This window comes from Pristiophorus japonicus, chromosome 2 (assembly GCF_044704955.1).
Source record: "Pristiophorus japonicus isolate sPriJap1 chromosome 2, sPriJap1.hap1, whole genome shotgun sequence".
In the NCBI taxonomy this organism is placed as follows: Eukaryota; Metazoa; Chordata; class Chondrichthyes; family Pristiophoridae; genus Pristiophorus; species Pristiophorus japonicus.
This window is the reverse complement of record NC_091978.1, coordinates 205,326,279-205,398,367: the sequence shown is the minus strand read 5'-3', so window position 1 is coordinate 205,398,367 and position 72,089 is coordinate 205,326,279.

Here is a 72,089-nt window from a genome sequence, read left to right as displayed (position 1 = left end):
TTTCAGACTAATAATAATTTAAAAAAATAAGTGTGCAGTTATGCTGCATAGTCAGTCATGAAATGCTTCTGACAAACCAAGCATATATGTTCACTCACATTCCATGGTGACCTGAACTGTGACTTTCTTGACAGTTTTCTTCTATTAAATATTATTTTTTCCTTGTTCACTATCACAGGAAACTAATTAACAAAGTCATTAAAGTGGTATATTAGCATAATTTCATCGAACCCTACTAATGGATGATTGAAGTTACAGCCATTAAAATGCGGAAATGTGGAATTGACACAGCCAACAAGCAGCTGTAACAGCAGAGATTTACTGCCAAAACAGTGCATAATGTCACCACCCAGGATGATTCTTCCTTAGCTTTTTTATAGATGATCTAAACATAAAGTAAAAATTACATACATTTAATAAATTCAAACCTTTCGGGTATGAGTGTTGTGTAGAATATGTGATGCATTTCAGTTTCCATCTTTTTCACACTATGTTTGCTGTCATGTTTATATGAAGGAAAATGTACTAGAAAATCATCAAAAAAAGCTAAAAAGTGCATGATATATGAGATGTAGCAATATGCATGCCCTAAAAGAAATATTGTAACCGCTTATTCCATCGAATAGTGAAACATGCAATTCATAATGCTACATTAAAAATTATGTCCAGATTGTCACTAGCTCTATATGAATGCCCACTGTGGACTGGTAACCATAAACAATCATTCCAGAGGGATTAGAAGGTTGCTGGCAATCAAAAGCAATACACGAGTTGAACAGAGGATCCTGACCTGCACCAAAGAGTGAGCACTTCAAATAAAATTTAAACAATGGACAACAAGTGTACCTAGTCCAAACAACAATTATGGAGGAATCAACTTAATATGTATGAGTCAGCAATAAGCACAGAGTTGCATTGGTCCTTAGGGGTCAGCCAGCTTTGGCTTTCAGCCAAGCCAAGAAAATATTAAAGCAAGGCCTGACACCATTCTATAAGGAAATGCTCTATTAGACCACCCCCTGAGAGAATAACTAAACCTTTGATCTGGAGTCCTTGTCCTTAACAAAAACATACTAGATCCAACTGCCCATCTCTTGCAAATGGCCAGAAGCCAAGTTAACAATTTAATCTTCTGGTGCACCAACAAGGCTGCATACAAATATAAGAAGATTTATGAATTGTGAACTGCTGAACCAGGTTTGCTGAGGCATGTCCCCTGATCACAGAAAAGTAATACATTGTGCTTTTAAGCAATCTTTCAATTTCTGTTCAGTACTTTATTGGCAATTTGAAATCAACTGCTTATGCCCACTTCTTAAACTTGTCAGTGTCTTTATTCAGGGACTGGATATGTCATGCCAAAATGTTTCCTAGTAGTACCAACAGGATGCCAGTCATCAGTAATGTCTTTATGATCAAATAAACTCCAAACATGATGATTACAAGAAAACATTGTTTTCTGCATGTTTTTTTCATTTTTGATATTTATTTATGATCTTTCAGCTTTTGCCCTACTACTCAAGTGATGATTTTTCTTTAGCAATCTACAGGTTGGTCAAACTATGCTTGTTAAAGATGAGATTAATCAGCCATTGAAATCCTTTAATTTATGGTTAAAGCTTTGCTCATTGCTTTCAGATGCACTGAACCATGGCAGGTGTGGGTCAGCACTGCATGAGATATTATTTGGCTTGGACTAAATGGTGGCTACATAAACAATCATTTTGTTATCAGAATGAATCAGTGTTTCCGCTTGATCTTATTTATCATAAGCATTGGGCTGTTTAAAAGAGAAAGACACAATGAAAATAGACATTTAGCTTTTGCTACCTGTTGCTGTTTTATCACATATACATTAACGGCTCAATTTTCCCCAGTTATCTGCGCCGTTTTTTTGGCGTGCGCCACTTTTTTTGGTGTAAATTAAAATATTCAAGTTTCCCCAAGTTTCTGCGCCAGCGTAATTCAGTCAGTTACGATTTTTTTAGGTTAGTATTTTTTGTGTCATAGGGAGTGTAACCTGATGTCTGCGCCAGTTTTTCACATTTAAGCAAGTTTGGCCAACTTACATTTTTCCTCGGACGGCGTATGTGATCACTCCAACAAACCTTCTTGGCATTTAAGGAAAACCAACGCACCTTAAAAAACCAGCGCAGAAAGATGACATTGTTTTTAGGCGAAGTTTTGGAGGGAGTGAAGAAGGCAGAGAATATGAAGCTTAATTTTTTTCAAAGTCAAAAGAGAGAAAATGGAAGTGTAATGCAATTCTTTAATTTTTGATTTTTTTCAAAGTACCACCGAAGGTCTCCTCACCGGGCTCGAGGGTCGGAGCGTCAGCTGACAGAATCGCTCCCTCGCCCAGACACAGGGGCTCGGCTTCAAAAGAACCCCGGGGGGGAGGGAGGGTGGGGTGGAAGCCGAACTGAAGGGATGAGAACCCTTAGGTTATCATCATCATCATAGGCAGTCCCTCGAGTCGAGGATGACTTGCTTCCATGCCAAAAAGTTCACAGGTGTTTCAATGAAGGATCTAATATTCCAGGTCATGAACTAAATCTTGAAGGGTGGAAGATGCCTGTACGTGGATTTTTTTTAAACGTGTGGTGGCCATTGCACACCAGCCATCACACCGGCTTGACAGAGCTAGGTCTTGGTCCAGTGGCAAGGGTTAACCAAGACGACTGGAGACCTGCTCTGCTGCACAGACTTAGTGCGCACATAGATCACAGTGTGGGCTGGTCCAGTGCTGCCCCTGGGCCCTCGCCTCTTGTAGGCCCTGAACGCACGCCTCTCCTGGGCCCCGATCACGTTGCTCTACAATCTCTTGCTGCTCCTTCGCCCCGACCTCGCTGCTCCTGCTGTAGCTGCTCATGCTCCAATCAGCGATCTGGTTATACAGCAGCTTCAAAAGAAACTCAGGGAGGGGGGTTGAGATGGATGTTGAACCGAAGGGATGATAATCCTTAGGCTATACAGCAGCTTCAAAAGAAGCCTGGGGTGGCGGGGGGAGGGGGTGGGTGGATGCCGAGCCCCTGTGTCTGGGCAAGCGAGCGATTCTGCCGGCTTACCCTCAAGCCCAGTGAGAAGACGTTCGGTGGTGGGGTGGAACTTTGAAAAAAATCAATAATTAAAGAATTGCATTAGACTTTGTTTCTTTATTGAATGCCCAGCTTCCCATTCTAAGCAAGCCTATTGCGCATGCGCAGACCGGGGCTGTGGTCCATACTAGGGCGTGCGACCTTGGGGAGAGAGAGAGGAAAAAAGGTGTGAGCGCTTTCTCCTGCTGTTTTGTGCTTCTTGCAAAGCTACAATTAAATTATGGGGACAATATTGACAATGCCATACCTCGTGCAAGGCTTGATTGTGCTGTGGAGGAGAAGATTGATTAGACATCGTCACATGAGAAACCTCAGAGCAAGTAGGATGATGGGCAGGAGGCCTTACCCATATAGGATATATTGCGACAGGCATTTGTTGTGTATTGCTCTGGTACATTAAATGTATGATAAGTACAATGGTGCACCACAGAGGGCGCTGTGGTGGGAGATCTGATAGTACCTGCACGAGGCAGTATAAAAGGGTGTCCACCACACCTGAGAGTCACTCTGGAGCTGTTCAATAAAGGACTAAGGTCACAGCAGTTAGATTTACACCAGACCGTGTGGAGTCAGTGATTTGTGTGCTACATACACCACATTGGTGACAAGGAAGTGGACGAATTCCACGCAAGCATGGCTACTCTGGGCTCGCTAAAGGATTTTACTGTAGGCAATGATTGGGAGGCCTTTACGGAAAGGCTCGAGTACTACTTCACAGCAAACGATCTGACGGAGGACACGAATGCACTGAGAGAGAAGCGTAAGGCGATATTGCTTTCCAGTTGTGGCGATGAGGTTTACTGTCGCGTTAGGGATTTGCTGGCACCCGGGAGCGCCAGGGACATGTCATACGAGGAGCTGACTGAACTCATTTGTGACCAGTTGAAACCGAAGGAGAGCATCCTCACAGCCAGATACAAATTTTACCATCACTGCAGACCCGAGGACCAGGATGTCACCAAATATGCTGCAGACCTCAGGAGACTCGCGGCGCCGTGTGATTTTGGGGCACACCTTGACGAGGCGCTGTGGGACATTTTCATCATGGGGATTGGCCATGAGGGCCTCCTTCACAAGCTGCTAGCCATGGAACCCACAGTCACCCTGACAAAGGCAATTATCATCAGCCGGGCAGATATGACCTCGATGTGAAGCACCAAGCAACTGATCCACACAGCCTCGAACCTGGCAGGCACCGTCCACAGGATAGCGCCCACCACGGACAGTACTGCAGAATGTGGCTCTACCCGGGGCAGAGAGCACGGACCTCAGGGTCCTGGAACTCAGAGTCCGCTGAGGGGGGCCAATCAAGCAGCACCATGCTGGCACTGCGGAGGAAGCCATGGGGCTCACCGGTGCAGGTTTGCGAAGTACATGTGCAATACTTGCCACATTAAAGGCCACCTTCAGCGCATGTGTAAAAGAAATCGGACTCACCATATCGCTGAGGAGATGGGGGATGATCCACTGTTCAGCGAGGAGCAGGCAGAAGAAGATGAGGTGTTGGGACTGTATACGTGCACCGACGATTCGCCCCCAGTGATAATGAAAGTAAAAATTGATGGAGTCCCAGTGAGTATAGCAGTGGATACGGGATCGGGTCCGTCGTTGATGAGTCAGAGAACTTTTGATAAACTGTGGGGTAACCTGGCTGCATGACCAAGGCTGGTCCCGGTTAAGGCAAAGCTGCATACTTACACCAAGGAACTTATACCTGTTCTCGGCAGAGCGAATGTACAGGTATCTCACGGGGGTGAGACGCACGGTTTACCTTTATGGGTCACTGCAGGCAATGGGCCAACACTCATCGGCAGAAGATGGATGGGAAAGGTCCGTGGGAGCTGGGAAGACTACTTCACTCCCCCACAGACTGCTGCTCCCCAGGTTTCCAAAGGGCAGAGGCAACCGAGCTGGAGCTGCAGCAGCAGCCCAGAACTCCTGGCCCCAAGCAATCCTGCAGCCTCAGCCTCCACTCAAGGCTACAGGTGCGGGCCCATTGCTGGGGTGCGGGCAGGCGGGGCGCTGCGGTCCATCAATGGCCGGGGGACCCATGCAGCGGAACAAGCGGGCGGCGGCAGCAGCCGCGATGGTGGCGGCCACGGAGGCAGCAGGAGAGGCGGCCACGGCGGGAGCTGTAACGAAACGCTGTGCCGAGTTTGAAAACGCCAGCATGGAGTAAGTCCAGCATCAGCACCAGAGGAAGAGGATCGTGGACAAATGCCTGAAACCTTTCTCCCAAAACACTGCAAAATTCCCTCTCCCTACCTTCTGTGTTTTCCTTTCCCTCCTTCTGTGTTTCTTCTTCTTCTTTCTAGGCCAGCTGAACACCTAAGATGACGGTGCCCAACGGAAGCCTCGTGGGAGCCACAAGATGGTGTCTTAAAAGGGAAATGCTCCCGGGCGTCTTAAAAGGGCCTCACACCACTGCAGTCCCCACATAAAGACTTTTGGACTTTCGTAAGACTAGAGCGAGCCGAAGTATGCCATGTGAATGTAGGATGATGGATTTATGACAAGAAATAATATTTTAATGCTGGGTGGTCACTGTGTTTAAAATAATGGACATTAATTGCGAATTACGACAAGAGTTAATATTTCAATGCTGAATGGTCATTGTGTGTAAATTCAGGGACGTGGATCCGCGACCAACATTACCAATGGGCTGATGTATTTTTCGATTTAGGGGATTCTAGCAATGACTTTTTGAACTGGGGGGGGGCAGTGATGTTGTGTATTGCTCTGGTACATTAAATGTATGATAAGTACAATGGTGCACCACAGAGGGCGCTGTGGTTGGAGACCTGATAGTACCTGCACGAGATATAAAATGCTGCCCACCACACCTGTGGAGCACTCTGGAGCTGTTCAATAAAGGACTACGGTCACAGCAGTTAGATTAACACCAGACCGTGTGGAGTCAGTGATTTATGTGCTACATACATCACAGCATTCATACTTGCATTTGAGTGATGCAGATTGTGTGAGAAGGCTGCATTTCCGCAAAGAAGTTGTAACCGAGATCTGTGAGTTAATAAAAGCAGACCGGCACCTTTAACGTGTCAGGAGGACTGCTTTGTCAGTTGAAGTAAAAGTTACAGCTGCACTTTAATTTTATGCATCTGGATCATTCCAGGCCAAAATTGGGGATGTGTGCGCCATTTCTCAACATGCAACAAATATCTGCATTCGGCAGGTGACTGCTGCACGATATGCCTGGAGGAATGAGCACATAAAGTTCCCCATGACCATCCAGGCAATGTGTGACAGGGCTGTGGGTTTCTCCAGGATTTCTGGCTTCCCAAAGGTACAGGGCTGCATCGATTGTACCATATCGACTTGCGAGCACGTTTGGAGGATTCTGAGGTGTACAGGAGCAGAAAACGCTCCCACTCTGTGAATGTGCACAGAGAAACATAGAAAATAGGTGCAGGAGTAGGCCATTCAGCACTTCGAGCCTGCACCGTCATTCAATGAGTTCATGGCTGAACATGCAACTTCAGTACCTCATTCCTGCTTTCTCGCCATACCCCTTGATCCCCCTAGTAGTAAGGACTACATCTAACTCCCTTTTGAATATATTTAGTGAATTGGCCTCAACAACTTTCTGTGGTAGAGAATTCCACAGGTTCACCACTCTCTGGGTGAAGAAGTTTCTCCTCATCTCGGTCCTAAATGGCTTACCCCTTATCCTTAGACTGTGATCCCTGGTTCTGGACTTCCCCAACATTGGGAACATTCTTCCTGTATCTAACCTGTCTAAACCCGTCAGAATTTTAAACGTTTCTATGAGATCCCCTCTCATTCTTCTGAACTCCAGTGAATACAAGCCCAGTTGATCCAGTCTTTCTTGATATGTCAGTCCCACCATCCCGGGAATCAGTCTGGTGAACCTTCGCTGCACTCCCTCAATAGCAAGAATGTCCTTCCTCAAGTTAGGAGAACAAAACTGTACATAATACTCCAGGTGTGGCCTCACCAAGGCCCTGTACAACTGTAGCAACACCTCCCTGCCCCTGTACTCAAATCCCCTCGCTAAGAAGGCCAACATGCCATTTGCTTTCTTAACCGCCTGCTGTACCTGCATGCCAACCTTCAATGACTGATGTACCATGACACCCAGGTCTCTTTGCACCTCCCCTTTTCCTACTCTGTCACCATTCAGATAATAATCTGTCTCTCTGTTTTTACCACCAAAGTGGATAACCTCACACTTATCCACATTATACTTCATCTGCCATGCATTTGCCCACTCACCTAACCTATCCAAGTCACTCTGCAGCCTCATAGCATCCTCCTCGCAGCTCACACTGCCACCCAACTTAGTGTCATCCGCAAATTTGGAGATACTACATTTAATCCCCTTGTCTAAATCATTAATGTACAATGTAAACAGTTGGGGCCCCAGCACTGAACCTTGCGGTACCCCACTAGTCACTGCCTGCCATTCTGAAAAGTACCCATTTACTCCTACACTTTGCTTCCTGTCTGCCAACCAGTTCTCAATCCACGTCAGCACACTACCCCCAATCCCATGTGCTTTAACTTTGCACATTAATCTCTTGTGTGGGACCTTGTCGAAAGCCTTCTGAAAGTCCAAATACACCACATCAACTGGTTCTCCCTTGTCCACTCTACTGGAAACATCCTCAAAAAATTCCAAAAGATTTGTCAAGCATGATTTCCCTTTCACAAATCCATGCTGACTTGGACCTATCATGTCACCTCTTTCCAAATGCGCTGCTATGACATCCTTAATAATTGATTCCATCATTTTACTCACTACCGATGTCAGGCTGACCGGTCTATAATTCCCTGTTTTCTCTCTCCCTCCTTTTTTAAAAAGTGGGGTTACATTGGCTACCCTCCACTCCATAGGAACTGATCCAGAGTCAGTTGATGCGAGATACCCTGGGAGCACCCATGATGCATTCATCCTATGCAAGAGCGCTATATCTGCCATGTTTCAGCAGCAGCCAGAAGGGCAGAGCACGTAACCCGGAAGAAAGCTAACCGGGAATACAACATTTCGCACATTGCGACGCTCAGCATAATATAGAGGACCATTGGCATCTTGAAACAACGTTTCCGATGCCTGGACAATCCGGAGACTACTTGCAAAACTCCCCTGAGATTGTCGGTCACTTCACCGTTGTGAGCTGCATGCTGCACAACTTAGCCATCATGAGGCAGCAACAGCTGGTAGCAGAAGACCCACCTGAGTTGAGAGTGGCTGATGATGAAGAGGAAGATGCAGATGATGAGGAGGAGGAGGACAAGGAAGCTATGCTACCTGATCCCGGAGCATGACGGCGGACGACGGCGGGCCGTTGTGCCCCTTTAACGATTGCTCAAGCCTTGCACCAGCAGCTCATCTGTGAAGGCTCAGCGGCAACTATTCCAAGTGGACCTGTTATGTTGTGTTGTGTTAATGGAACAAATAATGGAAATTATTCGTCTTTAGTTCAAAATGTTGTGTTAATAATGGAAAAAATAATGGAAATTATTCAGTTATAATTTAAAATAAATTTTATTCAAAAGTCTAGCACTTGTTTGTACTTAACTTAACGTTAATAAAACTATTCTTGTATCAAACTTTAAAGTTTTCAGTTAAGATCACTTCCAAACTTTAAGATCACTTACAAACTTTAAGATCACTTACAAACTTGTAAATTTACATCACTTACAACAACCTTTTAATTTGAGAGCAGTTACAACAGTAACAACAATATTAATAATAACAACAGCAGTAGCAGCAAAGAAAGGCTGCACCCACCTCCACCTCCACCTTATTCTATGACCGCCCGCTGTGCTTGGTCTTGGTGACTCCACCCCTGACCGCAGGCGGTGGCACAGTATTTATCGGGATGGTACCAAGCTTATTCTTTCGAGCATCTCGGGTAATGCGCACTTTTTGATGAGGAGGCGAGGGGAGGCAGGCAGTAATGTCCCAGCTTGGACCTCTTCAGAGGCTGTCCTGGGGATTGGAGTGGGAGTGGCAGTTGATTCCATCAATGGGCATGTGGTCTGGGCGTGTTCCCTTATTGCAGCAGCTAACTCCGACATTCCCTTCCTTATGTGTCCGACAGTGTCTCAACTAGCCCGACATTCCGTCCCTCATGTTCACCAACAGTGTATCAGCTACCTGCCACATTCCCTCCCTCATGTGCGCGGATAGCGTTCCCATTTCTCGTGAGAGTGTTGTTACTTTTCCCAACTATCCTAATACCCATTACCCACCCCACCGATGGTGTCCAGGAGTGATGGAAAAGTTCAATGCTCTCCACACTCAATGCCATCATCTGAAGCACATCTGTTACATCCTGCACCTCAGGAGGGCGCTGTCGAGCTCTCCTTCCCCTCCTCACCCTGGGTGTGGCTCGCTGCTTCCCACTAGGACCCGCAGCCTCGGATTGTGTGAAACCATGGAATGTCCCAACACTCGCACCCCTGTGGAAAGGGGCTGGCACCTCAATGGGCGGCACCAGCACCTCCTCCAGAGTGAGTACAACAGTGGGGGCTTTATCCTCCCACTTCCCCTGCACTTCCCCCTCCTTCTCCCCCTCACCCCATGCTCTTGGTCTGGAAGGTCGGATTTTAAGATGTTGTCCTCTTTAGGCTCGTCCGCATCTGAATCTTCTTCCTGCATCAGCTTCAGCCTTGTCTGCGTTGGCCTCAAGTTCTGCAAAATATAACAGAACAGACAAATGGTTAGCAGCAGAGGAGGGGGCAGGGTGGTGACATGAGTAGGCTCACAGCGCAGGCAGCAGGCTCATTTGAAGGACCACGATGAATGACAGCACATTGCATCAACCGAAGCGTAGCTGACAGAGGCATTCCCATGACATCTTTGCAGAAGAAGGTTGCCCTCAATAAAAGAGCATGGCTAGCCCGCACAGTACTTAACATTTAACAAAGCCAGACTGTGGAATTTGCAGGACTTACCCTCTCCCTCGAGTGTGGGCCCAGCTTGTGCAGTGGTGGTTGCTTTTCTCCAGGCAGGACCTATCAAAGCAGCGACCCTGTTTTCCAAGGCTGTCAGTGAGTGCAGATTTGTCGGGCTTCCTCCTGGTCGAATTCTCTCTCTTTTGTTATGGGCAACCTTCCTCTGCAAAGATGAAAATATAACATTTTAGAGAGGGTGTCTTTCTGCTGGGTGGGACATACAGATGGGCACATTTACAATTGCAATTCCAGTGAATAAATGAATATATTACTTACACTAACGACTTGACCAAGGTCCTGCCACTTCTTTTTGACTGGCCTCCAGACCACGGGGGGGGCCACCATTGCACAGTAATCCCATTGCAAGTTGGTTCCAGCGTTTCTTAATTTCTTTTTATGTGAAATTTTTATGTGACCTCTGCTGGTGTCCAACTCGTGCCATCTGGCCTCAATTACAGTAACTAGTGCCTCCAATTCCTTTTGTGAGAAATTCTTGGTCCTTGAGCCACATTGCATATTGCAGCTCCGATTTTTCCACTGAGAATTAAAGTTCTAACACAGTTCTCATACACAACTGGCTCTTTAAAAATGGCCGAATGCAGACCGGCACGTGTACTGGGCATGCGCGCCCACAGCAGTCACATAAAAATGTCATTTTTTTTTCTTGCACATGTGCAGAAGGGGGAGCATCCTTTTTTCGGCGCAGACATTAGGCTCCACCTCCCAAAGCTAAAGAACAGGCTGCAAGGCTCCAATTAAAAAAATTCAAACAGGGAAACTTTCAAGTTATTTTTTTGGCGTAGTTGGGCCAAAGAAAAACGTGCGTAACTCTTGAAATACGCCAAAAAACAGTATTGGGGAAAATTGAGCCCATGTCCCACATTATATTTTACTTTTGGTTGTATGACTGCTACATTTTTTGTGGAAAGTTGAATACTTTTGATCTAATTGCCATTGATCAAACATGGATCATAAAGTAAGTGACCTTGTTGTTATTTTCGATTGTTTTTCTCACTATTCCATGTTCATCCATCTTCAATTAACCAGACACTCTCATTGAGGGCTGTATTTTCCTCAGCTCTAAATCAGGAAAGGGAGCAAATCAGATGGTGAGGCCAATCACAGCCTTACCATCGATTTCCATTTCTTTGCTCGCACCCACACCACTGCCTGAACTGCCACTGGATGTCATTCCCCATCCACTGCGTGCAAATGGCAACAGAAGGGCAGAGTCCAGGTTCCCAGTGATTTTTCTAGTATCCAAGCATGGTACTGTCACTGCCAAAGACAACACTTTTACTCCCCTCAGCTCCACAGGAAGTAAGTTTAAAAGAAGAAACATTTAGTGGCAGTCTCTTTAAAGGTCACTCGTTAAGCTGCTGATGGACCCAAAAACCTGACCTGAGCATATCTGGCTCAGACCTAACGAATTTCTGGGAGAGGTTGTGAAGCAGGAATTAGGCCCCTCATTAATATGTGCACAGGGGCTAATATTTATTTTAGGCAGCTGCCAGGCTGACTGAATATTGTCCGACTCACTATGGCGTTGGACTTAAGTGCCCTTGCGATATGGGAGACAGCACTAGGAAATTGGTGCCTTTTGGCTCAACTATGCACCAAAAAACGGGTGCGGTGTGTGGGGGGTTTTTTGCTCTGCCCAATTACGGGGGTCTTTGGTGGCTGTTGGTGTATTGGGCCTCTCTGTCCCTTCTAGGGGACGGACCAGCAGCTTATGGCTCGCTGACCATTAAACTGGCGGTTTCGAAGCGCCCTAGCACCCTGATCTGGTTCTAACCTCAGAATTTTGGTGGATTATGAGCTTCCACAAGGGAAAACAAAACACTCAGAGACAAGTGGTCCTTGGAACGAAAAAAACCGGGTAAGTCCAATTTATTAACCACGGTAAGTTTCCAACAAGGTCAAACTTCATCAAAACACATATCTGACACACACTTATAAACTATGAAAATCTATGGGAAGAAACGGACACAACAAAACCTTACACAATTTTATGTTTACAAGACATTTCCAACACCACCCCCACCCCCCTTTTTACATGACTGACCGAGGCTGACAGTTGGGAAAAGAAACCCCAGGATAATGCTTACGATCCCTTTTGACAGTTATTTTTTTTTAGCCTTAGGATGGTTGGTTCACGGGGTAGCTGGAGTGAATGTTGCCTCTCCCAGTTACTTCGGTCTCCAGTTCTTCAGCTGGTTGGCCTCGGAGCGTTGTTCGGTGTACGGCTCGGCTTCTTGAGCTGTAGTTGGGTTGTATATTCTGCACACAAGTCGAGTCCAGGGCCCGTTCGATGGTAGGTTTCCCAGCCGGTAACAGTCCGTCTCCGTTCTCTCTCGGTTTTTGTCTGTCTGTGACTGCTACTGCTCCTCGACTCCTTCTCCTACTGCTCCAGCTGCTTCTCCCCCCTCGGTGGTTCTGTAGGTCCTATATTTGTATCCAATTTAGTTCTGGCCTTTTCGTGCCTAAACTCAGTTGGTGGTCCATTGTGTAAGTTTGGGCAGGGAGATAGCTTTGAATATTTAATCAGAAGATGTCACAGGTACAGGTAGGTGTGAGGACGGGGGTATTGTTTCAGTGCACATTGGTGCCTCAAAGTCTGCTGGTCCATTGTAACAGTCCTGGGAGTCAATCGCTTTGGGCCTCCCCTTTGATGGACTATCACCACAGTGATCTCAGGACGATTGTCCACTGTCCATATTAATTAGGTAGATGATGGTCCACATTCATTATTTGATTAGGGGTGAGTCATATTTTTGAACTGGGCTGGGTAGTCCCCATTGGTTGAGGATTTCCCTGCTTCAGGCCAGACTCGACCCCTGATTGGCCTGCCAGAATGCACTTTTCCCCCATTGGCCAGTGCCTCTGTCTCGCTTGTGAGCCACACTCCACAATGTCTGTATCCGCCCACACATTTCCCAGCCTGCCTTGTCTGAGGATTTTACTTGACCAAAAATGTTCATTTAAAATGTATAGGACAATACCATCTTATTTTCTTGTCCTTAGGTTGTTCCAAAAGAAAATGCGGCCGTGGATTTTCGAACCTTACACTCCCCCATCTTGACACACCCAGATATAGACGCAATGTTTCAAAAGGTTTGCAAGAAAATCCTAGAGCTCCCCAGGTGTCAGCCATCCCCATAATTATTCTAAACTATAGACCCGCATAAACCAATGTGCACAAACAATATTTCTATCCATAATTTGTGCACTACCCACGCTCCTTTACAGGTAAACTACAAACAAGGTACCATTTTTGCTTTTAGTTACGTAGAGTTAAGTACATAATTATATCACATCATGTCGCGTGTTCCTTGCGTTCCTTGAAAGATTTTTCTGCCATCGCAGCATAACGAACAGATGTATATGCACTGTGCAAATGTATATCTGTGATAAGTAAGTCCGTATTGTGTTCTGCCATGGATAGTTTTAACAGCTTACGTAGTTGACAGTGCAAGTCAGTTTACAGGTACGGGCTTTCGTGGTGCTACGGTAAACCAGAATGTTCCCTTTTGTTTAAAACCACCTGGAAACAAAATGGCATTCTTGTGTGTTATACTGGGCTGCCCTTCTGTTGTTCCTGGAATATTTTAAGATAACCCCGTGCTATTTGGGCTCTTTTGGATCTGCAGGCATTGATGATGAGATATAGGACAATGATCAGTTGTACAATCACCAGTGTGTGGGAGGCCATGCGAAGCCAAACCGGGATATCTACTCTCGTATCCCATTCCCACCACGCTGGTGACTGTATGTCTGCGATTTCGAGGGCTATGTCTTTGGTCTTTTGCTGTAGGGTGTAATAATGTTTTTGGCTGAGATCCACTGCCTTCAACAGGGCGGTGAGTTTCTCAGGTAGTAAGGGTATGGGGTACCCAAAATGGGCAACATAGTTCTGCAGATCACTCATGTTATACTGTACCGTGAGGTGGACCGTGGAGGGTTCTGGAATTGGGATGATCCCTTCCTGGGCCACTTGAACTTCTGCCCTAGGTTTAAAGCAAAAACTGCTGTCCGGAATATCACACCACTTACTCGGGCCGTGTCTATACCGGTGGGCAGTCGTGGCGACACAATACGTCCCACCACCTACATATGCTATCTGTGGAGGTACATGGCCAGGTGCCATCACCTCCATCGTGCAATTTATAGGTTCTGCCCCAGCAGTGCTAAACCCGCACTGTGGCCTCCCAAAGGCGTTCAAGTGCTGGGGACACAGGATGACCTGTGCTCCCCGGCTACGGCAGCCAGATAGGTCTGTACCCCTCATTGCACGCTCCCACACAATGACATAGGGTGGGACCATTGCGAAACGGACATGTACCCCCCCGCGAATGACTCCAATGTTCTCCACACGGTACAGAGGTGCTGGCTTGGCGGATGGCCCCATCACTGGCATTCGCACAACTTCACCCATAATAGTGTGGTTGGATTTCCCACAGTCAACAGGGACAGGATAGGCTTCCGCGCCACGCGGAGTTGGCAGGGACTGAGGGTGCTGGTGTATGGGTGTAGTGCCTCCAGGTGCTGGTTAATGATCCAGGAGTGGACCAGACCTTCCTAAGGTCTTCCAAATTGCTCCGTCCCTCTCCCAGCAACCAGGCCCCATAAGAGTACACACACCTCGTTCTGTGCAGCCTGATCCGAGGCTAGCCGGTCCTCCTTGATCAAGGTGTTTATTGTTCGGGCGTGAGCCTCTAGCTGGGCAATAATTTCTTTCAGATGCACAGTCATAGCCACCCCTTCGTGAAGCGTGGAACCCAACACATTATTCTCTTTCCCTAGGATGCTGCGCAGCTGTGACTTTACCCATTGATCTGTAGGGCCAGCTGCACATCCTCCAGGCTGTTAATGACGGATGCCCCAGTGTTAAATCCGGTGAAAATGTCATTCCTGACCCCCCTGCGTTGTCGGCCCCGCTCGGTTGTATCTTCTTGTCTATACAGGTCCACCACATTGACGTCCCCAAAGTCCAGCTCACAGGAGCTCCTGAACATTTCCTTCAGTAGAGCTTGGAACAACAACTCGGTTTATCTGGGGCAGAAAACAGGTAGGCAAACTTCTGTCAGGTTTAGAATTACTGAAGCAACAGCATAATGTACTCCCTGGTATACTAACTTATCTGTCGGTACCAGCACTAACCCATTCCCAGGTCCCCTAGTGGTGGGCGGACATCCATAACTGTCAATAGGCTTGGGCGTGGGCAGGGGTTTCTTCACCTGAGCCAGCAGCTCGGTGGCGTTGACTGGTACCCGGAAGCGAGGGAGCACACAGTCTTCCCTGCTGCGATCCCATTCCATCCCCTTCCTCGAGTCCTTCCAATATCTGGCAAAGGCAATGGACAAACCCGCTGGGCACACCTGGGCCGACCCCCATAGGCATGTATAGATCCCCTGATCATAGGCCCACCATTTCTCCCAACACACAATGATCCCCTCCGGTGACCCCGTGATCGTCCGGTAGGTATCATTGCTCAGACGTTCCCAGTCTGAGCTGCTGTCCTCGACATCCGCGCTCAGTTTCCTGAGCCACCACCAGCGTCCCAAAGGTATGTCCCCAACACACGTTAAACACACTCTCCTTCCCTCTGTCACCCTAACCCGGGACGTGGCCATCTCGATTTTGGGGCAAGGGATGGAGGCCTCCCCATAGGTAAAACTCTCGTGACTCGAACACCAGGTGGAATTCGAACCCAACCACCCAGGCCATCTCCCCTTGTGGAAGTAGGTGGCCTGGCCTTCTGCCGCCATGATCCCTTCTCCCGTGGTCACAATTGGCGCCCTGCCCCCGGAGCACCCGTATGTCAAAGACATCTCGATGTGGAGTTTCTGTCCGATGCAGGTCCCCAGGTAGGTAAATAACATCGTGACGATCCGGAGCATCTTCTGGAACACAAGATTGAACACAGTCTTGCCTGAGACTTCTTCAGGCTCGACTGAAGTAACATCACAAAATAAAAACACCATCACCTCACTTTAAAATCTCCCTAAACTATATACAGAACACCGGGCTATATACAATGCCACCCGTCTCCGGGTGGCCAGGTCAGTCTCTGATACTGACTTGGCTTTGTCGGCCATCTTGCTGACCTTGCCCCAGGAGCCGGACTGCCCCTTTTTGTAGGGCTTGCAGGAGGACTTCTTTTAAATGTCCTGCTTCCATTTCTGTGAGCCCTTCGGTGTCTGGGATCTTTCCCGGGTCTTTCGGTGGTGTCCCTTTTACCGCACAGAGTCTACCACTCTTGTGCTTCTTTTCTCGTTTGACTCTGGGACGGGCGGGAATGTATGCGGGGGACCAAGGCATCCTAGGCTGCCCCACTCTGGAACTACGCCTAACCAGGGACGTGGAGTCCCATGTTACGGGCTGCACCCCTTGGTCCTCCCATTGGTCTATCCCTTCCTCTATCTGCCCTGTCGTTATACTGCACAGGACTCCCTTCTCCTGTGCTAAGTCCCTTTCCTGCCTATCAGGCTGTGCCACTTCACTCTGCTGTATGATGGTCCTACTGTGGCAGTGGACTATTCCGAGTTGTGTGGCTTTGGGGCCGGCGTTGACCTCTGTTACAGCCTCCACATCCACCGGAATGTCCTCTGTCTCCCGTGAGGTTTCTTTACCTGTGGGAGCCTTCCTTTTTCCTGCCCTAGTAGGGTCGAACCGCTTGCATTGGTTTATCGGGTACCACTTTACCCGGCTGTGTAATTGCACTGCATAAACCATAGGGCTTGCCTTGTCCACTATACTGTAGGGCCCCATATACAGTGGCTCGAACACCCCCACCCTGGCGAAGCTGCGTACCATGACCTGGTCACCTATTTCCCAGTCATGGTGGCTACGGGGTTCCAGCAGCAGCTTGTTACTAAAGTGCTGTCTTCCCATGTTGGTGGCTGCCTGCCAGTGAATCTGCTGCAGCTGTTCCAGCAGATTCCCAGCAAAGCGGTCTGGGTTAGCTTCCTGAAGCTGTCCTTCGGTGAGACCCGGCACCAATGTGTGTACTGGGGTCCTCATGGGTCTCCCAGTCATCAGCTCGTGGGGTGAATACGCTGTGCATTTCAACTGACTGGCCCGGATCCCCATAAGGACCAGTGGCCTCTACCCATCTGTTGGGTGAATTCCCTGTTTCCTTGCAGAGACTTTCCATGATGGTGCGGTTGAGACACTCTACATGGCCTGAGGACTGGGGGGTTGTATGTCACATGCCACCATGCTTTAATCCCTAATACCTTTAAGGTGGCCTGCAACACCTGGCCGGTGAAGTGGCTTCCCTGGTCGGACTCCACAAACTGTGGCAGACCCCACCTTGAGAACACTTCCCTGACCAGGATCTTGGCCATCCCCAATGCAGTAGCTGTTCGGCAAGGGAAGGCTTCCACACATTTGGAAAATACATCCACCAGCACTAGACAGTACTTGTACCCCACCCTGGGTGGTTGGTAGGGGCCCTATGTAGTCGATTTGGATCGACTGCCATGGTCCCTCTACCCGCCTGATGTGTCCCATGGATGCCTTTCTCTTCTGGGGGTCTGGGTTGTTGGCTGCACACACCAGACAGGCTGCGCAGAAATCACGGATGTCGTTATGGAGATCTGGCCACCATGCTGCCTGTTCCAGACTCTGTCCCGGGGTGTCCCGCACCTGGACCCTCATGGGCCAGTTGTAGGAACTCCCGCTGGTGTTGTGCTGGAACCACCCACTTATCCCCTTTAAACAGCATCCCTTCCTTGACAGCTATATCTGCAGCACTGTATGGGCTCTCTGCCTTTCCTCCACTTAGGATGGTTGCTCTGGCAGCCTTGAGGACGGGGTTCTGCGCCTGAACCGTTCTCAGGTCCGGGGCCACTGCTACCCCTGCACTACCTTCTTTCCCTGGCTTGCCTCTAACTGCTATCACCCTGCCTTTCTCATACGGGTCCCAGAAGCGATCTGTCTTGGCTCCTTTTCTGGCCAGGAGGTCCACCCGCTGGTTACCCTCTGTCCTGGGCTCTGTCTTAGAATGTGCCTTAACCTTGTGGAGGTAGACGTCCCTATTGTTCCCTAGGGCTGCCACTATCCTTACTAGCAGGGGTTTGGTTACAGGGGCTTCCCATCTGCGGATGTGTACCCACTGCGTGACCAAATAGCCAGATACTCTGTACACGAGTTGCAAGTAAATATACTGTCCGAACAAATCGTGTACGGGGTGGTGACAGTTCAGTCTGCTGGGCACTCAGGGTGCTGGGGAGTTTTAGCGCCAAGGCTATGCCTGCCTCGGGGTCCCAAACTCCGCAGCCCGTGAGTCTTATACCCGCGGACACCGAACTGGATCCATCGACTTGGATCTCGCGGCCTGTGGGATGTACCCCTGCCCGAAATCCAAAGTCGGTGTCCCAAACCCCTTCTAGTGAGCATCTGTGTGGCTCCCCTGCATAAATGAGGTTAGCTGCGAGCCTGGGCTCGCAGAGGCCCCTGACCCTGATGGCCATTTGGGAGAGGAGGAGGGTCCAGCGAGTGATCCTGGCACTGCTGACTGTTCCATCCATTATTCTCCCATCGAACAACATCTGGGTCGGGGTGTGATGGGTGAGGACTGTGATAGGGGATACTCCTGTGAAAACCTGTGCTCTTTTCCCAGCCCAGTAAGTGGCTAACAGATGCCTTTCACAGTTGGAGTACCCCTTCTCCACCTCTGCAAGGACTCTAGAGGAGTACACCACCGGTCTCAGCTGTCCGTGCCTTTCCTGTAAAAGCACTGCATTCAGACTGCCCCGACTGGCTGCTACTTCTAAATAGAAATCCTTTTCTCCATCAATAGCCCCCAGTGCAGGTGCCTTCTGCAGGTTCTGTTTCAACTGAAGAAATGCAGCTTGGCAGCCTTGATCCCACTCCCACTCGACCCCTTTGTGTAGGAGCCTGAGTAGAGGGGCTGCAGTTACTGCATAATCTTCTATGAAATCTCTACAGTAGCCTGTGATCCCTAAAAAAGATCTGACTCCGGATACGGTGGTCGGTACCGGGAGTTCCTGCACGGTTTGCCTTCGGGCCTCACCTATACCTCGTTCCCCTGCTCTGAGTGTTAGACCCAGGAATTTTACTTCCTTTAACCCTATCTGGGCCTTCTTGGGGTTGACCTTAAAACCCCCCTCCTTGAGCACAGCCAACAGTTCTGCCAGCAGGGGACCATGCTCTTTACTGTTGTCAGTGAAAAGGAGCAGGTCGTCCACATACTGCACCAACTGTTGCGGCTGGCTGAAGCTCTTTAAACAGTTCGCCATGCACTGGTGGAAGATGCTGGGACTGTTGTGAAATCCCTGAGGGAGGCAGCTCCAAGTATATTGCTGTTCCTTAAAGGTGAAAGCAAACTTGTACTGGTCCTCTCTCCTCACAGGGATAGACCAGAAGCCATTTGAAATGTCTAGGACTGTGAAGGTGGTTGCAGATGCAGGGATTTCCCTGATCAGGCCTGCCACTGCTGCCACTGCAGGAGCACAAGCCGGGATGTTTCTGTTGAGCACCCGGTAGTCCACGGTGGCCCTCCACGAGTTGTCCGGTTTTCCGACCGGCCACAGGGGAGAGTTCACGTGCGTGGCTATGGGTCTCAACACACCCTGCTCCACCAGTGAGCTCAGTGCCACTTCCAAGTCGGCTTCTGCCTCTCTTGGGAAGTTATACTGCCTTTGAGGTCGGGACATGGGATCTGCATCTATCCTGACCTCTACTCCGGTGACTCTCCCACAGTCATGTTTGTGGGTGGCAAATGCTGCGAGACTGGCTCGCACATAGGCCCTATACTCTGCCGGGGTGTCCCTGACCAGAAGCTCTAAGTCATAACCCCCTTTTGGCTTCACAGTACACAGAGCCCCTTTGTCTTGTATCCTTTCTATAAGCATGACCTCGTTGTTTGTACCTGGGTCCACTGTTCCCCATAAACAGTGATTTCGCAGATCCACCAGGATCTGGTGGGCGATAATGAAGTCGGCCCCCAATATACCTTTGTTAGCCTGCTCCCACCTTATCAGGACGCACTTCCATTTGGTGGTCAGTGTTCCCAACTTAAGGGTCAGTGGGATCGAAAAATACCCTGTTCTTTCGTTCTCCGTGAAGCCGACTAGCTCGTAGGGCACACCGCTGGACAGGGGCGAGGAGGCCGGGTCCTCTGTGTGGACAAGGGTACTTGAAGCCCCCGTGTCCAACAAGTAAGTTCCCTGGTTCCCCTCCACCTCCATTTTCACCCACGGTTTTCCCCACAAGTCATAGTCCAGTGGACACAGGTCGGCAGGCTTGCTGGGTGCTAGTCATGGTTCCTGCCGTATGGGAGCTGTGGGGATCTCTCTACCCACCGCTACATTGATATAGCCGGGACCTGTCAGCAGCTGCCTGAGGGTTTCTACAGAGGTTTCAAACACTGTTGTGGCACCCGCTTTCTCATTACCCGGTTTCACCTCTGTTGGTGTTTTTACTTCTTTCACGCGGTAGGGGTTGGCCCTGCAGTTGTTGCGGTAGTGGCCAGGCTTACCGCACCCGTAACACACCCCCCTTCTATCGGGAGGATGTCCACCCTCCTGATGCCACTCTCTCCTGGGGGTTTGGTTGGGTTGCACCGCATGCACCCGGCCTTTTACTGTTTTCTATGGCTTCCCCTCTTCCTCCCCATCCCGCCACCGTGCAGCAGCCAGTCTGCCTATCACGATAACTTCGGTGAGATTGGGGTCTCCCGGGATGAACAAGAGATCTGCCCTTTACTTGACACTGGGCAGGCTGTTCGCAATTATGGTGCAAAACCATGCTTCCCTTTGTTCCGCTGTAAGGTTGTTTCTGACAAGCAGGCCACCACATGCTGTGCTGTAGACCAGCCATAGAAACATAGAAAATAGAAAATAGGTGCAGGAGTAGGCCATTCGGCCCTTCTAGCCTGCACCGCCATTCAATGAGTTCATGGCTGAACATTCAACTTCAGTACCCCATTCCTGCTTTCTCGCCATACCCCTTGATCCCCCTAGTAGTAAGGACCTCATTTAACTCCTTTTTGAATATATTTAGTGAATTGGCCTCAACAACTTGCTGTGGTAGAGAATTCCACAGGTTCACCACTCTCTGGGTGAAGAAGTTCCTCCGCATCTCGGTCCTAAATGGCTTACCCCTTATCCTTAGACTGTGACCTCTGGTTCTGGACTTCCCCAACATTGGGAACATTCTTCCTGCATCTAACCTGTCTAACCCCGTCAGAATTTTAAATGTTTCTATGAGGTCCCCTCTCATTCTTCTGAACTCCAGTGAATACAAGCCCAGTTGATCCAGTCTTTCTTGATAGGTCAGTCCCGCCATCCCGGGAATCAGTCTGGTGAACCTTCGCTGCACTCCCTCAATAGCAAGAATGTCCTTCCTCAGGTTAGGAGAGCAAAACTGTACACAATACTCCAGGTGTGGCCTCACCAAGGCCCTGTACAACTGTAGCAACACCTCCCTGCCCCGTACTCAAATCCCCTTGCTATGAAGGCCAACATGCCATTTGCTTTCTTAACCGCCTGCTGCACCTGCATGCCAACCTTCAATGACTGATGTACCACGACACCCAGGTCTCTTTGCACCTCCCCTTTTCCTAATCTGTCACCATTCAGATAATAGTCTGTCTCTCTGTTTTTACCACCAAAGTGGATAACCTCACATTTATCCACATTATACTTCATCTGCCATGCATTTGCCCACTCACCTAACCTATCCAAGTCACTCTGCAGCCTCACAGCATCCTCCTCGCAGCTCACACTGCCACCCAACTTAGTATCATCCGCAAATTTGGAAATACTACATTTTATCCCCTCATCTAAATCATTAATGTACAATGTAAACAGCTGGGGCCCCAGCACAGAACCTTGCGGTACCCCACTAGTCACTGCCTGCCATTCTGAAAAGTACCCATTTACTCCTACTCTTTGCTTTCTGTCTGACAACCAGTTCTCAATCCATGTCAGCACACTACCCCCAATCCCATGTGCTCTAACTTTGCACATCAATCTCTTGTGTGGGACCTTGTCGAAAGCCTTCTGAAAGTCCAAATATACCACATCAACTGGTTCTCCCTTGTCCACTCTACTGGAAACATCCTCAAAAAATTCCAGAAGATTTGTCAAGCATGATTTCCCTTTCACAAATCCATGCTGACTTGGACCTATCATGTCACCTCTTTCCAAATGCACTGCTATGACATCCTTAATAATTGATTCCATCATTTTACCCACTACCGATGTCAGGCTGACCAGTCTATAATTCCCTGTTTTCTCTCTCCCTCCTTTTTTAAAAAGTGGGGTTACATTGGCTACCCTCCACTCTATAGGAACTGATCCAGAGTCAATGGAATGTTGGAAAATGACTGTCAATGCATCCACTATTTCCAAGGCCACCTCCTTAAGTACTCTGGGATGCAGTCCATCAGGCCCTGGGGATTTATCGGCCTTCAATCCCATCAATTTCCCCAACACAATTTCCCGGCTAATAAGGATTTCCCTCAGTTCCTCCTCCTTACTAGACCCCCCGACCCCTTTTATAACCGGAAGGTTGTTTGTGTCCTCCTTCGTGAATACCGAACCAAAGTACTTGTTCAATTGGTCCGCCATTTCTTTGTTCCCCGTTATGACTTCCCCTGATTCTGACTGCAGGGGACCATAACTTTTCCACGTATATCTGTGGGGCCTCTCCTGCTAACTGGCGTGTTTTCGCTATCCTTTCAAAGGGACTCCCTTCGTTCCACCCCATGGCCTCTAGGATAGCCCTTTGTTTTGCTGCGAGGGTGCTTTGTCCCCCGCGACAATCTGGGGGAAGAGCCTGGTAGATCTTCCCGTCATGGAAAAAAGGAGCACTTTAACTGCTTCCGTGTTATCGCATGTGTTCATATGCCTGCACTAACTCCAGAAAGTGAGCATACGGATCTCCCAGTCTAGTGAGCTTTGGGATATATGACACCATGGCCTTTAATGCAGCAACTGAATGCAGAATGATAAACTCGCTGTCCAGCAGTCCTTGGAGATGTGCACCTTGTGGGGGACCGTACTTCCTCTGCACAGCCGGGCACATCAGTCCCGCAGCAGACACCACCACTGGCTCCCCTCTTTCCTCAGCCTCAACTGCCTCTGAATTTAAATCTGCAGACTTGACCCTTTCTGCGGGTGTCCCATACCCCTTTGGCTGGACCGGCTCTACCTGGCCGATCCCATGCCCTGTGGGTTTCTTGGGCTGCACCCTCTGATCCTCTGCAAGACCTGCCGGACACACTACCGGCACCTCAGGAGGCGGTCGACTGTCCTCTGCCGCCGGATCCTCTTCCACTCCCCAATACCCTGACACGTTGGTTGCCTCTCTGGGCCCCAACAGACAGACTGCCCTTTTACCTGGGACAGAACCTGGAGGAGGGATTGGATCCGCTTATGGCAGGGCGCATGATCTGCCTTCTCATGGCTTATTTCGGTGTTAACTTTATAGGCTGTGTGCAAATCCTTTACTTGGACCTGAAGCTCTTGGACCTGCTGGGCATAAGCTGCACTCTTCTCCCTGTACTTCTGTTCAATAGCCCGGGACACCGTAATCTGACTCTGCAGGTACTCCTGATGGTTGCGGAATGTTTCCTCTAACCGTGCCCTTCTATTACTTTCCTCTATTAACTCTTCTGTGACCTTAGTACCCGCGGCCCCCTGGCCACTGAGGTGATAACGGCATCCTTTAATTCCTCCTGTAATTTTCCTACCTGGAGGTCTAACTCCCAAACCTGCCTAGTTAAACATATCAGCCAAATTGCCTTTTCTACCCTTTTGTTATGTGTAGGCCCTTCTGTCCACTGGGCTGCCGCATCCGCTGCATGTGGTGCCCTGGTCAGGTTCTGAACCCATGTTTTGGCAAAATTGACCTTGGAGAAAACATATTCCGTGATTCTCTCCTCCATTTTAGATTTTTCCAGTCCCACCCTCTCTGAGGTAGTAAGCTCATTCTCCCACTGAGTTTCTACCTGGCTCGCCTTGAGTGTAGGTTTTTTTTTTGCTCTGGCCAATTACGGGGGTCTTTGGTGGCTGTTAGTGTATTGGGCCTCTCTATCCCTTCTAGGGGACGGACCAGCAGTTTATGGCTCGCTGACCACTAAATTGGCGGTTTCGAAGTGCCCTAGCACCCCTATCTGGTTCTAACCTCAGAATTTTGGTGGATTATGAGCTTCCACAAGGGAAAACAAAACACTCAGAGACAAGTGGTCCTTGGAACGAAAAAAAACGGGTAAGTCCAATTTATTAACCACAGTAAGTTTCCAACAAGGTCAAACTTCATCAAAACACATATCTGACACACACTTATAAACTATGAAAATCTATGGGAAGAAACGGACACAACGAAAACCTTACACAATTTTATCTTTACATTTCCAACACCTTCCCCACCCCCCTTTTTGCCTGACTGATCTAGGCTGACAGTTGGGAAAAGAAACCCCAGGATAATGCTTACGATCCCTTTTGACAGTTTTTTTTTAGCCTTAGGATGTTTGCTGGAGCTGGAGTGAATGTTGCCTCTCCCAGTTACTTCAGTCTCCGGTTCTTCAGCTAGTTGGCCTTGGAGCGTTGTTCGGTGTGCGGCTCGGCTTCTTGAGACAACGTTGGGCCTCTCGGTAGTTGCACACAAGTCGAGTCCAGGGCCCGTTCGATGGTAGGTTTCCCAGCCGGTAACAGTCCGTCTCCGTTCTCTCTCGGTTTCTGTCTGTCTGTGACTGCTACTGCTCCTCGACTCCTTCTCCTACTGCTCCAGCTGCTTCTCCCCTCGGTGGTTCCGTAGGTCCTATATTTGTATCCAATTTAGTTCTGGCCTATTCGTGCCCAAACTCAGTTGGTGGTCCATCGTGTAAGTTTGGGTGGGGAGATAGCTTTGAATATTTAATCAGAAGATATCACAGATACAGGCAGGTGTGAGGACAGGGGTATTGTTTCAGTGCACATTGGTGCCTCAAAGTCTGCTAGTCAATCGGTTTGGGCCTCCCCTTTGATGGGCTATCACCGCAGTGATCTCAGGACTATTGTCCACTGTCCATATTAATTAGGTAGATGATGGTCCACATTCATTATTTGATTAGGGGTGGGTCATATTTTCGAATTGGGCCAGGTAGTCCCCATTGGTTGAGGATTCCCCCCCTTCAGGCCAGACTCAACCCCTAATTGGCCTGCCAGAATGCACTTTTCCCCCATTGGCCGGTACCTCTGTCTCGCTTTTGAGCCAGACTTCACAATATCTGTATCCACCCACACGTTTCCCAGCCTGCCTGGTCGAAGGATTTTACTTGGCCAAAAATGTTCATTTCAAATGTATAGGATGATACCATCATATTTTCTTGTCCTTAGGGTGTTCCAAAAGAAAATGCGGCCGTGGATTTTCGAACCTTACAGGTGGGATCCAATTTCTTTATTTTCTAACATTTATGCGACAGAGAGAGAGAGAGAACGGTAGTTTTATACTTTTCCCTCATTCTAATTTGATTTCTTTTTAAAACAAGTTGAATTTTGAAAGCAAATAAAGTTTCTTTGAGAAATCTGAAAGGGAAGGAGAAGGAGGGCAAGAGGGGAATTGGTTGAGGTTGAGGCTGGTAAAGAGCGGAGACAGTGGGAAGCTGAAAGGGTTGGGTATGTGATTGAAGCGAAGGACTTGGGGGAAGAATGAGTTATTGGGACAGGGACAGGAGGGGAGCTGCTGACAGTCATTTTTCCCCTGGGAACCCCCCTCCCCAATTGCAACCATTGGTGACTCCTTTACTTGCTGCACTATGCTATACTACTCACCACCTGTCACCTAGAAGAAAAGAGGAAAAAGACAGAGAAAGAAGCAAAAAGGAAAATTAAGGGAAGTGAAGCAACAATTGTCATCTGGACCCTGAAATGTTCAAATCATTACAACTGCCCTCTTATGGACCTGGACTATTTGTAAATGGCTACCTTTAGCTGGAATTGTCAGGGCACTTAGAAAAAAATACTAGGATTGGGCAGAATCAACACGGATTTATGAAAGGGAAATCATGTTTGACAAATCTGTTCGAGTTTTTTGAGGTTGCAACTAGCAGAATAGATAGGGGGAGTCAGTGGATATGGTATTTGGATTTTCAGAAGGCATTCAATAAGGTGCCACACAAGAGGTTATTGAACAAAATTAGGGCTCATGGGATTGAGAGTAATATATGAGTACAAAAGCAAAATGCTGCGGATGCTGGAATCTGGAATAAAAACAGAAAATGCTGGAAAACTCAGCAGGTCAGACAACATCTGTGGAGAGGAAGCAGAGTTAACGTTTCGGGTCGATGACCCTTCATCAGAACTGGAGAGTGTTCAGAAAGAACAGATTCTTAACAAGCACTGAAAGGGTAGAGGGGAAGAAAGAACAACAGGGAAGGTCTGTGATAGGGTGGAAGGCAGGAGAGATTAGAGAGACAAAAGGGATGATGGCCCAAATTCAAATGGTAATGCCAGGTGTTAGAAAAACATCAAGATAGGGTGTGAATGGTGGCATAATGACCAACTGCCATGAGAGACAAGGAGAAAAGAAGAAAGAAAGAAACAGGCTCTGAGGGGTCGGGGGTGGGGGAAGGGAGCCAAAGATTGGCAGCGGTTACGCTCTGAAATTTTTGAACTTGATGTTGAGTCCAGAAGGCTGTAAAGCACCTAAACAAAAGATGAGGTGTTGTTCCTTGAGCTTGCGTTGAGCTTCATTGGAACAGTGTAGGAGAACGAGGACAAAGCGGTCAGAGTGGGAATGGAGTGGAGAATTAAAGTGACAGGCGACTGGAAGCTCAGGGTCACACTTGCGGACTGAATGGAGGTGCTCTGCAAAGCAGTCACCCAATCCAAGCTTGGTCTCCCCAATGTAAAGGAGACCACATTGTGAGCAGCTAATACAGCATATTAAATATACTAGCATGGATTAAGGATTGGTTAACAAACAGAAAAAAAAGAGTAGGAATAAACGGGTCATTTTCATGTTGACAGGCTGTAATTGGTTGGGTGCTGCAAGGATCGCTGCTTGGGCCCCAGCTATTCACAATCTATATCAATGATTTGGATGAGGGGACCAAATGTAATATATCCAAGTTTGCTGATGGTACAAAAATAGGTGGAATGTAAGTTGTGAGGAGGATGCAAAGAGACTTCAAGGGGGTATAGACAGGCTAAGTGAGTGGGCAAGAACATGGCAAATAGAATATAATGTGGAGAAATGTGAAGTTATCCACTTTGTTAGGAAAAATATAAAAGCAGAGTATTTTTTAAATGGTGAGAGATTGGGAAATGTTGGTGTACAGAGGGACCTGGGTATCCTTGTACACGAATCACTGAAAGTTAACATGCACGTACAGCAAGCAATTAAGAAAGCAAATGGAATGTTGGCCTTTGTTACAAGAGGATTTGAGTATAAGAGTAAAGACGTCTTACTGCAATTATATAAGGCCCTGCTGAGATTGCACCTGGAGTATTGTGTCCAATTTTGGTCTTCTTACCGAAGGAAGGATATACTTGCCATAGAGGGACTGCAACAAAGGTTCACCAGACTGATTATTGCGATGGGGGGGGGTTGCCCTATGAGGAGAGGTTGAGTAGACTAGGCCTATATTCTCTAGAGTTTAGAAGAATGAAAGGTGATCTCATTGAAACATACACAATTCTTACAGGACTTGACAGGGTAGATGCAGGAAGGATGTTTCCTTTTATTGGGGAGTCTAGAACCAGGGGTCACAGTCTCAGAATAAGAGTCAGCCATTTAAGAGTGAGATGAGGAGAAATTTCAGAGGGTGGTGAATCTTTGGAATTCTCTACCTCAGAGGGCTGTGGACACTCAATCTTTGAGTATTTTCAAGATAGAGATCGATAGATTTTTGGATATTAAGGGAATCAAGAGATATGGGGATAGTACAGGAAAGTGGAGTTGAGGTAGAAGATCAGCCATGATCTCATTGAAGGGCAGAGCAGGCTAGAGGGGCCAAATGGCCTACTCCTGCTCCTAATTCTTATGTTCTTATGTTCTCTATATAGATCAGGCTCAGGCCAGTTTCACAGTTATTCATCACAATCATGTTCCAGAACTGAGACTACCCATGAGCAATGCCACAGGGTGTTGCCAGCACTATTAAAAAAGGGGTTTGATTTTTATTATCAAACCTCTTCAGAAGCAATAATACTAAAAGTGCTCATGAGTGCCATGGCTAGAATAATATTTGATCCAGCTGTGCAAAGTAGATTTTATTGATTCTGGAGGACTATTTAAATTTGTACTTAAATGTTCTTTTAATGTAATTTTGTTCTCGCAGCACCATAATAAAAACATATTGGAAGAAATAACCATAGCTAGAAAATGAGGAGATTCCCTCTCACATGACCAGAATTTTTTAAATGGCTTAATCTGTCTTGAGAATTCCTTCCTTGTAGCACACAGAGTTTGGAATTTGTGCATATTACTGTGAGCCTACAATGAAGTGATCTGACCTGGTGTCACCATATGCTACATCCAAGGTTGACAAATCAGTGCCAACATGTGGCTTCATGCTATTGAAACACGAGGGCTGATTGCGTGGTGTCTTGACCAGCAGCTCCTCACCAGCAGCACGTGCAGCCCACGAGATGGGTTAGATAATTCTCACAGTGAACTCTCGATTCTGCGGGAGGATATATAATTTTTTAACATTTTTGAGGCAGCACTATGGGTGCGCACTGGACTCGTCGGCCCCAGTTAAATTGTGCACATTTATGTAAAGTGGTCCCGCTCTAGATTCCTTGTGCAAATTCTTGATATGCTGATTAACTCCATAAAACATAGATGAAGAACTCCACCACTTAAAGCTAGGTTTGCATATTTATGAGACCTGTGTTCTGATCATTGGCAGAATCATTACAAACAGCTGCTGTTTAAAAAAATGAGGATAGTGGTTATGATCTGAAATTGTTGAACTCAATGTTGAATCTGATCAAAATCAAAAGATGAGGTGTTGTTCCTCAAGCTTATGTTGAGTTTCATTCTAACTGTGCAGGAGGCCGAGGACAGAGGAGTCAGAGTGGGAGCGGAGCAGAGAATTAAAATGACAGGAGACCGGAAGCTTGCAGACTAAACGGAGGTGTTCCACAAAGCGGTTACCCAATCTGCATTTGGTCTCCCCAATGTAGAGGACACTGCATGATGAGCAGCGAATACAGTAATCTGAATTGAAAGAAGTACAAGTAAATCGTTGTTTCACCTGGAAGGAGTATTTGGGGCCCTGGATGTTAGGAAGGGAGGAGGTTAAAGCACAGGTGTTGCATCTCCTGTGCTTGCACAGGAAGGTGCCATGGGAAGGGAAGGGGAAGTTGGGGTGATTGAGGAGTGGACCAGGGTTCACAGTGGCAATGGTCCCTTCAGAATGCCAATAGTGAAGGGGAAGATGTGTTTGGTGGTGGCATCATGTTGGAGGTGGAGGAAATGGTGGACGATGATCCATTGAATGTGAAGGCTGGTGAGGTGGAAGGTGAGGACAAGGGGACCCCTATCATGGTTCTAGGAGGGAGGGGAAGGAGTGAGTGCAGAAGTGTGGGAAATAGGATGGACACAGTCAAGGACCTGTCAACTATGGTGGAGGAGAAACCTCTGTTGAAAAAAAGGAAGACATATCAGAAACATTGGTATGGAAGGTAGTATCATCAGAACAGATGCGATGAAAATGCAGAAACTGGGAGAATGGACTAGAGTCCTTACAGGAAGTGGGGTGGGAGGAAGTGTAGGCAAGGTAGATGGCGGAGTCAGTGGACTTATCGTGGATATTGGTTGTTAGCCTATCCCCAGAAATGGAGATAAAGAAGTCGAAGAAGGGAAGGGAAGTGCTATAGATGGACCATGTGAAGGCGAGGGAAGGATGGATATTGGAAGCAAAGTTGACTGAAATTTTCCAGTCAGGACAAGAGCAGGAAACAATACCGATACAGTCATCATTGTACTGAAAAAAGAGGTGAGGGAGGGGACCTGAGTAGGACTGGAATAAAAAATGTTCCACATATCCCATGAAAAGGCAGACATAGCTAGGATCCATATAGGGTTGCTTAGAAACATCTTTTATTTGGAGGAAGTGAGTAAAATCAAAGGAGAAGTTGTTCAATGTGAGAACAAGTTCAGCCAGGTGGAGGAGGGTGGTGGTGAATGGGGACTGGTTGGGCTTCCATTCAAGGAAAAATGGAGACTCTCAGGCTGGGAGATAGAGGGGTGTGGAGGGATTGGACGTCCATAGTGAAAAGGAGAAAGTTGGGGCCAGGAAACTGGAAATTGTTAACGTGGCAGAGGGCGTCGGAAGAATCACGCAAGGCGGTGGGAAGAGACTGGATATGGGGAGGAAAAGTAATGTCAAGATAGGAAGAAATCAATTCCGTGTGGCATGACCAGGATGAAATGATGGGTCTACCAGGGCAGTCCTGTTTGTAGATCTTAGGAAGGAGGTAGAAGCAGGCAGTGTGGGGTTAGGGACTATGAGGTTGACAGCCATGGAGGGAAGATCCCCGGAGGAGATGAGATCAGTGACAGTGGGCAATGTTCGCTTGATGTTCGGTGGGGGGGCATTGTGCAGGGGGGGGGAAGAAGGAGGTGTCTGAGCGTTGACGTTCAGACTCCACAAGGCAGAGGTCGGTTTGCCAAATAACTACAGCATGACTCTTGTCAGCAGGTTTAATGACAATGTTAGGGTTGGACTTGAGAGAACGGAGTGCTGCAAGTTCAGAGGGAGGTAGGTTAGTGTGTATGAGCAGAGTGGAGAAATTGAGATGACCCATGTCATGCCAGCAGTTTCCAATGGAAAGATCTCGAGCGGGTAAGAGGCCAGAGGGAGGGGTCCAGGTGGAGTGAGAATTCTGAATATGGGGAAAATATTCCTGGCCAAAGCAGTTATCATCGAGCCAAAGTTGATGGAAGGAGAGCTCAGTGTAGTGCTAAGCTCGAAATTCAATGAGGTGAGGGTGTAAGGGGATGAAGCTGAGGTCTTGGCTGAGGACTGATCATTCGGGGTCAGAGAGGGGAAAGTCAGAGGCGATAGCAAAAACACAGCAAAGAATGAGATTGGAAGAAGGTATGGGGTCAGAGGAAAGTGAAGAGGAAGAGGTGTTGGTATTCAAGAGTTGTTGAAGCTTGCGATCCTTGACACCTGAAAGGAAGAAAAAATGATTTTGTTAAAGCGCCAGATGTGGCAAAGGATGAAATGGAACTGCGAACCTGGACAGCTTTGAGATAGAGTGAGTCAATGCTGCTGAAGAGAGAGGTCGAGAGCATGCATGTGGCATGGCGTTGAGGGTGGATCTCAGGATGCAACGAGAGCAGTGGTTCGAGGAACACTGAATACCTTGGAGATATCTATAATTATGGGTTAAATATTAATTTTGCAGTTTTGTCCAAACCTATACCACATCTCTGTTATAGTTATTATAGTATAGGATGCATAGTTATTAATGCATCCACAAAAATAGCACTCAATCCTGAATCTTACTTTGTAGCCATGAGAACTTAGCAAATGTCATTTGTGTCTGTTCTGTTCTGCACAACTACACCATTAGAAGAGGGGAACCCATGCAGTCAGAAGTGCTGTAAGGTAAGCCTGCATCCTTACCTGCAGAGAAGGACAAAGAGAATGAGGAAGAACTGGCTAAAGATTGGCCAGGATGACTGGTGCATCAAGGACTAGTTGGCCAGTTAGAAGCAGCCCTATTTGGATTTAGTACTATTCATTTATCTCTTTATTGATTAATAAATATAATTAATAGCTTATAGTTAAGCCATCATCTGGCAGAGGATTTATTTTTTGCTGCTGCTGAATTTAAGGAAACCATGTAAAAGTGTATGGTATATCCAGTAAATCAGAATCTCAAGCCTCTCTGTTATAGGCACAGTCCAAATGATGGGAGTGGGGCTTGATTATGGGAATGGTCTGTGACATGCACCTGAGGAAAATTACTAAGAGTAGGGTCTCACACAAAGACAATGCATATTGGGTCATTGTGCACTGCCCATGATTTTCTGCCCATTTAGTAAACACATATCCATGGTTTTCCAATATGTGCTTCAGTATGATCTGGTAATGTTTGATAACCTGCCTGTACTGTAACAATATGTTTCCAGATGAAATAAACCCAGGGCACTGGACTCATTTAAGAAACAGTTAGGTAATGGCGACATGCCGAGTTTGATATCCTAGGACAGTGAAGCCAAATAAGCTAAACGGCCTTCTTCATCCAAACCTATCATGCGATCTTACATGATCTTTCTTCATCACCAAATTAATCACAAGTTTCCATCTTTATGCTTGTATTTCTTTATTGGCATTATTTTCCTAACAAGCTTAATGTTAACCATCCTTACTAAAAACAACCAACCGATATTGGAAAAAGACACGCTAAATGCCATCCAAACACTATAAAACAACATAACATACTCTCAGAAGTACTGCACAATTACTGCTCAATTTGAAAAATTAAATCAGCAAAGGCTGCCAAACCTACTTACATAATACGAGATTAATAACCATTATAGGCAATACTTTCAGTGAAGTATAAATCGAAAACAGTACAGAAGGTCAGAGAGAGACTCTGCCTCTGATAACTGTTGCTCGGGGCTTTATTTTAGCGATTTCTCCAGAGTCAAATAATACTAGGCGTTCGTTAAAGCACTGGAATGACTGGATAATGATGGATGGATACACTGATGCAGTTATAAATTAAGCCTAATTGACTCCTTTAGTGTATAAGATTGCGTTTAATTCTAATTATAGCAGGTTAATGGACTTTATTTTCAAAATATTTTTCAACAGTCAGATGTATTGGCTCTTGTCGTGAAAACTTTCAAGCAGTGGAGTTTTGGGTTACCTTAAAACAAAATGATTCATATATAAGTCCACTTTCATGTTGTGTGAGAATGTAGAAAATGTGCCAGCATTAGCAGAAAAATGTATGTTCAATAAAAGGGCGCAGCTATAGTAACTCGCCAGGGTACTTTGATACAACATCATCTTAAAAGGCCTCAGAAGACAGACAAGTCATGCCAAATCAGTAATAACATTTCAGTGGAGACTTTAATTCCATATCACAATTGCCTAAATGGTTTCAAATGTCAGTTAATGAGCAAATAAATTGGCTTTCATCAAAACCAGATTCTGCAGGAATGCATTTGTACCTAGTTAAATAAGCAAGGCTTGGGACATGGGGGCACTCACATAGTCCTTGTGATATTTTTAATAGAATTGTTTGTTAATATATTTTTTCCCACCATGTTGAATGGTATAAACCTATATTTTAAATTCTCACACAAATTTCAACATTATCTGCAATAATCTCAGAAACCTTTTCTTAATTCTAAGCTCAACTTATTAGATATTTCAATGAAAATGCTTAACAATAGTAACTGACTGGTAGTTACAGCATGATCAACTTTTTAATTGCATTGTACATATTATTACACAAGGAATCACTCAGTGACATGACCATTTCCTTTAAGCATGGTTTTTCCATCAGACTAGGTAGGGGCACTAAATTTGATAAGGGCTGTGGGGATTGCGATGCACGATCTGCCTGCACCCGTTGAAAGTAATGCAGGCAGATATTCGTGCTGCCTGCTCATTACCATGATTGAAGCGCTGAGCTCAGTGCTAAACATGCTGCTGGTTGGCTCAGCACACAACAGGAGGCCAAATGTCGTGTGAAGTCTGCTCTCTATTTAAAGGTTGCCTGCAGAGTGAAAGGTTGTCTGCACTTCTTAAAGGGGAGGTACTTTTTGACAGAAGTACCTCATTGTGGCTGGAGCAGGAGCAATATGTCTCAACAGGGGAGACATGGTGCATCTCGGTTCTTTTACGCAGCACTAAAGGCCTTGGTACAGGGGTCTACATCAGGAGACAAGACCTCTACCTACATGGTGACAGGGGGCCTTCCAGACACACTGTGCAAAGGCAGTGGGAGGAGATCACTGAAGCCGTCAGCGTCAACAGTGTTGCCCCCAAGATATGGATCAAGTGCCGGAAGAAGTTTAATGAATGGTCAAGGTGAATGAATGGCATCTTCAAATGCCATATCCCACCAACTGCACCACTAGCCTCACACATTGCTCAATGCACCACAACCCCATCACTCACATACCAACAATCTCTAGCTATCACGACTCATATCTCACAATCATAGCTTCATCTCACCCTCACACAATTACCACTGCTGCAAGCCTTACACCCACATCTTATACCTTGCACAAACTGCCACCTATTCAACCATGAAAGGCATATCACCCAAACGCATTGATTACACTCACTGACACATTGACTGACACACTTCCCCTTCTCTTGCAGGCAAAAGTGGCTCACAACTGGTGCGAGCAGGAACAAACAGGTGGGGGCAAGCATGGCTGCACAACCTAACTCAGCTGGAGCAGACTTTGCTGGAGAGCATTGGAGGGGCCGTCAAAGAGGCCATGGTGATTGGCGAAGCTGAAAACACTGATAATGACTGGATGCTCATAGCAAATCCTTCTTCTCTCGTTCCTCTCATCCCACAATCTCTTCTCACTTGCAAGCTGCTGACAGTGTAAGTATGTGCCTTTTGCTTTCGCCACAACCTGACCTTTGCACCTTTCTACTTTCAGATACCCAAAAACTGCCACCAGCCCAGCCTATGCAGCAAGAGGCAGAGGAAGAGAATGACAGAGAAGAGGTGCTGTCACTCGCACTGACACCCCAACACAGAAAATGGGACTTTACGAACTTTAGAGGGTAGTATAAAAGTGGGAGCTGCACAGGGTGAGGCACCGGGCATAAGTGGGCTGCAGTCAGGCCGGGGGAAATGGTAGCTCGGGGGCCAGCTCCCTGGAGTGCGAGGTCGCACAGATGTTCTGCTGCACAGGACTCAGATGAGGACTTTGATGGGTGGCCTTCAGAAGTAGGGTGATGGACATGCACACAAAAATGCTTGGTGCAATGGCAGGCCTGCCAGAGGCAATCTTGTCAGTGTCAAGAAGCATGGAGATGTCCGGCTCCAACATTGCACGGGGCTTTACACGGAGCTTGGAGCCCAGGATTTCCAGGATGGAATGATGGGCAACTCCATTAGAGTTGCAATCCCACAACCAAAGGATCAGATCAAACCTCTGCAGTCCTGCAACATCCAGTTGTGAATGGTGGTGGACCATTAAACAACTGACCGGATGAGGAGGCTCCATGAACATTCCCATCCTCAATGATGGCAGAGCCCAGCACGTGAGTGCAAAAGACAAGGCTGAAGCACTCGCAACCATCTTCAACCAGAGACACAGAACGGATGATCCATCTCGGCCTCCTACTGAAGTCCCCACCATCTCAGAAGCCAGTCTTCAGCCAATTCTATTCACTCCACATGATATCAAGAAACGGCTGAGTGCACTGGATACCGCAAAGGCTATGGGCCCCGACAATATCCCGGCTGTGTGCTGAAGACTTGTGCTCCAGAGCTAGCCACGCATCTAGCCAAGCTGTTCTAGTACTTGATCACCAATATCCTGCTCACCGGTGCTCAGTATGGGTTCCACCAGGACCAAGCAGCTCCAGTCCTTATTATAGCTTTGGTCCAAACATGGACACAAAAGCTGCATTTCAGAGGTGAGGTGAGAGTGACTGCCCTTGACATCAAGACAGCATTTGACCGAATGTGGCATCAAGGAGCCCTATTAAAATTGAAGTTAATGGGGATCAGGGGAAAGACTCTCCACTGGCTGGAGTCATACTTAGCACAAAGGAAGATGGTTGTGATTGTTGGAGGCCAATCATCTCAGCCCCAGGACATCGCTGCAGGAGTTTCTCAGGCCAGTGGTCTAGGCCCAACCATCTTCAGCTGTTTCATCAATGACCTCCCCTCCATCATAAGGTCAGAAGTGGGGATGTTCGCTGATGATTACACAGTGATCAGTTCCATTCGCAACTCCTCAGATAATGAAGCAGTCCATGCACACATGCAACAAGATCTGGATGACATTCAGGTTTGGCTGATAAGTAGCAAGTAACATTTGTGTCACACAAGTGCCAGGCAATGACTACCTCTAATAAACGAGAGTTAAACCACCACCCCTTGACATTCAACAGTATTACCATCGCTGAATCCCCCAACATCAACAACCTGGGGATCACCATTGACCAGAAACTTAACTAGATCTGCCACATAAATATTGTGGCTACAAGAACAGGTCAGAGGCTGGGTATTCTGTGGTGAGTGTCTCACCTCCTGACTCCCCAAAGCTTTTTCACCAATGACAAGGCACAAGTTAGGAGTGTGATGGAATACTCTCCACTTGCTGGGATGAGTGCAGCTCCAACATCACTCAAGAAGCTTGAAACCACCCAGGACAAAGCAGCCCAATTGATTGGCACCCCATCCACCACCTTAAACATTCACTCACTCCACCATTGGCACACCATAGTGTGTACCATCTTCAAGATGCACTACTGCAACTCGCTAAGGCTTCTTCAACAGCACCTCCCACACGCACAACCTCTACCACCTAGAAGAACAAGGGCAGCAGGCGCATGGGACTCCAAGTTCCGCTCCAAGTCACAAACCATCCTGTTATGGAAATATATCGCCGTTCCTTCATAGTTGCTGGGTCAAAATCCTGGAGCTCCATCCCTAACAGCATTGTGGGAGTACCTTCACCATGTAGACTGAAGCGGTTCAAGAAGGCAGCTCACCACCACCTTGTCAAGGGCAATTAGGGATGGGCAATAAACGCTGGCCTTGCCAGTGATGCCTACATCCCAGCAACGAATAAAAATGTTTTTAAGAGTACTTGCAGACCCAACCATGATGCTGGGCATGATGGGCGATGTCGCAGCTTCCATTGCAGCAAAAGCAGAAGTGAAGCAATGTCTGAGTGCTGCAGTGGAAGCCCAGCTTGCTGCCACACAAGCTCAGACTGCTGCCATCGTGGATGTGTTTACGAGTGTGTAAAAGGGCTTTCAGTGTCTCACAGCAATCCAGAAATCTGTCCTCTAACAGATGGCTAGGAATGCTGAGGCGCCGCCCCGGGGCAGTGGCAGTGGCTCCAGCTCCGTGGAGCAAGAACCTGCTGTCCTCTCTCAGGATGACAGCATTTGTACTTTCAATACAACCACTCTGCCGGGGCCATTGCAGTTGCCTGTCAGCCAGCCACCCCAGACTGCTGCCGCCCATGCCAAGATGGTGCAGTCTACAGCTGGATCTGCTAGGCCCAGAGCTGCTTGAGGTCATGCTGCAGGGCCATCTGCAGTGTCCCCAACAGAAGTCAGCAGCCTTCCACCGGACATGCTGCAGCCCCTGGGGTAGCACTGCATAGAGCACTAGAATAGGCACAGGAACATGATAGACAGATGCACAAAAATGAAAGAAAGGAAGACTTACTTTTATATAACGCCTTTCATAATGACCGGACATCTCAAATGCTTTACAGCCAATGAAGTCATTTTTGGAATGTAGTCACTGTTGTAATGTGGGAAACGCGTCAGCCAATTTGCACACAGCAAGCTCCCTCAAACATCAATGTGATCATGACCTTTTGTTATGTTAATTGAGGGATAAATATTGGCCAGGACACTGGGGATAACTCCCCTGTTCTTCTTTAAAATAGTGCCATGGGATCTTTTATGTCCACCTCAGAGAGCAGACGGGGCCTCGGTTTAATGGCACCTCCAACAGTGCAGCACTCTCTCAGCACTGCACTGGAATGCCAGATTAGATTTTTGTGCTCCTTCTGACTCAGAGGTGAGTGGGCTACCCAGTAAGCCACAGCTGACACTCTGGTGATGACACAAGGATGATTAGTTGACTATATTGAAATTATTCATTTATAAATAATGGCCAAGTAATTGGACATCACTAAAAACCTGTCATTGCCACCGTGGGCTGGAGTTAATGGCCGTCGAAATTGATGGCATTGGCAGAACTAGTAAACTGGCGCTGGTGGCTAATAAATATTAGCGCTAAACTTACACCTCAAAGCCATTTTAGTGGTGTTTTTGCCCAGCCCTGTAGCCACCACCATCTGACTCCAGCGCCCAAAGAAGCTTCATGACCTCAGACCAGTGGTCACGTTCACTGCATCTTCAAAAGCTGTCTCCTACCACTAGCCTTGCACACTTCCCAATGCACAACTCCCACCCTATCACTCACCTATCACTCACAATCTGTACCAAACACAGGGCATACCTCCCATTCCCAGCCTCACCTCATCCCCTTGGTGGAGACGGTGTTGCTCATTCTTGGCAGGGGCATGGTTGAGTCCTTGGCCAGCAGCGGGGCAGGAAGGATACAAGATTCTGGTATCCTCTTACATTATCCTCCTTCTCGCAAGCACCTCTTGCTTTCCCACCCTCCCCTCACCACAACTCCACTCTGGTGCCTTCCTCATTTTACACACCCAAGAAATGCAGCCTGCCCAGCCATTGGTTGACCAGGAAGAGGGAGAGGAGAGAGACGAAACCGCAGCACTCGATTGCACACTTCCAGCCATCAGTTCCTCAAGGTTAACGAGCAAGGCCAATTGCAGTGTGCCCCACTGAAAGTCAGCAAGCCTTCCACCAGCCATGCTGCAGCCACTGGGGTAGTGCTGCATGACATCAGTAGGATTGATAAAGACACAAATAAGACAGTCACTAAGAGAATACATAAAGATGACGAGTTGATTTCTTGATGTGACATTGAATGGGTGGATGTATAAAGTTGGATTGGAAAGTTTGCTTTGTGGCAGCTTTTATTTCAGCATTGTGGCCAAGAGGATGCTGCGACAGTCAGTAACAGAGGGAAGGTAAGGTGAGGGACAAATGTTGAAAGGAGAATTGGGGTTGTGTCCACTGGGACCGCAGGTGGATGATTCCATCCCGGATATGCCAGCCAGAACGGGGTTGTTGGGTTGCATCCTTCTTTCTGCTTCTTCCTCTTCTGCATCTTTCTGTTAGGCATCTTCCTCTTCCATCTGCGAGCAGATGTTGGAAGTCTGAAATAAATGCAGAAAATGCTGGAAATACTCAGCAGGTCATGCAACATCTCAACCTGAAATGTGAACTCTGTTTCTCTCTGATTATTTCCAGCATTTTCTCTCTTCTCAGAGACCTTCCTTTACCTTCTGAGGCCTTACAAGTGTCCAGCAGCAGTCCCTGCACTCCCTGCACACTTGAAAAACATGTATTGCACCAAACCAGTTCTTCAATAAAATATTAAAAATCCAGTCCAAAAGCTTTAATGCAAACTTACCTGAAAGATGTGTGTGTCCCTTTAAGAAGAGCTGACAGTGTCTCTGTCAGTCCACTGCAAGCTAACATTTCAGAGCAAGCTTTGGACCCAGTGCTAAACTTAGGGCAAAGGTCCAAGTTCGCAGAGCGTGATGTTAAGTTAACGTGACATTACGCTGTCCATATTTTCAATTAAAGGGCCAACGCTACTATCTAAAATGTCGGCAATAATTTCCGCACCAGAGAAGGGCGTCAGAGTGGCGGTTGCAATTTTTCACCAGGATTGTGATGGTAACTTCTGGGCCAATATTTGGAATGTTTGTTTTGTGGTGGCTCTCATTTCAGCATTGTGCCCAAGAGGATGCTGTGATGTTCCATGACAGCAGGATGGTAAGGTGGGGAAGTGTTGAGTAACAGGGATCTGGGGTTTCATTCAGGAGAACTGGCGTCCGATGATGTGCTCAGGGGCAGCCCTCTGGAATGGGGTTTGCAGGCTGCCTCCTCCCTTCCTTATCCTCTTCCTCTTCCTCTTCCTCCTCCTCCTCCTCCTCCTCCTCCTGAGGTGGCAAGGACTGTGCCCTGATATAGGCCAAGTTGTGGAGCATGCAGTCGACCATCACGTTGGGACACCTTCTCCTGTGAGTACTGAAGAGCTCACCGATTAGAAACATAGAAAATAGGTGCAGGAGTAGGCCATTCGGCCCTTCGAGCCTGCACCACCATTCAATATGATCATGGCTGATCATACAACTTCAGTACCCCATTCCTGCTTTCTCTCCATACCCCTTGATCCCTTTAGCCATAAGGGCTGTAATTGTCTGCTTGATGAGGTTCCTCATGGTAGCATGGCTGTCATTATATGATTGCTGGTCACCATTGGTGGGGTTCGAAAGTGGAATCATCAGCCAGGTGTAGAGTGATAGCCCTTGTCTCCGAGCAACTACCCTCTGGTTCGACGTGGTGGCTGGAAGAGTGCTGGCACAGCAGACTGGCGCAGGCTGAAGGCATCATGACTGCTGCAGAATACTGTGTGTGGTCACACCCCAACTGCACATTAAGAAAGTGGAATCCTTTCGGGTTATGGTACATCTCAGCATTGATATGTGGCGCTCGCCAAGCCACGTGTGTGCAGTTGATGATGCCCTGCCCCATGGGAAAGCCTGATATCCAGGCAAAGCCATGGGCACACTCCTCCTTTTTCTTTTTGTTCAGACAGAAGACAATGAAGTAACTTTTCCTGGAGTACACAGCCTCTTTGACCTCTCAGATGCAACAATGTACTGCGAACTGTGAGATGTTTGCTATCTCATCTGATCCAGCCTGGAAGGATCTGCTGGTGAAAAAATTCAGGGCCACGAACACATTGAGAACCATTGGCAATGTTGTCATCGCCCTTCTCTGAGGCTCTAGGTCTGGTTTCAAGAGGTGGCAGAGTTCTGTGACCACCTCCATAGTGAAGTGAAGCCTCTGAATACACTGCTCCGGGCTTAAGTGCAGTTAGATGAAATGCTCTCTAAAGACCCGAAGGTAAGGCCTTGTGCTGAGAGCCCTCCTCCCTCTGTGAGCAGCTTGTCTTTGCTGCCTCTGCTCCATCTCCTTGCCAAGCTAGAGTGATGAGGACTGCAAGTGAAGCCCCCATGACTGGGAGCAGGTGGTGGTCAGAAGCCTTCCAGTTGCAGCCAACACCTTCCCAATGTCCAACAGCACTCCCTGCACACTGTAACAACTTTATAAATATCTTCCAGCAAGCCAAAATTGTTACGAACTCTGCAAGAGAAAAAAATTGATTTACCTGCAAGTTGGATGTATCCCTTTAAATAGCGCTGATGGGCAGTCACACATGCAGCTGAACACATGTTATTATCAGTCATGCACGTTGACTGACGTCACGATGTGCCTACTCTGAACACTGTCAATGAGGCATAACCGCCCGCTAAGATGGCGACCAGTGCAGGCCACGCCGGAAGAGGGCGGAAGCAAGGCAGCCACCATATTTTTTCATAAACCTGTCTTAACTGCCAGTGCTAAGGTGCCAAAATTTGCGGCCTAGACTTTTAAACCTAAATATTAAAACATTAGATTTCCTGTAATTTCTCTGAAGGTTTGCATTTTCCTATGAGATAGGCATTTTGTTTTTCCACCTTGATTTCTTCCCTCACAGGTCTTTCCCCTTTACATGTGAGAGGGCTGGGGTACGGATATTTCCAGGCAGCCAACAGTATTACTCTTGGCCAGCTGCCAGGAGACAAGTAATAGGATTGGTTGGAGCTGCTCTGGCCTCTACCCACTGCCTTTCTGCACAATGCAGTTGAGATTGGGAAGTCAGTGGAATCAAGATCAAAAAGGTTTCCTTTCGCTCAATGCTGCCACAGTTTAATCCCAATGTGAAATATCGCTGTTCCAACATAAAAGGTCAAATTTATTTAATACTTACATGTTCAAATATATTTTTCTAGAAGAATAAAACAGTTGTCAACTTTTTCATTATCGAGCACTCCCAAGTTGTGTGTAGAATGGGTTGGATACAGGATGTGGCTCCATCAATTTTGGCCAAATAATATGCCTGAATGTGGAGAGCATCTCTAAAATGGATAACACTATCATTGATCAGTGCTTACCCACAGAGCTTCTCCACAGTCTTAGAAAATGTTTCCTACTAGTAGCTTTTAATTATCATTATTTCTTAGCTTACTCATGAAGTACTGTAAGCAGCTGGGGTTATAAGAAACATTAGAGATCAGTGAGAATATTTTTAAGACTTGGAAACTCACTTTAAATTCATCCTGATTGGTCTCCGATTAACAGAGGTTCCTGTGCTGTATAGCGGATGTGCTCCAAAGGGATCTCCTGCCTTATGTCGCACTGATGTGCCAGTCTGTTCACTGTTGCTGAAAATTGGGCCTAGAAATTGCCCTCCTTTGCGTCTCCCATTATCGCCTCCAGGGAGCGATAACGGGACGCTAACGACTTACCGACCGGGCGTGGCAAAATGAACAACTCCCGCTAAATTGGGCGAGAGGTTTGCGGCAGCGATAACACATTGTGCCATGATCTCCTGCAGCCAGAGATCATGACAGCATTGTCCAGAGCATCGTCCCCGGTAGCGCCCCGGACTCGAGCTTCGGTTCCGCCCCCTGCAGCATCGCCGGCTGACAACACCGACAGCTGCAGGAGGCTTTGTTCGGGAGGCTGTGCACTTCGGGAGCACAATTTAAAGGGGATGTTGGCGCGGTAAGTACAAAAATTGTTGAAATGCGTAAGTTCCATTTTTTCCATTTCTCTTCAGCTGTGATCGATCAGCCCGGCACTCTGCTGGAGTGCATGGGTCTGATCGGGCCAGGCTGCAGCGGCCATCGGGGACCAGCTAACTGGTCCCAATGCAAAGCCTGCAGCAATGGCTCCTCACTTTAAGGTGGGTAGGAACCTCGGATCTCAGCAGCGATGCATGGCCCATTGTGACCATGGCCCAAATTTGAGACCAAACAGGTACTGATGCATTTTCTTTACCCCGAACACACATGCTAATGCCTTTTTCTCAATCATGCTGTCGGATCTCTCGGCCTTAGACAAGCTCCTGGAGGCATAGGTGACAGGTTGCTAACTTCCCCGCCATGTAAGCTTGTTGTAATACACACCCGACTCTGTACAACGATGCGTCACATGCTAGCACAAGTCTTTTACACGGGTTATACAATACAAACAGCTTGTTGGAGCATAAAATGTTTCTCGCTTTCTCAAAAGCAATTACTTGGCTTTATCCCAATACCCAGTTCTCACCTTTACGCAATACACATGTAGGGGCTCTAAGAGGGTGCTTAACCCCGGTAGGAAGTTACCAAAATAGTTGAGGAGTCCCAGGCACGACCGCAGCTCCGTGACGTTCTGTGGACTGGGCCCGTTCCTGATAGCCTCTGACTTGGTGTCTGTGGGCCGAATGCCGTTCGCCGTGATCTTTCTCCCCAAAAACTCCACTTCTGTTGCCATGATGATGCATTTCAACCACTTCAGCCACAGCCCTACATGATCCAGTCGCTGGAGGACCTGCTCCAGGTTTTGTAGGTGCTTGGTGATGTCCCGACCCATGACCAATATGTGTGGTACCATGTGTGTGAACACCGTGTGTGGTACCGACTTGAGTAGGCTTTCCATGTTTCTCTGGAAGATCGCTGCAGCCGACCGAATTCCAAACGGGCATCTGTTGTAGATGAACAGCCCCTTGTGCGTGTTGATGCAGGTGAGGCCCTACGAAGACTCCTTCAGCTCCTGCGTCATATAGTCAGGTTGAGCTTGGTAAACGTCTTGCTCCTGCCAGCGTCGCAAATAGGTCGTCTGCCTTAGGTAGTGGGTATTGGTCCTGTCGTGAGAAACAATTAATAGTTACTTTATAATCGTCGCAAATCCTGACCTTGCTATCACTTTTGAGTATTGGAACAATCGGGCTGGCCCACTCGCTGAATTCCACTGGGGAGATGATGCCCTCACGTTGCAGCCTGTCCAGCTCGATTTCCATTCTCTCCCTCATCATGTGAGGTACCGCTCGCGCCTTGTGGTGAATGGGTCATGTGTTTGGGACCAAGTGGATCCAAACCTTCGCCCCGGAAATGTTTCCAATGTCTGGCTCATAAAGCAAAGGAAATTTGATGAGAACCTGGGTACATGAGGCCTCATCGACATGTGATAGCACTCGGATGTCATCCCAGTTCCAGTGGATTTTTCCCAGCCAGCTCCTTCCAAGCAGTGTGGGGCCACCGCCCGGGACAATCCAGAGTGGCAGTTTGTGCACCGTGCCCTCGTAGGTGACCTTGACCATGGCGCTGCCCGGGACAGTGTTAAGCTCTTTGGTATATGTTCCCAGTTTCGTGTGGATGGGGCTCAGGGCTGGTCTGAATGCCTTGTTGCACCACAGTCTATCAAACATCTTTTTACTCATGATGGATTGGCTAGCGCCAGTGTCCAGTTTCATGGCTACGGGTAAGCCAGTCAATTTTACATTTAGCATTATAGATGCACATTTCGTCGAAAATGTGTGCACCCGTGTACTTCAGCATCTGCCTCCTCTCTCTGAGGCTCGAAATTGCTTTGATCCACCATGGACTGATCTTCCTCTGCCACGTGGTGGTTAGCAGGTTTTGCAGAGCTTGCAGCTTGTTTGCAAGCTCGTTGGAGGTGCCCCATTGTTCCACAGCTCTTGCAAACATATCCTTTGAAACAGCATGAATAGGCTGAATGGAAGCCTCCACAACACCAACAAGGTGTGAATTGCCTTGCATTCATCCTTTGTTGGGGACTCTGAGTCATCTGGGTCACCTGAGGCCTGCTGGCAGTTGCAGACTTGTGGATTCTGCCCTGTACATTTCTGCTCGCAAATACAGTTCCAGTTAATTTATGAACATTGCTAGCACTTTTGTGCTGAAAGATTTGTTTGGTGTTACCACTGGTAGACATAAACGCCTGTGCTATCGCAATGGCCTTACTGAGGGTCGGTGTCTCTACAGTCAAAAGTTTTCATAGGATGGTCCCGTGTCCAATGCCCAGTACAAAAAAGTCTCTGAGCATTTGCTCCAGGTAGCCATCAAACTCACATTGTCCTGCAAGTCGCCTTAGCTCGGCGACGTAGCTCGCCACTTTCTGACCTTCAGATCGCTGGCACGTGTAGAACCCATACCTCGCCATCAGCACGCTCTCCCTCGGGTTAAGATGCTCCCAAACCAATGTACACAGCTCCTCATGACTTATCTGTGGGTTTCACCGGAGCCAGAAGATTCTTCATGAGGCTGTAGGTCGGTGCCCCACAGACTGTGAGGAGGACCGCTCTCCTTTTTGCAGCACTTCCTTCTCCGTCCAGCTCGTTGGCTACAAAGTACTGGTCTAGCCGTTCGACATAGGCTTCCCAGTCCTCACTCTCCGAAAACCTCTCCAGGATGCCCACAGTTTGCTGCATCTTTGCATTGGATTCGTATTCTCGTCGCTAGTTATTGTGTTCCTCAAACAGATGGGGCTGCACACAGGGACGTTAAAGTAACCGTGACCTCAGTCTTTAATAAAACACTCCAGAGTCAGGAACAGGCCTTAGGGGCCGGCTTATATACAGTGCTCCCAAGGGATGCAGGGATCCATTGGGACTTCAGGGGATGAGCTCCCTGCTGGCAGAATATGGGAGTGCATGCTTTACAAATACACAACTTATGCTTTCAGTAGGGTGTTGATCAACATAGCCTTCTTTTGGCACTTGGCTCCATTACATGTATTATACCCTATGGTCACCCCAAAAACTAGATCTAATCATAGAAATTTACAGCACAGCAGGAGTCCATTCGGCCCATTGTGTTCATGCCGACCGAAAAAGAGCTTTCCAACTGAATGTCACATTCCAGCTCGTGATTCGTAACCTTGTAGGTTAAGGCACTTCAATTGCATATCTAAGTACGTTTTAAATGCTGTTATATATTTATGCTTGGGGTCACCTGACACCAGAGTGCAGCACTGTCGGATGTCATGCAGGCAATACAGGAAGTTGGATCTTGTTCTTATCCAAAGTGGGAAACATAAAAACATAGAAAATAGGTGCAGGAGTAGGCCATACGGCCCTTCGAGCCTGCACCACCATTCAATAAGATCATTGCTGATCATTCCCTCAGTATCACTTTCCTGCTTTCTCTCCATACACCTTGAATCCTTTAGCCGCAAGGGCCATATCTAACTCCCTCTTGATTATATCCAATGAACTAGCATCAAAAACTCTCTGCGGTAGGGAATTCCGCAGGTTAACAACTCTCTGAGTGAAGAGGTTACCGAGGTTAAAACTAATGAAAAGATACTGAGGGAGGAAAGCACTCGCCTCACCCGACAAGTAAAAGAGCTCCAGGAAAGATTAAAAGATGTGCAAGCAGCATATAAAGTAACTAGCACTAATGGGTTTGAATCGGGAGACCACGGTCCCTGCCAGCAACAAATTATGAGTTTAAACCTTGCTCTGTCCAAGGCAAAAGGCATGGTATGCCGAATAAGCCCGGGTACATCCCAGGTAAACCTGGAAGAGAAGGAGGAAACTACCTGGCCACTACCTGTGACACTGGTGACTACACCGGTTCAGCAGCAGGAGGGGCAAATCAGTTGCGGGGCAGACAAGGATAGTGAACAACTCCACCTGTGGCACTGAGTTTCAGCTTGCCTTGGCCGCAGGGAAGAGGGGGAGGTGAGCCAGAACAGGGAGAGCCAGAACCAGGGCCAATGTGCCTGATCCGGCAACAGAAGTTTGGCCCACCCACCCTTGGCGGGGGTCAAGGGCCCCTGGAAAATCAGTTTGTGGTCCCCCACATCCCCCACCAGCTTATGGCTATGATAAGCCACCTGAGAAAGCTAACTCCAAAGGGAGACCCCTCGGTTCACTTTGTGGAAGTGGAACAGGCAGGGGATATTAATGGGTGTGATGATGCAGAAATGGCAAAGATGTTTCTCCTATCCCGAGACAGCAAACTGTACCAGTCACTCTCTACTGAGAGCAAAAGAGGACAGAAAACACTTGCTACCATCCAGGAAGACATTTTAGAAGCTATGGGCTGCAATGACGGGAGTCCCTTCTCTTAAGTAGAGAAAACGGTGCAGCTCACAGGAGAAACCCCACAGGCTTTCGCAGACCGACTGTGGCCTGTGTACAAGAGCGCCTGTAGTGGGACATAGACAGAGATCACTTAAGCCCAGACGAATTCGCACACTGGCTCCGAAGCCTAGTAGCTAACAGTTTTCCCCGAATAAGAACTAAGGTGGAGGCCTGGTTTGGCTCAAGAGATCCTCAAGCCACAGAACAGGGAGTGCTTAGGCAACTGACCCTAGCTTACAGAAACGGCAGAGGGACAGAAGAGCACACACAAAAGGGAAGGGTTCACGAAATCTGACCAAGCCAAGATAAGAGGGAATGGCGCCACGAGAGGGGCAACCCCGCTGATACAAAACGTACCTGCTTCGGGTGTGGAAAGAGTGGGCACTGGAGAAAGGATTGCAAAAATCCTTGGAAGAATAGCGCAGGAAAGAATTCTCCAGCCCCGGTCAAAAAGGCCGAGACCGAGAAGCCAGTCCTTCCCCACTCGTTTGATACCTTTTTAACTGCGCTCCAAGCCATGTTAGATTGCCCTGGGAAGGTAGCCACCACCACCGGTATCGAGATCCCATCTGCCCCCTCCCAACCAAAACCGTGACTAGGACAAATGTGCCCTCGAGTATGATGCCTGGGGGTGACCGACCGTACAGATGGAAGTGGAAAAGGTGGAAGGGACTAACCTGCTGGACACCGGTGCCTCAAGCACCCTTGTCTATGCAGCTAACCCCACTGCCTCACCTCTGCCTAACGGGGTCCCCTACAGCTTGGTGGGTTTCACAGGCACTGAAAAGACTGGCTCATTCTCCGTTCCGTTCTCCATTCATTTAGGTACACTCCATACGAAGTGGACTTGTGCCCTGATGAAGTGGGAGCAGGAAGTGAGAGGGATCCTGGGGGCTGACTTCATCCTAGGCCACGGGATCCTAGTGGATTTAAGAAACCACTTTCTTTGGGGATCCCCTGTGGTCATCCCACTGCAAAACAGATACACTGCTTTGAGTGCTGTTGAGGGGGATGACTCATCAGGAGAGGGCAGCAGCAGCCAAGTTCATGGCACCGTGGCTGGCTCTGTTGCACAGGAGGGCAGGAAAAAGAGTGGGAGAGCGATAGTGATAGGGGATTCAATTGTAAGGGGAATAGATAGGCGTTTCTGCGGCCGCAACCGAGACTCCAGGATGGTATGTTGCCTCCTTGGTGCAAGGGTCAAGGATGTCTTGGAGCGGGTGCAGGACATTCTAAAAAGGGAGGGAGAACAGCCAGTTGTCGTGGTGCACGTTGGTACCAATGACATAGGTAAAAAAAGGGATGAGGTCCTACGAAATGAATTTAAGGAGCTAGGAGCTAAATTAAAAAGTAGGACCTCAAAAGTAGTAATCTCGGGATTGCTACCAGTGCCACGTGCTAGTCAGAGTAGGAGTCGCAGGATAGCTCAGATGAATACGTGGCTTGAGCAATGGTGCAGCAGGGAGGAATTCAAATTCCTGGGGCATTGGAACCGGTTCTGGGGGAGGTGGGACCAGTACAATCCAGACGGTCTGCACCTGGACAGAATCAGAACCAATGTCCTCGGGGGAGTGTTTGCTAGTGCTGTTGGGGAGGAGTTAAACTAATATGGCAGGGGGATGGGAACCAATGCAGGGAGATAGAGGGAAACAAAAAGGAGGCAAAAGCAAAAGACAGAAAGGAGATGAGGAAAAGTGGAGGGCAGAGAAACCCAAGGCAAAGAACAAAAAGGGTCATTGTACAGCAAAATTCTAAAAGGACAGAGGGTGTTAAAAAAACAAGCCGAAAGGCTTTGTGTCTTAATGCAAGGAGTATCCGCAATAAGGTGGATGAATTAACTGTGCAAATAGATGTTAACAAATATGATGTGATTGGGATTACGGAGACGTGGCTCCAGGATGATCAGGGCTGGGAACTCAACATCCAGGGGTATTCAACATTCAGGAAGGATAGAATAAAAGGAAAAGGAGGTGGAGTAGCATTGCTGGTTAAGGAGGAGATTAAGGCAATAGTTAGGAAGGACATTAGCTTGGATGATGTGGAATCTATATGAGTAGAGCTGCAGAACACCAAAGGGCAAAAAACGTTAGTGGGAGTTGTGTACAGACCTCCAACAGTAGTAGTGATGTTGGGGATGGCATCAAACAGGAAATTAGGGGTGCGTGCAATAAAGGTGCAGCAGTTATAATGGGTGACTTTAATATGCACATAGATTGGGCTAGCCAAACTGGAAGCAATACGGTGGAGGAGGATTTCCTGGAGTGCATAAGGGATGGTTTTTTAGACCAATATGTCGAGGAACCAACTAGGGGGGAGGCCATCTTAGACTGGGTGTTGTGTAATGAGAGAGGATTAATTAGCAATCTCGTTGTGCGAGGCCCCTTGGGGAAGAGTGACCATAATATGGTGGAATTCTGCATTAGGATGGAGAATGAAACAGTTAATTCAGAGACCATGGTCCAGAACTTAAAGAAGGCTAACTTTGAAGGTATGAGGCGTGAATTGGCTGGGATGGATTGGCGAATGATACTGAAGGGGTTGACTGTGGATGGGCAATGGCAGACATTTAGAGACCGCATGGATGAACTACAACAATTGTACATTCCTGTCTGGCATAAAAATAAAAAAGGGAAGGTGGCTCAACCGTGGCTATCAAGGGAAATCAGGGATAGTATTAAAGCCAAGGAAGTGGCATACAAATTGGCCAGAAATAGCAGTGAACCTGGGGACTGGGAGAAATTTAGAACTCAGCAGAGGAGGACAAACGGTTTGATTAGGACAGGGAAAATGGAGTATGAGAAGAAGCTTGCAGGGAACATTAAGACGGATTGCAAAAGTTTCTATAGATATGTAAAGAGAAAAAGGTTAGTCAAGACAAACGTAGGTCCCCTGCAGTCAGAATCAGGGGAAGTCATAACGGGGAACAAAGAAATGGCGGACCAATTGAACAAGTACTTTGGTTCGGTATTCACGAAGGAGGACACAAACAACCTTCCGGTTATAAAAGGGGTCGGGGGGTCTAGTAAGGAGGAGGAACTGAGTGAAATCCTTATTAGCCGGGAAATTGTGTTGGGGAAATTGATGGGATTGAAGGCCGATAAATCCCCAGGGCCTAATGGACTGCATCCCAGAGTACTTAAGGAGGTGGCCTTGGAAATAGTGGATGCATTGACAGTCATTTTCCAACATTCCATTGACTCTGGATCAGTTCCTATAGAGTGGAGGGTAGCCAATGTAACCCCACTTTTTAAAAAAGGAGGGAGAGAGAAAACAGGGAATTATAGACCGGTCAGCCTGACATCGGTAGTGGGTAAAATGATGGAATCAATTATTAAGGATGTCATAGCAATGCATTTGGAAAGAGGTGACATGATAGGTCCAAGTCAGCATGGATTTGTGAAAGGGAAATCATGCTTGACAAATCTTCTGGAATTTTTTGAGGATGTTTCCAGTAGAGTGGACAAGGGAGAACCAGTTGATGTGGTATATTTGGACTTTCAGAAGGCTTTCGACAAGGTCCCACACAAGAGATTGATGTGCAAAGTTAGAGCACATGGGATTGGGGGTAGTGTACTGACATGGATTGAGAACTGGTTGTCAGACAGGAAGCAAAGAGTAGGAGTAAATGGGTACTTTTCAGAATGGCAGGCAGTGACTAGTGGGGTACCGCAATGTTCTGTGCTGGGGCCCCAGCTGTTTACACTGTACATTAATGATTTAGATGAGGGGATTAAATGTAGTATCTCCAAATTTGCGGATGACACTAAGTTGGGTGGCAGTGTGAGCTGCGAGGAGGATGCTGTGAGGCTGCAGAGCGACTTGGATAGGTTAGGTGAGTGGGCAAATGCATGGCAGATGAAGTATAATGTGGATAAATGTGAGGTTATCCAATTTGGTGGTAAAAACAGAGAGACAGACTATTATCTGAATAGTGACAGATTAGGAAAAGGGGAGGTGCAAAGAGACCTGGGTGTCATGGTACATCAGTCATTGAAGGTTGGCATGCAGGTGCAGCAGGCAGTTAAGAAAGCAAATGGCATGTTGGCCTTCATAGCAAGGGGATTTGAGTACAGGGGCAGGGAGGTGTTGCTACAGTTGTACAGGGCATTGGTGAGGCCACACCTGGAGTATTGTGTACAGTTTTGGTCTCCTAACCTGAGGAAGGACATTCTTGCTATTGAGGGAGTGCAGCGAAGGTTCACCAGACTGATTCCCGGGATGGCGGGACTGACCTATCAAGAAAGACTGGATCAACTGGGCTTGTATTCACTGGAGTTCAGAAGAATGAGAGGGGACCTCATAGAAACATTTAAAATTCTGACGGGGTTAGACAGGTTAGATGCAGGAAGAATGTTCCCAATGTTGGGGAAGTCCAGAACCAGAGGTCACAGTCTAAGGATAAGGGGTAAGCCATTTAGGACTGAGATGCGGAGGAACTTCTTCACCCAGAGAGTGGTGAACCTGTGGAATTCTCTACCACAGAAAGTTGTTGAGGCCAATTCACTAAATATATTCAAAAAGGAGTTAGATGAGGTCCTTACTACTAGGGGAATCAAGGGGTATGGTGAGAAAGCAGGAATGGGGTACTGAAGTTGAATGTTCAGCCATGAACTCATTGAATGGCGGTGCAGGCTAGAAGGGCCGAATGGCCTACTCCTGCACCTATTTTCTATGTTTCTATGTTTCTATGTACGGGACAGGAGAGTGAGGTGATGGTTATCCCGGGAAAACAGGGAAAAGGGACGGTGTGCACCATGAAACCAAATGAGGGTTACGACCTTGAATCACTGGTCAGTAACACCCCTGCAGAATATCAAGAGTATGTGAGGAAAACCCTTGCAGCTTTTGCCACTCACAAACACGACTGCGGGAGAATAAATGGGGTCGAGGTTAGTATACATGGGGACCCCATGACCCGATCAAAGAAACAGTACAACTTCCCCAGGGAGGCAGTGGCAGACATGGAAACAGCCTTGGGTTCGCTGCTTAAACAGGGGCTACTGAGACCAGTAGCTACCCATGTGAACTCTCCATTGTGGCCGGTTAAGTAACCAGACAATTCCTGGAGAGCTACGGTGGACTATTGAGTACTCAACCGTAACACCCACTGTTGCTGCTGTCGCCAACTCATTGGAAGTATCCCAGCCTCTGCGACCACCTTCACGGTGCTGAATATTTCCATCGGGTTCTGGTCCATACCTTTAAGAAGGGAAAATCAGTACAAGTTTGCTTTTACCTTTAAAGGACAGTAATACACTTGGAACTGTCTCCCTCAGGGCTTCCACAACAGCCCCAGTATTTTCCATCAGTGTATGGCCAACTGTTTAAAGAGTTTCAGCAGACCCCAGCAGCTAGTACAGTATGTAGATGACCTGCTCCTGTTCATCAATGAGGGGGAGGAACATGGCCCACTGCTGGCTGAACTGCTGGAGCTGCTGAAAGAAGAAGGATTTAAAATAAACCCCAAGAAGGCATAGATCGGCCTGAAGGAAGGAAAATTCCTGGGACTGGCTGTGTGCGCTGGGGAAAGAGCCATTGACAAAGCTAGAAGGGAATGAGTGCAGAAGTTACCCGCCCCCAACACAATAACAGGAGTAAGATCGTTTCTAGGGCTGACCGGGTGCTGCAGAGATTTCATTGAGGATTATGCAGCCACCGCAGCCCCTTTGCTCCGACTTCTACACAAGGGAGTGGAGTGGGAATGGGACAAAGGTTGCGAGGCAGCATTTATCCAACTCAAGAAAGACCTGCAGACCGCGCCAGCTCTAGGGGCCATAGATGGGGGTAAAGAGTTTTTCCTGGAGGTAGCAGCCAGTGGGGACAGCCTGAGCGCAGTACTGCTCCAAGAGCGGCACGGCCGGCTGAGACCAGTGGTCTACTCCGCCAGGATACTCATGGATGTGGAGAAGGGATACTCCAACTATGATCGGCACCTCCTAGCCACTCGCTGGGGGGTCCCCTATCACACTCCTTACCCACCATACGCCCACCCAAATGCTCCTGGACAGGAGAATCAAGGAAGGGACAGTGAGCAGTGCCCGCATTGCTCGCTGGACCCTGCTCCTCTTCCAAAGGGACCGAAGAGTAAAGGGTCTCTGCGAGCCAAGGCTCGCAGCCAACATGATTTATCCAGGGACAGCCCACTGGTGTTCCATAGAAGGGGTATGGGAAATTGACATAGGCTTTCGGGCTGGGTTACACCCCACAGGCCGAGAGATCTATGTGGACGGTTCAAGCACGGTATCTGCGGGTGAACGACTCACAGGCTGCGGAGTTTATGACCCCGAGGCAGGCATTGCCCTGGCGATTAAACTCCCCAGTGCCATGAGCGCCCAGCATGCTGAACTGTCTGCGGTGGTGTACGTAGTCACACACCCCGAAGAATTCCCTACCCCATACACGATTTGCTTGGACAGTATGTTCACCTGCAATTCGTATACGGAGTACCTGGCTATCTGGTCCCGTCGCGGATACACATCTGCAGACGGGAAACCCCTGGCAATTAAGCCCCTACTATAAAAGATCATGAAAGCTGTAGGGGAGGAAGGGAATATCTACATACATAAAGTGAAGGCACATTCCACCACTGAACCCCATAGCGAGGGAAACCAGCAGGCTGACATGTTAGCCAAGCAAGGTGACCGGACAGGCAAGCTGTGGGATCCGTACAATCCAGGACCCATTGCAGCAGTCAGGGGCAGGATAGGGATGGCCGGGAAGGCAGGGATAACTTTGCCCCCGTACCTAAAAATGGTCCAAACCCAAGATCCCGTCCTAAAAACTGTCCTGAACACGCTAGTTAAAGGGGAAAAGGTAGACGGCCCATACAGCACCGCAGCAATTACCATTAAAGAAGGCATGCTGTTCAGTGGGGAGCAATGGGTAGTACCACAACAACACCGGAGAGAATTCCTCCAGCTGGCCCACGAGGGTCCAGGAGCAAGACCTAGGACCACTTGGCAACGAGTGGATCAGGCAGGGTGGTGGCCAGGACTCAGGGAAGACGTCCGTGAGTTCTGCGCTCGCTGTCTGGTGTGTGCGGCCAAAAACCCCGACCCCCAGAAAAGAAAGGTGTCTATGGGACATATCAGGAGGGTAGAGGGACCCTGGCAGTCGATCCAAATCGACTACATCGGGCCCTACCCACTGCCCAGGGAGGCTACAAATACTGCCTAATATTGGTGGACGTATTCACCAAATGGGTGGAAGCCTTCCCATGCCGGACAGCCACTGCCCTGGGAACAGCCAGGATCCTGGTCAGAGAAGTATTCTCTCAATGGGGACGACCACAATACATGGAGTCCGACCAAGGGAGTCACTTCACCGGGCAGGTGATGCAGAAGATCCTTAAGGTACTCGGCATCACAGGAAAATGGCATGTCGCCCACAACCCGCAGTCATCCGGGCCTGTGGAGCATTTAAACCGCACTATCAAAGAAAGGCTTCACAAAGAGACAGGGGACTCACCCAAAGGGTGGGTAGAGGTCCTACCACTAGTCCTCATGGGGATCCGGGCCAGCCAGTCAAACACCACAGGGTGCTCCCCGTACGAGTACATGACCGGCAGAGCCAAGCGAACCCCCACCCATGTGATAGCCCCGGTACTCACGGAAGATCAGCTTAGGGAAGCGAACCGGGACAGCTTTGTCAGGAATCTGTTTGAACACCTTAAACAGATTCACTGGCAGGCTGCTAACAACATGGGAAAACAGCATCTGAGCAACCGACTGCTGCTAGAACCCCGCAAACACCGCGCTGAGGCGTTGGCGTTGATTGCCTTGCACTCGGGTAGTAGGGACGTGAGGGGTTTGTGGTCGGTTTCTAACGCAAACTAGACCCTGAAAAGGTATTGGTGCATCTTTTTGACACTGTACACGCACGCGAGCGCCTCCTTCTCAACCATACCGTACCCACGCTCCGCCTGCGAAAGTGACCTGGAGGCATAAGCAACGGTCTGCAATTTACCCGCATCATTGACGTGCTGTAAAACGCACCCGACCCCGTACGCTGACGCATCACACGTAAGGACTAACTTTTTACCTGGGTCAAAAAAGGCTAAAACACTCTTGGAACATAGAAGTTTGTGTGCCTTATTGAAGGCGCGTTCTTGGTCGTCCCCCAAAAACCAATCGCACCCTTTTCTGAATAGCACGTGGAGAGGCTCCAGCAGCGTGCTCAAGTTCTGCATAAAGTTCCCAAAGTAATTGAGTAGCCCGAGAAAGGCGCGCAGTTCCGAGACATTCCGGGGCCTGGGTGCCAGGCGAATCGCCTCGGTTTTGGATTCGGTTGGGCGGATTCCGTCAGCGGCAATTCTAAAGCACATGGGATTGGGGGTAGTGTGCTGACATGGATTGAGAACTGGTTGTCAGACAGGAAGCAAAGAGTAGGAGTAAATGGGGACTTTTCAGAATGGCAGGCAGTGACTAGTGGGGTACCGCAAGGTTCTGTGCTGGGGCCCCAGCTGTTTACACTGTACATTAATGATTTAGACGAGGGGATTAAATGTAGTATCTCCAAATTTGCGGATGACACTAAGTTGGGTGGCAGTGTGAGCTGCAAGGAGGATTCTATGAGGCTGCAGAGCGACTTGGATAGGTTAGGTGAGTGGGCAAATGCATGGCAGATGAAGTATAATGTGGATAAATGTGAGGTTATCCACTTTGGTGGTAAAAACAGAGTGACAGACTATTATCTGAATGGTGACAGATTAGGAAAAGGGCAGGTGCAAAGAGACCTGGGTGTCATGGTACATCAGTCATTGAAGGTTGACATGCAGGTACAGCAGGCGGTTAAGAAAGCAAATGGCATGTTGGCCTTCATAGCGAGGGGATTTGAGTACAAGGGCAGGGAGGTGTTGCTACAATTGTACAGGGCCTTGGTGAGGCCACACCTGGAGTATTGTGTACAGTTTTGGTCTCCTAACCTGAGGAAGGACATTCTTGCTATTGAGGGAGTGCAGCGAAGGTTCACCAGACTGATTCCCGGGATGGCGGGACTGACCTATCAAGAAAGACTGGATCAACTGGGCTTGTATTCACTGGAGTTCAGAAGAATGAGAGGGGACCTCATAGAAACGTTTAAAATTCTGACGGGGTTAGACAGGTTAGATGCAGGAAGAATGTTCCCAATGTTGGGGAAGTCCAGAACCAGGGGACACAGTCTAAGGATAAGGGGGAAGCCATTTAGGACCGAGATGAGGAGGAATTTCTTCACCCAGAGAGTGGTGAACCTGTGAAATTCGCTACCACAGAAAGTTGTTGAGGCCAATTCACTAAATATATTCAAAAAGGAGTTAGATGAAGTCCTTACTACTAGGGGAATCAAGGGGTATGGTGAGAAAGCAGGAATGGGGTACTGAAGTTGCATGTTCAGCCATGAACTCATTGAATGGCGGTGCAGGCTAGAAGGGCCGAATGGCCTACTCCTGCACCTATTTTCTATGTTTCTATGTTTCTGCCCAAAAAATTCAAACTCAGGCGCGAGAAACAGACAGTTGGATTTCTTAACTCTTGGGCCTGCCCGATCCAATTGACTTAGTACTTCCTCAAGATTGCGGAGATGAGAGTCAGTGTCCCTGCCCGTGATGAATATGTCAACTTGAAACACAACCGTCCCTGGGATGGACTTGAGCAGACTTTCCATGTTGTGCTGGAATATAGCAGCTGCCGACCTGATGCCGAATGGGCATCGATTGTACACAAAAAGGCCTCGATGTGTGTTGATGGTGGTGAGTAGCTTAGACTCTTCGGTCAGTTCTTGCGTCATATACGCAGATGTGAGGTCAAGTTTCGAGAAAAGTTTTCCTCCAGCCAACGTGGCAAATCGGTCCAACGCTCTGGGCAGCGGGTATTGGTTCTGTAGGAAGACTCTGTTTATGGTAGACTTGTAATCCCCACAGATTCGCACGGATCCATCAGGCTTCATGACGGGGACGATGGGGCTTGCCCAGTCGCTGAATTCCACGGGAGAAATTATGCCTTCCCGCAGAAGCCAGTCCAGTTCGTTTTCAATTTTTCCCTCATCACATAAGGTACAGCTCTAGCCTTGTGATGGACCAGTCTGGCATTCTGTGTGATGCAGATTCTAACTTTAGCCCCTTTGAAGGTATCCACACCTGGCTGAAAGAGATGTTCAAAATGGCTTAGAACTGTTGAGCAGGAGGTCCGTTCCTCTGACAACATGGAGTGAACATCATCCCATTTCCAATTAAGTTCTGCTAGCCAGCTTCTCCCCAACAGGACTGGGAGATTCCTGGGGACAATCCACAGGGAAAGTCGGTGCACCATCCCTTTGTGTGTGACTGAGAGCATGGCGCTGCCAAAGACTGGGACGATTTCTTTAGTATAGGTCCTTAGTTTGGTGTCGATCTTTGTGAGTTTTGGTCTGTTGCTTTTGTGCAGCCACAGCTGTTCAAATTGTTGAATGCTCATGAGGGATTGACTGGCCCCCATGTCCAGTTCCATGTTGACGGGTATCCCGTTGAGTAGAACCCTCATCATAATTGGAGGCATCTTGGTGTAAGAACAGTGGACATTGATTGTGTTGACCCGCTGTACCTCGGCGTCTCGTGCACTGTTCCAACCATCTTCTGGTCCGCTTTCCAACCCTTCCGATTCGTACACCAGCCGAGCTGCTGTTTTTCTGCACATGCGAGCCAGATGCCCTGTGTAGTTGCAGTTTCTGCAAACGGCATGCTGAAATTGACACACCCTTGTTGAGTGCCTTCCCCCACATCATTTCCATTGTATCTGAAGGATGAGCTGTGTCTGGATGATCTCCCTTGAGCTTCTCTCAATCTGTTGTTGATTGTTCGCATTGTGGGTTGATGAAATGTGATCGGCCGTTCATGTGGCCCTTGATTTTGATAGCTTCTGGCGCCACTGTCTTCTGTTGAAGACTTGCTCTCCTGCCTTTGTCTGTGTGTGGGGGTAGCGGTTTGTTTCACAATGTGAACCCCTTGTTCCGATGCCTCGTTGGTTGTCGTACCCGAAGTATAGATCAGCCTCGTTTCTTCTTCACCTGCCAAGAACATCTGTGCGACCAGTGCTGCTGCCTCTAGAGTCAAGTTCTTAATCTTTATAAGCTTTCGGAATATGCCTGCGTGGCCTATTCCTTCAATAAAAAAGTCTCTCAGTATTTCTCTCCTTAGTTCATCGGGGAGCTCACATGAACTAGCCAGCCTCCGAAGTTCCGCCACGAAGTCGGGTATGCTTTGGCCCACACAGCGTCTGTAGTTATAGAACCTGTGTCTGGCCATGTGTAGGCTGCTCGCTGGTTTCAGGTGGTCTCTCACCAGTGTGCTCAACTCCTCAAACAACTTGCTTGCTGGTTTCTCAGATGCCAGCAGGTCTTTCATTAAAGCGTATGTTTTCGAGCCACAGCTGATCAAGAGATGGGCTCTTCTCTTGTCTGCCTTATTGACGCCCAGCCAGTCTTTGGTCACAAAGCTTTGCTGGAGCCTTTCTATAAAGTCATCCCAATTGTCTCCAGCATTGTATTTCTCATCTGAGCTGTTGGTAGCCATTCTGTGGATTCTGTGATCCCGTAACTCGTCGTCACTAATAAGTCCTGACTCTAATGTACTGACTTACACGAGACACATGCTGAAGTCAAGGTCACCTTTAATTCCAGCTCTCAGTGCTGCACTTGCCTGAGACCTCTCTTTATATACCACAGTGAGACAGGTATGGAGTGTCTCCTGCAAGTGCACCCCTGGTGGTAAGGTATGCTTATTGTTACAGGTTATATCCAGTTTCAGTCATGAATAGCAAGATAAGATACAGTTATATACAGTAATGTGAGATACATGACATCAGGCAGCCGCTTTAGATCCCTTTGTTCTACTGTCACAATTTTCTTTTTCCTCATCACTTAGACCCTAAACTTATTGTTTAAACTTACCTGACTGCTCATTGCTTTGTTGAGTAAGAGTGTCAAGGGATAGAATGGCGGAAGAGCCATAAGGGACTGAATGGTCTACTCCTGTTCCTATCCCTAATGCTAACTGAGGTAGATTCATCTAGAGTGGGCCTGATTTTAACTCCCCCCTACCTGGCAGAAACCAGGCTTGTGGGGAGATGTTGCAGTTAAAATGGTGTAGGAGAACAGACGCACCCCTTTCCTGCCCTGATCTGACCACTTGAAAAACCCAAGCCGGTGAGCCATCTTTAAATATGCATATTAGGCTCCTATGATGTCCTCAGGCCAGATGAGTGATTTTAAACCAAGGCCTGTGTAGGGGAGCAGTAATGGCTTTCTTGCCAGGAAAAACCTGTCAGGAGCTGGATTGTGGGCCAGGAGAGGCTGAACTAGCTAAGTTTTAGGTTTCCTTGTGGACCAGATTGTTAGGAGTGCTCCGCTGAGCCCCAAATGGAAACCTTGGACCGCCCTTGCCCTGGACTTCAGCCTTCCCCGATCACGATCACCGCACCATTTGCCTAACTGTCAGGGGCTGTTCCAGTTGGTCCCCGCCGATGGCCGGCTGCTGCCTAAATTCTTGCTCCCACCCTCTGGCCAGGCAGTCATTTCTGCCTTGTTCGGACAGGAGTCAGGGCCTGGATATGGAAATGAGTCCCAGTAGTTAAAATCTCTCTGGGCCTCAACTTGCAAATTTTTCATTGCCAGGCCCCTCGCACACAACAGTCCCACCCTGCGATAAAATCGAGGCCTGTAAGTATAAGATGAAATACCTAAAAAGGTGGTAGAAGTAAATTCAAAGTAACTTTCAAAAGGGAATTGGATATATATTGAGAAATTTGCAGGGCTATGGGGAAAGAACAGGGAGTGGGACAAATTGGATAGCTCTTCTGTGCTCTATGATTCTATGATTAAGCTCCAATCTTGCAAACCAAACTATAATTTTGTCAGCAATTGCAGCTCATAAAACAGAACTGATATGTTTTTCAACGGACTGGATGTTATTGTACTCCTTAATATTTTGTCTTACATTTGATAGGTATATCTATCAATCTTGTTTAGCCAGCAGGATCCTATTGTAGCTAACAGGGTTAATTTATCAAACAACTATGCATAAAAACTGATGATTGAAATCTTACATCTCATCCAGATCTCCTTGTGCCTGAACAGGAAGCTTGTGGAAGCAGCTGTTTCATGTAAATTGTTTTCTCCATCTCTTCAAAGATAAACTAGCCTCTCCAGAGTGAGGCATTGTTTATTGTTGCGGAAAACTAACTGCATGCTGTTCAGACTTTTTGTGGCAAATACATCCCTATTTACTTTTACAGACAAGTGACAATGTGGAATAAGTCGTTTTGATGGTAGCCCTTCTTGGTTTGCTGCTGTGTTGAATTACAAAGACCACTTGTGGCTGAGAGACCAAATTGTCTCATTTGTCTTTCATGCTGGGTAAGTATTTATTTTACAACCATTAAATGCTTCAGTCTGTAATGATGTAAACATTGGATTAAACTGGGAATATTGCAGACAGGTGCTTCCTGAGAAGACTGACCAGGAATCACTATAATTATTCTACAATGTATTCATTGCATCTGCCTTTGCTGGCAAGGATGCTGATTGAGGTACTGACAGTGAATGCCACAAATATATCCAAATGCCTTAATAATTAATTAATTCTTAAGGACTTAATTCCTGTGACATTCAAGTGCTCGGACCACCTCATTCACATTCTCAAGAGCCTGTTAACTTTGATTGCTACTCATTGATAGGTGAGCAAGAAATGCAGCAAGGATAATACTGACTAATGTCTAGCGGTAGCCATGTACAAGAACAAGCTGTTCCTGCCCATCTAGCAAGGATGTGCTGTTTCATCTGTTGCGCTTCGTCTACTCAATTTCTTGGATTTTTTGGGTGAGAAATGTAATTTACATTTGCCTGTTTTTGATGTGTAAAATTGTGCAAAACTTCTGAATTTCAGGTCAGGTCCTGGCTGTAGTGCTTCTCACGTTGACCTGTTCAGCCACCTCATAGAATCATAGAATGATACAGCACAAAAGAAAGTAATTTGGCCCATCATGCCTGTGTCGGCTCTTTGAAAGAGCTATCCAATTAGTTCCATTCCCCTGCTGTTTCCCTATAGCCTTGCAATTTTTTCCCCTTCAAGTATTTATCCAATTCCCCTTTGAAAGTTACTATTGAATCTGCTTCCACCACCCTTTCAGGCAGTGCATTCCAGATCACAACTCGCTGCATAATTTGTCTTTTCCTCATGTCCCTTCTGGTTCTTTTGCCAATCATCTTAAATCTGCGTCCTCTGATTACATAGAAACATAGAAATAGGAGCAGTAGTAGGCCATTCAATATGATCATGGCTGATCCTCTATCTCAACACCATATTCCCACTTTTTCCCCATACCTCTTGATGCCTTTTGTTTCTAGAAATCTATCTGTCGCCCTCTTAAATATATTCAGTGACTTGGCCTCCACAGCCTTCAGTGGTAGAGAATTCCACAGGTTTACCACCCTCGGAGCAAACAGATTTCTCATCTCGGTCCTAAATTTCCTACCTGGTATCCTGGAGACTGTGCCCTCTTGTCCTAGACTTCCCAACCAAGGGAAACATCCTCCCCGCACCCAGTCTATCCAACCCAGTCAGAATTTTATAGGATTCAATGAGATCTCCTTGCATTCTTCTAAACTCTAGTGAATACAGGCCTAGTCGACCCAATCTCTCCCCATACGACAGTACTGCCATCCCAGGAATCAGTCTGGTGAACCTTCGCTGCACTCCCTCAATGGGAAGTATATCCTTTCTTCGGTAAGGAGACCAAAACGGCACACAATACTCCAGGTGTGGTCTCACCAAAGCCCTGTATAACTGTAGTAACCCTTCTGTCACTGGAACTTATTTACTCCTACAAAATGCTTCATGATTTTGAACAGCTCTATCAAATCTCCGCTTCTCCTTCCCTGTTCTAATCAGCTTCTCCAATCTCTTCATAGAACTGAAGTCCCGCATCCCTGGTACCATTCTAGTAAATCTCCTCTGCACCCTCTCCAAGGCCCTGACATCCTTCCCAAAGTGTGGTGCCCAGAATTGAACACAATACTTCAGCTGGTGCCTAAACAGTGCTTTATTAAGGTTTAGCATAACTTTAGCTACAAAAGCAAAATACTACAGATGCTGGTAATCTGAAATAACAACAGAAAATGGTCAAAATACTTGGCAAGTCAGGCAGCAGCTGTGGAAAGAGAAACAAAGTTAAACCATAATTTGAGGTCAGCAAAGGCGTTTGTGGGAAGTTCCTGTGGCGAGAAGTTTGGCTATTCCAACGTTTAGTTGAGATCAGTGTAAGATAATGGGGAATCCCTCACATGAGCTGCTGTGACACCAACAATCTGTCTAAGCAGCCAGTTACAATGTAGAATTCTCATAGACCAGGAAGTGGATAAGCTCTTTTTATTCTAAAAATTTCAAAAATGTTATATAGACAGCAAAACAAAGATTGGGGCTCACACATGGGGGAAAAGGTAAACCTGAAATAAAGATGAACAAACTTTTAAAACATTTTTAACAAATGTTTAAAATTTTCTTAAAAATAAAATGCATAAATTTAACACTCCGCAAAATTAAAATTAGTTTTTCAGGGACATAACATTTATTTAGCAGTCAATATGCTGTTAAAACCCCAGTTACACTTAATCCAACAAGGTCTAAATTTTAAAGGGGTATTAAACACCATTATTAGCATGGAAAAGCCAAAGTTTTCATCAGTTTCACTGATTACGTTGATTTCCGGGTCTCGGCGAGCAGTGAATGACTGACCACAACTTTAGGATTTCCGTGTTTGAATGTGCATGCGCTACATCCTGAAGTTGCGGTCAGTTTCAAAGGGTTAATAGGAGCAAATGCTGCTGTTATTATCCACCGTAAATATATATTATATAAATGACTTGGATTTTAGAGTACAGGGCACATTTCAAAATTTGCCGATGACACAAATCTTGGAAGTATAGTGAAGAGTGAGGAGGATTGCGATCGACTTCAAGATGACATAGACAAGCTGGTGGAATAGGCAGACACGTGAATTAAATGAAATTAAATTTAATGCAGAAAAGTGTAAAGTGTTACATTTTGGTAGCAAGAACGAGGAGAGGACATATAAACTGAAGGGTACAATCCTAAGGGGGTGTATGAACAGAGAGACCTAGGGGTATATGTGCACAAATCGTTGAAGGTGGCAGGGTAGGTTGAGAAAACAGTTAAAAAAGCATACGGGATCCTGGGCTTCATGAATAGAGGTATAGAGTACAAAAGTATGGATATTATGATGAACCTGTATAAAACACTGATTCAGCCCCAACTGGAATATTATGTTCAATTCTGGGCACCGCACTTTGGAAAGGTTGCGAAAGCCTTTCAGACAGTGCAGTAAAGATTAACAAGAATGATTCCAGGGATAAGTGGATAGACTGGAGAAGCTGGGGTTGTTCTTCTTAGAGCAGAGAAGATTGAGAGGAGATTTGATCAAGGTGTTCAAAATCATGAGGGGTCTGGACAGAGTAATTGGAGAGAAACTGTTCCCATTGGCAGAAGGGTCGAAAAGCACAGGATACAGATTTAAGGTGATTGGCAAAAGAACCAAAGGCAACATAAGGAAAAACTTTTTTATGCAGCGAGTGATTAAGATCTCAAATGCACGGCCTGAAAGAGCAGTAGAGACAGACTCAATCATGGCTTTCAAAAGGGAGTTGGAAAAGTACCTGAAAGGAAAAAAAGGGCAGGAGAGTGAGACGAGCTGAGGTGTTCAATGGGCCGAATGGATTTCTGTGCTGTAACCATTCTATGGCCCCAAGTTTCCACATGATTTGCTCCTGATTTTTAGGAGCAACTGGTGGAGAACAGAGTATCTTAGAAATCGGAATTCTCCACATTTAAGTTTTCTGCAGTTCTAGTCAGGTAGAACAGTTTCACTTTTGAACAGAATTTTTTTTTCCAAAAGGGGGCGTGTCCGGCCACTGACGCCTGATTTGAAAGTTTCCACAGTGAAAACGTACTCCAAACTAACTTAGAATGGAGCAAGTGAAGATTTTTGTAAGCTTGAAAAAACCTTGTCTACACATTAAAAAATCAGGCGCAGGTTACAAATTAGGCGTCGGGAACGAGGTGGGGGGGGGGGGGAGAGGTGGGGAAGGGAAGTCATTAAATTCTACAATCAATCCTTTGTTATACTTATACAAATATTATACAAATAAATCCAACCTGAATAAAAATTTATAAGCAAAGAAAAGATTAAATAAACCATGTTCCTACCTGTGTGAAAGTGCTTCAGGCAGGCCTTTCAGGCAGCGGTGTGGCATCGGTCTCGACGGCAGGGGCAAGAAGCAGCAAGCAGCCTCAGTGCTTGAGACAGCGGTGTTCTGTGGCGTCGGTCCCGACGGCAGGGGCAAGAAGCAGCAAGCAGCCTCAGTGCTTGAGACAGCGGTGTTCCGTGGCGTCGGTCCCGACGGCAGGGGCAAGAAGCAGCAAGCAGCCTCCGTGCTGATCATGGAAGGGCAATGTGGTTTTATTAAAAAATGTTAAAAATTGAACAGCTACAAAGAATTTGAATAGTCTCAAACAAGTGCATGTGACCCGTTTATCACAGTCTATCTTTAATTACAGAATGAGTGATGGAGATTGAAACGGTAACGAGTTGTAAAGGCTGAATTAAAATGCACAGTTGCTGCAGTAACACTGGTTAAAGAGCCAACATTAATTCAGCAGGTGACTTATTCAGCAGTGCTGCTAAAAGCACTCCCTAGAGGTGGGCACCAGAGGGACTGGAGTGCATCATCACGCCCGGCAACCAAATTTTAATTTGATTTTACGTTTTAAAGTTTAATTTGTTTTAATTGCCGGTGCTTTTAGTGTCCCCCTCCCCTTTTACATTGTACATTAATGATTTAGACGAGGGGATTAAATGCAGTATCTCCAAATTTGCAGATGATACTAAGTTGGGTGGCAGTGTGAGCTGCGAGGAGGATGCTATTAGGCTGCAGAGTGACTTGGATAGGTTAGGTGAGTGGGCAAATGCATGGCAGATGAAGTATAATGTGGATAAATGTGAGGTTATCCACTTTGGTGGTAAAAACAGAGAGACAGACTATTATCTGAATGGTGACAGATTAGGAAAAGGGAAGGTGCAACGAGACCTGGGTGTCATGGTACATCAGTCATTGAAGGTTGGCATGCAGGTACAGCAGGCGGTTAAGAAAGCAAATGGCATGTTGGCCTTCATAGCGAGGGGATTTGAATACAGGGGCAGGGAGGTGTTGCTACAGTTGTACAGGGCCTTGGTGAGGCCACACCTGGAGTATTGTGTACAGTTTTGGTCTCCTAACTTGAGGAAGGACATTCTTGCTATTGAGGGAGTGCAGCGAAGGTTCACTAGACTGATTCCCGGGATGGCGGGACTGACCTATCAAGAAAGATTGGATCAACTGGGCTTGTATTCACTGGAGTTCAGAAGAATGAGAGGGGATCTCATAGAAACGTTTAAAATTCTGACGGGTTTAGACAGGTTAGATGCAGAAAGAATGTTCCCAATGTTGGGGAAGTCCAGAACCAGGGGTCACAGTCTGAGGATAAGGGGTAAGCCATTTAGGACCGAGATGAGGAGAAACTTCTTCACCCAGAGAGTGGTGAACCTGTGGAATTCTCTACCACAGAAAGTAGTTGAGGCCAATTCACTAAATATATTCAAAAGGGAGTTAGATGAAGTCCTTACTACTCGGGGGATCAAGGGTTATGGCGAGAAAGCAGGAAGGGGGTACTGAAGTTTCATGTTCAGCCATGAACTCATTGAATGGCGGTGCAGGCTAGAAGGGCTGAATGGCCTACTCCTGCACCTATTTTCTATGTTTCTATGTCTATGTTTTATAGGGGGCACTGGAAAAAATTTGATTTTAGCGCCCCAAAAAAAAAACCAAAAAAAAGGAAAAAAAAAAAAGGGGCCTTGAAAATGTCTGCTGTGTCACCCAGTTGGGTGGCACGGTTTAATGTTTATGTTTATTTTCAGGTAAACTCAAAAGAGTTAAAAGCACTCCCTCACACACAGAGATATCAATAAAATTAAAATGCAAGCCTTTGCAAGGGTTCAATAAACAAATTTTCACTTTTACTGCAGCACTTTTAAAAATGGCCGAGTGCCAATGTTTACTTCAGACTGCGCGAACGCTCCAACGCGCACGCGCAGGGTTGCCGGCACCAAAAAAACTCATTTAAATTGTACCCGCCCCCTCCTACTTACAAAATCGGCGCGAGTGGTAGGCTCCGCCCCCTGTGCGCCACGCCAAGCAGACATCGAGCTGCAAGGAGCTCGAGAATACCGTGTTTTTTTCAGGCGCCGTTTTCGGTGTGAAAAACAGGCGCCCAGCTCTGAGGGGCGCCTTTTTCGCCGCGTGTGGAAACTTGGGGCCATTTTGATTCTAAATTACAGGCCGTTTAATGTTTCAGTTCAATTACCTTTATTCAGAACTGGCGAAAGATCATCAACCTGAAACGCTAACTCTGTTTCTCTCTTCACAGATGCTGCCTGACCTGCTGAGTATTTCCGGCATTTTCTGCCTTGCTTGTGTACTTAATGCTTCTATTTATAAAACCAAGAATCCTGTATTCCCTTTTAACAGCTTTTTCATCTTGTCCTGAGACCTTCAAATATTTATGTGTATAGATTTATGGGCGGAAACCCCCAGGTCTCCATGTTCTTGTAATCCATTAAAAGTTATACTATATAGTTTATATTGCCTTTCCTTACCCTTCCTACCAATTGGAATCACTTCACACTTCTCTGCGTTAAATTTCATCTGCCTTGTGTCTAGGTCCTCCTGAAGCCTGTTTACTACATTTGTGAGTTTCATGTCATCTGGAAATGTTGAAATGATGCCCTGTACACCTAAGTCCAGGTCATTAATATATATCTAAAAGAGCAGTGGTCCCAACACTGAACCCTGGGAGACACCACTGTATACTTCCCTCAAGTCTGAAAAACATTACACACCATTACTTCCTGCCTACTGCCCCTTCGCCAATTTTGCATCCACAAAGCCACTGCCCCTTTAATTCTATAGGCTTTAATTTTGCTAACAAGTCTATTATGTGGTACTTTATCAAACACCTTTCAAAAGTCTACGGCCTAGAAATTCATGACCGCCACAAAAGCTAGCGGTGCCACCGTACCAGGGTGTTAACGGCTGCCGAGAATGGTGGCACTGGCAGGACTGACAAATTGCTGCTGGGGACTAATTAACATTAGCCCAACACTTAAACTCACTGTGCAATGACGTCCTGGTGGTGGTAGTCCCAGCAGGAGGCCCCAATGTAGCATGGCTGAAGTATTGTTATAGCTAGAACAGTCTGAAAGTAACGCTGACATTTCAGAAAGCATTGCTGGTCTCTTAAAGGCCTTCTGAAATGAAAAAAATTAAAATGATGTAAAAATACGCAGTTTTTAGCTCTTGCAGCTCAACTGCCTTCTGTAGAAACATAGAAGGATGGACAGAAAGGAAAAGGAGGTGGGGTGGCATTGCTGGTCAAAGAGGAAATTAACGCAATAGTAAGGAAGGACATTAGCTTGGATGATGTGGAATCGGTATGGGTGGAGCTACGGAATAACAAAGGGCAGAAAACGCTAGTGGGAGTTGTGTACAGACCACCAAACAGTAGTAGTGAGGTTGGGAACAGCATCAAACAAGAAATTAGGGATGCATGCAATAAAGGTACAGCAGTTATCATGGGGACTTTAATCTACATATAGATTGGGCTAACCAAACTGGTAGCAATACGGTGGAGGAAGATTTCCTGGAGTTTATTAGAGATGGATTTCTAGACCAATATGTCAAGGAACCAACTAGAGGGCTGGCCATCCTAGACTGGGTGATGTGTAATGAGAAAGGACTAATTAGCAATCTTGTTGTGTGAGGCCCCTTGGGGAAGAGTGACCATAATATGGTGGAATTCTACATTAGGATGGAGAATGAAACAGTTAATTCAGAGACTATGGTCCAGAACTTAAAGAAGGGTAACTTTGAAGGTATGAGGCGTGAATTGGCTATGATAGATTGGCGAATAATACTTAAGGGGTTGACTGTGGATGGGCAATGGCAGACATTTAGAGACCGCATGGATGAACTACAACAATTGTACATCCCTGTCTGGCGTAAAAATAAAAAAGGGAAGGTGGCTCAACCGTGGCTATCAAGGGAAATCAGGGATAGTATTAAAGCCAAGGAAGTGGCATACAAATTGGCCAGAAATAGCAGTGAACCTGGGGACTGGGAGAAATTTAGAACTCAGCAGAGGAGGACAAAGGGTTTGATTAGGGCAGGGAAAATAGAGTACGAGAGGAAGCTTGCAGGGAACATTAAGATGATTGCAAAAGTTTCTATAGATATGTAAAGAGAAAAAGGTTAGTCAAGACAAACGTAGGTCCCCTGCAGTCATAATGGGGAACAAAGAAATGGCAGACCAATTGAACAAGTACTTTGGTTCGGTATTCACTAAGGAGGACACAAACAACCTTCTGGATATAAAAGGGGTCAGAGGGTCTAGTAAGAAGGAGGAACTGAGTGAAATCCTTATTAGTCGGGAAATTGTGTTGGGGAAATTGATCGGATTGAAGGCCGATAAATCCCCAGGGCATGATGGACTTCATCCCAGAGTACTAAAGGAGGTGGCCTTGGAAATAGCGGATGCATTGACAGTCATTTTCCAACATTTCATAGACTCTGGATCAGTTCCTATCGAATGGAGGGTAGCCAATGTAACCCCACTTTTTAAAAAAGGAGGGAGAGAGAAAACAGGGAATTATAGACCGGTCAGCCTGACACCAGTAGTGGGTAAAAAGGTGGAATCAATTATTAAGGATGTCATAGCAGCACATTTGGAAAGAGGTGACATGATAGGTCCAAGTCAGCATGGATTTGTGAAAGGGAAATCATGCTTGACAAATCTTCTGGAATTTTTTGAGGATGTTTCCAGTAGAGTGGACAAGGGAGAACCAGTTAACGTGGTATATTTGGACTTTCAGAAGGCTTTCGACAAGGTCCCACACAAGAGATTAATGTGCAAAGTTAAGGGGGTAGTGTGCTGACATGGATTGAGAACTGGTTGTCAGACAGGAAGCAAAGAGTAGGAGTAAATGGGTACTTTTCAGAATGGCAGGCAGTGACTAGTGGGGTACCGCAAGGTTCTGTGCTGGGGCCCCAGCTGTTTACATTGTACATCAATGATTTAGACGAAGGGATTAAATGTAGTATCTCCAAATTTGCAGATGACACTAAGTTGGGTGGCAGTGTGAGCTGCGAGGAGGATGCTTTGAGGCTGCAGAGTGACTTGGATAGGTTAGGTGAGTGGGCAAATGCATGGCAGATGAAGTATAATGTGGATAAATGTGAGGTTATCCACTTTGGTGGTAAAAACAGAGAGACAGACTATTATCTGAATGGTGACAGATTAGTCAAAGGGGAGGTGCAACGAGATCTGGGTGTCATGGTACATTAATCATTGAAGGTTGGCATGCAGGTACAGCAGGCGGTTAAGAAAGCAAATGGCATGTTGGCCTTCATAGCGAGGGGATTTGAGTACAGGGGCAGGGAGGTGTTGCTACAGTTGTACAGGGCCTTGGTAAGGCCACATCTGGAGTATTGTGTACAGTTTTGGTCTCCTAACTTGAGGAAGGACATTCTTGCTATTGAGGGAGTGCAGCGAAGGTTCACCAGACTGATTCCCGGGATGGTGGGACTGACATATCAAGAACGACTGGATCAACTGGGCTTGTGTTCACTGGAGTTCAGAAGAATGAGAGGGGATCTCATAGAAACGTTTAAAATTCTGACGGGTTTAGACAGGTTAGATGCAGGAAGAATGTTCCCAATGTTGGGGAAGTCCAGAACCAGGGATCACAGTCTAAGGATAATAGGTAAGCCATTTCGGACCAAGATGAGGAGAAACTTCTTCACCCAGAGAGTGGTGAACCTGTGGAATTCTCTGCCACAGAAAGTTGTTGAGGCCAATTCACTAAATATATTCAAAAAGGAGTTAGATGTAGTCCTTACTACTAGGGTGATCAAGGGGCATGGCGAGAAAGCAGGAATGGGGTACTGAAGTTGCATGTTCAGCCATGAACTCATTGAATGGCGGTGCAGGCTTGAAGGGCCAAATGGCCTACTCCTGCACCTATTTTCTATGTTTCTATGTTTCTATGTTTCTATTACTATAAATCTATGCCACCTGGTTATTGACACCTCTGCTAAGGGAAATAAGTCCTTCCTATCCACTCTATCTAGGCCCCTCATAATTTTATACACCTCAATTAGGTCTCCCCTGAGCTTCCTCTGTTCCAAAGAGAACAACCCCAGCCTTTCCAATCTTTCCTCATAGCCAAAATTCTCCAGTCCAGGCAACATCCTTATAAATCTCCTCTGTACTATTGCTAGTGCAAACACATCTTTCCTGTAATGTGGTGACCAGAACTGCACACAGTACCCTAGCTGTGGCCTAACCAGTGTTTTATGCAGTTCAAGCATAAACTCCCTGCTCTTATATTTTATGACTCGGCTAATAAAGGCAAGTAACCCGTATGCCTTCTTAACCACCTTCTCTACCTGTCCTGCTACCTTCAGGGATCTGTGGTCATGCACTTCAAGGTCCCTCTGTTCCTCTGTTTCTCAGTGTCCTACCATTTATTGCCTTGTTAGCCCTCCCCAAATGTATTATGTTACACTTCTCCAGATTGAATTCCATTTGCCACTGTTCTGCCCACCTGACCAGTCCATTGATATCTTCCTGCAATCTACAGCTTTCTTCTTCATTATCAACCACACAACCTATTTTTGTATCATCTGTAAACTTTTTAATCATACTACCTACATTCAGGTCTAACTCATTGATATATATCACAAAAAGAAAGGGACTTAGTACTGAGCCCTGCAGAACCCCACTGGAAATATCCTTCCAGTCACAAAAACACCCATCGACCTTTGATTCTTGCCTCTGAGCCAGTTTTGGAACCAACTTGCCACTTGCCATTGGATGCCATGGACTTTTACTTTTTATATATTTCAATGAGATCATCTCTCATTCTTCTAAACTCCAGAGAATATAGGCCCAATCTAATCAATCTCTCCTCATAGGATAGCCGCTGCATAAGAACATAAGAAATAGGAGCAGCAGTAGGCCATTTGGCCCCTCGAGTCTGCTCTGCCATTCAATAAGATCACGGTTGATCTGAACTTGGCCTCAACTCCACTTTCCCGGCTGCTCCCCAAGCTCTTGACTCCCTTATCATTAAAAAATCTGTCTATCTCCACCTTAAATATATTCAATGACCCAACCTCCGCAGCTCTCTGGGGTAGAGAATTCCAAAAATTCACGACCCTCTGAGAGAAATTCCTCCTCATTTCTGCTTTCATGTCATACCCTGTCACGCCCCCTCAGAATCTTATATGTTTCAATAAGATCACCTCTCATTCTTCTAAACTGATAAGAACATAAGAAATAGGAACAGGAGTAGTCCATACGGCCCCTCGAGCCTGCTCCACCATTCAATATCATGGCTGATTTGATCATGGAATCAGCTCCACTTCCCCGCCCACTCCCCATAATCCCTTATCCTTTTATCGTTTAAAAACTTTCTATTTCTGTCTTAAATTTATTCAATGTCCCAGCATCCACAGCTCTCTGAGGCAGCGAATTCCACAGATTTACAACCCTCTGGGAGAAGAAATGTCTCCTCATCTCTGTTTGAAATGGGCGGCCCCTTATTCTAAGATTGTACCCTCTAATTCTAATCTCCCCTATCAGTGGAAACATCCTCTCTGCATCCAACTTGTCAAGCCCCCTCATAATCTTATACGTTTCGATAAGATCACCTCTCATTCTTCTGAATTCCAATGAGCAGAGGACCAACCTACTCAACCTTTCCTCATAAATCAACCCCCTTATCCCCGGAATCAACCTAGTGAACCTTCTCTGAACTGTCTCCACAGCAAGTATATCCTTTCCGAAATATGGAAGCCAAAACTGCATGCAATGTTCCAGGTGTGGCCTCACCATTACTTTATATAGCTGTAGCAAGACTTCTCTGCTTTTATACTCCATCCCCTTTGCAATAAAGGCCAAGATACCATTGGCCTTCCTGATCACTTGCTGTACCTGCATACTATCCTTTTGTGTTTCTTGCACAAGTACTCCCAGGTCCCGCTGTACTGCGGCACTTTGCAATCATTCTCCATTTAAATAATAACTTGCTCTTTGATTTATTCTGCCAAAGTACATGACCTCACACTTTCC